Below are 72,089 nucleotides of genomic sequence, written 5' to 3' on the forward strand. Positions count from 1 at the left end.
TGAAAAAAAAAATCAAGAAATAAAAAGACACAAAATCTTGGAAAACATTTAATAGTAGGAAAACAAAAAGTCCCAAATAAAAGGCTAGGGAACATCCAACTATTGATATTAACCCAAATGACTAAAATATTACCTGTTATATAATAAACACTAAAAAACTCTCCTTAAAGTAATGAATAAGGAATAATTTATCAGGGGAATGAAGGACTCCATGAAGCAGGATCTAGGTATAATGGACAAAGGGGTGTACAGCAAGGTAGACTGACTTGAGGGTTGGTATAATTAATTGATTCAAAACACACACGCATGCATACACACACACACACACACACACACACACACACACACACTTAAACTAAAAACTAAAGTCAAATAAAAACAAGCAACACAAATAAGGCTACTTTAGATATTTTTTAATGAAAGTACAGTATGTCTTTTAGCAAATAAGGAACTTGAAATAGCATACACTCAATCGTAAATGCTAGGAATACTGACTTAGTGTAGCTCAGGTTTAAGACAGTGTATAGGTAGGAAGGAAATATAACCCTAATGAAACACTTAGCCCCAAATTTAACAGTATTGGGATAGTCATAACTTTTTAGTTTTCTGATAAAAATCAATCTAAGGACAAAGCCAAAAAATCTTAATTAAAAGACAGAATATAAACACAAGGGGAGACCTGAAATTGTTAGGAATGGTAGAGGAAAGAATAGGGTTTCTACCATACTTTCTTATAAAGTGAGGACTCAAAAAAATATTCTCAAAAATATGTGAAATAAGACAAAGCATTTTCATTACATTAATTAAATTTACTATCTTAATAAATGGAAAAATCTTAATATAATTATGAAAGCTAAGAAAACTAAAAATTATATATATATATAGATAGATAGATAGATAGGCATAAACATATACAAATTCAATATGTCAGTAAGGAAAGGCTAGGTATACAGGTATACTTGTAAGAGTTATACAGGCAATTATCAGAAGAGCTAAAATTAAAAAAAAATAATAATAATTTGCCTCAAACTACTGGGGCACAGGTAGGAAAACAGGGTTGTAAAAACATTTTTTGCCATAAGATCCTCTTTGCAATTTTATTCTTCACCATATACATATGTTATTTTGGTGAAAATTTATTTTAAACATGTATATGCAAATCATATATGTAAAGTTTATTTGAAATTGATTTATATCTCTCCCAAAAACTCTTCTCTATCAGAACAGTTTATATAACAAAACCAATTGATTAAGATAAATGTCTAACCAAACTTATCAAAAAGAAAAAAAAAAGGACCGAAAGAAATAAAATCACAAGTGAGAATGGAGAAATAACAACCAACACCACAGAAATACAATTACGAGAGAATCTTATGAAAAACTGTATGCCAACAAATTGAACAACCTAGATGGTTGTCCAGAAAGAAATGGATAAAATCATAGAAACATGTAAATTACCAAAACTGAAACAGAAAGAAATAGGAAACTTGAACAGATTGATAACCAGAAAAGAAATTGAACCAGTAATCACAAAAGCCCAACAAACAAAAGTCCAGAGGCTTTGCAGGCAGATTCTACCAACCCCTATAGAAGAGTCAATACCTGTTCTTCTCAAACGATGCCAAAAAATGGAAAGGGAATGAAAACTTCCAAGTACATTCTATGAGACCAGCATCACCCTGATCCAAAACCAAATAAAGGCACCACAAAAAGAGCACTATATGCTAATATCCCTGATGAACATGGATGCAAAAATTCTCAACAAAATACTAGCCAACCAAATCCAATGACACTGGAAAAAAAAAATTATCATGATCAAGTGGGATTTATTCCTGAGTTGCAAGAGTGGTTCAATATTTGCAAATCAATCATGTACACACATTAATGAAATAAAAGAATCATGTGATCATGTCAATAAATGCAGAAAAATCTTTTGACAAAGTACAGCACCCGTTCATGGTAAAAACTCTCAACAAAGTAGGTTTAGAAGGAATATGCCTTAATATAATAAAGGTTATATATGAAAAATCCACAGTTAATGTCAACCTCAGTGGGAAAAAATGAGAGCTTTTCCTGTACAGTCAGGAACAAGATGGGAATGTCACTCTCACCTCTGTCATTTAACATAGTACTGGAAGTCCTAGCCAAAGCAATGAGACAATGCAAAGAAATAAAAGCCATCCAGATCAGCAAGGAAGAAGTAACCCTTTCACTATTTGCAGATGATATGGTATTCAATACAGAAAACCCAAAAGACTCCACCAAAAAACTGCTAGAACTGATACACAAATTCAGTAAAGCCACAGGATACAAAATCAATGTACAGAAATCTGTTGCATTTCTATACACCAATAAAGAGCAGAAAGAGAAATTAAGGAATAGATTCCATTTATAATTATGCCAAAAACCATAAGACACCTAGGAATAAACCTAACCAAAGATGTGAAACACCCTTACTCTCAAAACTACCAAATACTGATGAAAGTAATTGAAGATGACACAAAGAAATGGAAAAACATCCCATACTCATGGATCAGGAGAACAAATATTATTAAAATGTATATATTACTCAAAGCTGTCTACACATTTAATGCAATCCTGACCAAAATACCACCACCATTTTTCACAAAGCTAGAACAAACAACACAAAAATTTCTACAAAATCACAAGACCCTAAGTAGCCAAAGCAACTTTGAAAAAGCAAAGCTGGAGGTATCACAATTCTGGACTTCATGTTATGTTACAAAGCTGTAGGGATCAAAACTATCTGCTACTGGCCCAAAAATAGATACATAGATCAATAGAATAGAATGAAATAAACCCACAACTATATGATCTATTAATCTTTGACAAAGTAGGAAAGAATATCCAATGGGAAAAATTCTCTTCAACAAAGAGTATTGGGGAAAATTGGTCAGCAACATGCAAAAGAATGAAACTGGAGGGGCGCCTGGGTAACACAGTTGGGCACCTGACTTTTGATTTTGGTTCAGGTCATTATCTCAGAGTCATGGGATCAAGCCCCTCACTAAGCTCCTCTTTTTCAGCAGAGAGTCTGCTGGAGAGTCTTTCTCTCCCTTTTTCTCTCCGTCTTCCTGTCTGCCCACACCCCCACACTTAAAATAAATAAATAAATCTAAAAAAAAAAAAAAGAAACTGGATCACTTTCTTCCATGATACAAAAAATAAACCAAAAATGAACTAAAGACCTAAATGTGAGACCTGAAACCATGAAAATTCTACAGCAGAACACAGGCAGTAATCTGTTTGACCTAGACCATAACAACTTATTTTTAGCTATGTCTCCTGAGGCAAGGGAAACAAATGCAAAAATAAACTATTGGGACTTCATTAAGATAAAAATCTTATACACAGCAAAGGAAACAATTGACAAAACTAAAAGGCAGCCTACAGAATGTGAAAAGATATTTGCAAATGACTTATCTGATACAGGGTTAGGATCCAAAATATATGAAGAACTTATAAAACTGAACACACACAAAAAAAGAATAATCAATTAAAAAATGGGCAAAGACATGAACAGACATTTCTCCAAAGAAGACACATGAAAAGATGTTCAGCATCACTGATCATGAGGAAAATACAAATCAAAACCACAATGAGATCTCACCTCACACTTACCAGAAAGGCAAAAATCAACAACACAAGAAACAACAGGTGTTGGGGAGACTGTGGAAGGAACCCTCATGCACTATTTATGGGAGTGTGAACTGGTACAACCACTGTGGAAAACAGTATGGAGATTCCTCAAAAAGTTAAAAATAAACTATCCTATGACCCAACAATTCCACTGCTAGGCATTTACCCAAAAGATACAAAAATGTTAATTTGAGGAGGTACGCACACCTTGATGATTATAGCAGCATTATCAACAATAGATAAATTATGGAAAGAACCCAAATGTCCACTGACAGATTAATGGATAAAGAAAGGTGGTATATATATTCCAATTAGAATAAAACTGTAACACTGATTTGGTGATAGGTACATCATTTGTGTGCACAGCAGATTACTTAGTATAATTTTGAGCGAGTGAATGAGTTAGTGAGTTTTATGTAAATGAATTCATTAGTTAATTCTTTGGCCAAAATATGCACTTTGGGGGAGAAAAGGGTGTTCTTCAGTTCCTTTTTAAAGTCAATTAGTAGGATTATATTAGGAAGAGGGAAATTTGATAATCATATGTTAACAAAAGTAGACTTTTTTTGTGTACTTCTTATTCCTATCATACAAGATTGTAGAAACATCATTTGCTAATCAAAATATCTTTCTCTCCAAGCTCTTAGGCTATGTATACACTATGACTTAGTTTTTTTTGTTTTGTTTTGTTTTGTTTTGTTTTTCCTAGTTCAACTTGCAAGTGAATAGAAATATTACTGTTAATAAGTAAAGTTTAAAGTTAAGCCTCTTTTAGGTAATGAGTACTATATGGTGAGTTTTAAGACTAAGAATTTTCCATTTAATCAGTGCTAAAATTAGTTTGTGTTCCAAGTGTCACATAGGGTGAAACATGATCTATGAAGAGAATGACATAAACAGAGGCATGCTTCTCCACTAAATGAAGGAGTCTTATAAATAGCCAAGAAAAAATAGTACATTTTCAGTATACTGGGATTCTTCTTGCTTACCACTCACATTTTAACTTTTCTTTCAGATATATAGTCAAATACCTTAGAGAAATAAATTTACGATATTCCCATCCCTTTTAAAGTAGTCCCAAAGCTGAGTCAGGATAGGAGGTTCTGAGACTAACTTTCCTAAAGCAACAGCAGGGACAGGCAGCACAGTAGTAATGCCACATGAAATATACCTTGTGAGTAAAATATCCTAGTCAGTCCTTACAGCAATTACTCAAATAGTTGAATAATTTAGTGTACCCTTCCAGCAACTATTTCATGTTTGTCTTTATGTGTGCCATCTTAACAGGAACTTCCAATGAGCTCTTCTAAGATACTTGAAAGATATCTTACAAAGCAATGCATGTTAGTGTTTGGCTGACCTTTGTTTCACACACAGTTTCCCAGGACAGTAGTTTCCAAAGCAATGCTATTGTTATTGTTAACTGAGCAATCAAAATGTGTACATGTAGAATATAGTAGGCAATAACCTCTCCTGTCATAATTAGAGCACGAGGAATGCAATTCCACTAAAAAAAAAAAGAAGAAGAAGAAGAAGAAGAAGAAGTAGAAGTAGAAAAGTAAACTAAAGGCCAGGAACAATTTGTCCATCATGAAAGCAGCTGGCATACTAAAAACTGTAAAAGCTCCAGCTGGCACCTCACACTACCACCAACTAACAAACTTTTCACATGGGAAAAGTGCTATATGGTTTTTATGAGAAAACGACAAAACAGATATTTGTGAATAAATATTGGTTTGACAGGAAGTCGGACAAACTACATTTTTTACTCAAAGACATGTACTAAAGCACAAGGTGCCAAACATAATGTCTATTTAAAGAGAAAATAAAATGGAGAGAAAATCTACATCAGAGTGAAATTGAAGCAGATGGTGTAAATTGGTCCTTTGTTAGCCTTAAAATTTTTAAGTAAAAATATCCTAAATTGGAGTTAAAAATAAAAGAAGTCATTTTTATCAGAAATAAAACCCTTCCAACATAACACCTACAACTTCTGGATTTTTTTTTTTTTTGCTTCCATTTCCAATCCCCTCAAAATATATTTCTGACTCAACATACTCGACCCAAACAAAACTCCTGTAAGGAAACTATTTTGAATATATTTAAGTCTCAGAAATCTGATAAATATTTATTGGTTCTAGTATAACCCTTTAGTAAATACAGAGTTTATAACTGCCATCCTCATGGGAGATGAAGGATTTTTTTAAAATGATACCTCAAAATGATACCTCCTTTTAAAAATTGTTTTAGAAGGGGGCTTAAGTGAGTAGGAGAAGAATAAACGAAACAAGATGGGATTGGGAGGGAGACAAACCATAAGTGACTCTTAATCTCACAAAACAAACTGAGGGTTGCTGGGGGGAGGGGGTTGGGGAGAAGGGGGTGGGATTATGGACATTGGGGAGGGTATGTGCTTTGGTGAGTGCTGTGAAGTGTGTAAACCTGGTGATTCACAGACCTGTACCCCTGGGGATAAAAATATATGTTTATTAAAAAATAATAATAAAAAAATTGTTTTAGAAGATACTGATTCTCCCAAAGGTCCTGTAAAAATACAAAGGTTAACTCTTTGTTGTCCTTTAATAACCTAGCATTTGTTTATGTATCATACTAGCTAGCCATGTACTCAAAATACAAGTATTTAGTGCCAAAGGAGTGAGACACCATAAAAGTAATTTTGTATGTGTTCATAACAATTAAGAAACATTGTAAAAATTTAAAGTGAGAAAAATTTTTAAAGTGAGAATTTTAAAGTGAGAAAATTTATGGTGAGAGCAGCTAAGTCAAATCACTTCACTGATGGAACTCATTCAGTTAGGAAGAAATATTTGATACTATGAATGCACCATATTTGGATATATTTCAGGCTGCTCAAGTGCTCTTTCATTATTCTATCCTTTGCATGGTGACTTTTGTTAAAATATTTGTGCCATGGTTACACGTTAGCAATTATAATTTGAGATATACCTTCCACATTCAAGGCAGAAAGAAAGAGGAAGCGGTGGTGTTCAAGCACCTCTTTTTCTTTTTATTGGAAAATGAAATGAGTCCTTACTCTCTTAAAAAAAAATCCCTTTACATTTCATCTTCCAGAACTGTATCATGTAGCTTTCCTACTTGTAGGCAGACTGATAGAAAGCATTGGTATCTATAATCTCTAAAGTAGAGGAAGACAAGGAGGAAAAGGAGATCAGGAAAGGGTGATGATGATGAACTGCCATCCTGGAGCATCTACTAGAAAACACAAACTTATAAAAGGATGATTCTGAATGAAAACATCTAAATTTAACTTTTCTTTGACCAGACATTGTCCTGTTAACTGAGCAGAGAAGTTACATATTTTATAATCTGTCGATGGCTGAAAATAATTTCTAGTTTAAACCTTTTATAAAGAAACTGATCTCTCCTAGGTGACAAACTTAGCAATGTAGAATTCAGAACATCTAACATCTACCAGTTCTCCTGTTGTTGCAGCACATGGTATTGCCTCTCAAAGAAACTTAAGATATTTCAGTGTGCATAAGAATGCACCTCACAGTCCTTCAAATATGGGAAGTATATGTAGCTCCCACTCAATGACTAAGTGCAGTAGTTAATATTAAGGCATGCTCATTCTGGACGACCTAATTCTCTGATGGCTGGTTTTAGTTAATGGACTCCAAAAAGCCCTTTTGAAGTTTTCTCAACTTATTCGCCAGTCTAGGATACTTCCACTCAACCTTCTCTACCTCTCATGTTGAGAAAAGTAGCAACAAGAACAAGAACAGGCAGGTAGAGAGGATCACTTCCCTGTGAATTTCTAAGATTTGTGTAGGTCACAATGGTCCCAAACCTACCGGGGTTAACTCCTGCTTTTTTATTTTTATTTGCTGATTTTTTAATGAACAGAGATGACTCACAGTAAAATGTGGCTTATTACTGTTGTGTTTTACAACATGTTAAATTGAATCAGAATTCCAATTCATCTATTCAACAAATATTCACCATATATTTAACAATGAGAAAAATATGAGTAAAGATTACGGCAGGCTTTTTTTTTTTTTTTAACTGATCTCTCAAGTAGAAACTGGAATTAGTGAGTGACAAACACACTTGAATAAAATGAAGTGTGATAATTTTTGTCTTGAACATTGAGTAAAATGCTATCTCAGTCTAAAAGTGGGAACAATTATCTCTGCCTTAGTAATTCATGAAACTACATGGGAAATAAAGTTTGACCTGGATTTTGAGAAATGGGCTTATGAGAAAGTACAGAGGAAGGGACAAAGTCCAGGCAGCAAGACTATGTGTGCTCACATACCTGGGTACAAAAGATCACAGGCAACAAAAATGAATTAGAGGCTCAAAATGACTGGATTAGAGAGGAGATTATGGAAATGGTAGAAAATATAGTTAGAATAGTAAAAAGAGTCAGATCTAGGAAGACATTTCATGACATGTTAAGGAATTTGAAAATTATTTTATAGATATTGGGAGCTGCTGGGATATTGTTATTGTACAGAAATGGTATAATTTAATAAAATGGGTTTTGACATAATCTTGGCAACAATTAAGCAGGGAAATATTTGAAACAGATGTACCCTTAACTGAAATAATCTAGGCAAGAAAATATAAGGATTTTTATTAGCAGAAGCAATCAAAAGGAAGTCTGAGATTTAAAAATGGAAAATGTATTAACTAAGAGACAGGCTAAAGTAGGAAGTTTTCAATTGGCAGCAAAAGTTTTTGTAGGGTTTTGAAGATATAGGCTTAGAGGATACTAAGGGGTCATGAGGATGGACATATACCTAGGTAGTTAACAATACTGGTCTAAGGATTCCTGGGTAGCTCAGTCGGTTAAGCATCTGCCTTCTGCTTGGGCCAACTTAGTTTGATGAGATTTGCTTCAAAGAACACAGCTGTTTCTCAGATTATCCTCAATGAGGCACTACAGTGAGGAGATCATGAAATAAATGGACTGTCAAAGAGGTTTGGGTTCAACTAGTAGTTGATCATATACTCTTTATGTATTTTTGGATTATTTATTTACTTTGCATCTCATTTTTCCAAACTATAAATGTGAATAATAATAGTAATATAATGAATTTATGCTGACTCAATGAGATCATTTAGGCACAGAGTACCTTTTTCTATAATTATGAAATTCACAAACTTCCAAAAACTAAAAGTTTTAGTTCTGTTTTATTGTTTCTAATAAGTTTGTTGCAAAATCAGTGATGGCAAAATTTGACTTGATCTGTAGAAATGCTATCTGTAGGCCTTATTTATCACACATACTGTGAACATTCATGTTTGATTTGGAGATACTGACAATTATATAGTATACTCAATGGGTGGGTTTCCTAGAATTTGAGAGTCTTAAATGCAAAACACAACTGACCCAAAGACTGTCAGAGTATTTACTATGAACTTGATCATGTAAATTTTTTATCCAACACAGAATAAGCTCTTAATAAACATTAACTACTGGTATGATTATTATTATCTGACTCTGCAACTCATACCTGCTATTCAATCTTACCTGACTTCACATGTTGCTTATGATCCATTTTAATATTTTTATGCATGACCAATTAGCCTTAGTTTTCAGATTTTGATTTTTTGTTATTTCTTGGGATTGATATTCTCCCTTCACCTTCTGGCAGATAAGCATCATCACAACTCTTTTGAATCTGAAGGACCCACTGTAGCCATATTTGCCCACTGGTTTTCCTAAATGACACAACTCATAATAGTATTAGCCAAATGATATTGAAGAAAGATATGATGAATGAGAAGAGAATGGGACTTAGAGTAGTTTGGAGGGTAGATCAAATACTAATTGGCATAGTAGTCAGAGAGACCAAGGAGGAGGAAGAAAAATCAGAAATGCCAGGGTCACAGAAATCAAGATAAGGGAAAGATTTGGGATGAAGGAATGGTCAAATGCATCAGTTGTGAGAAATTCAATCAATAGGGAGTAAAAAGAAACATGGGATTAGGTGTTTCAGCACCAGGAGGCAGAACTGACTATCATAGGTTGACACTGGGAAGAAAGTGATGAAAATAACTGTAGATTACATTTCCATAAGAATGAAAGTTTGTATGTTTAAGAATACATTATATTGATCCCTGCTTCTGTCAGTCGAGAAACAGAATAGATTTTTAATGCCAGTTCAAAGGTATAAATAAATTAAAAACACATGGAAAATTATATATAGTTAGACTTCTACAAAGTAATACTTTTATTACCAGAGGAAGAGAGAGAGAACTTCAAGAAGGCTCCATGCCCAGCCCAGAGCCTCAGGCAGGGCTTGATCTTACAACTGTGAAATCACGATTTCAGTTGACACTCAACCACCTGAGCCACCGAGGTGCCCCAGTAATCTTTTCAAACTGTTGCTTTAATAAGAAAGACTTTTGGTGCAACTTATGTATTACTTATGAAAGGATGTTTCAAAGCTGGTGCTTAACTCCACAGACTTGTCTTCTTTCTTAGTCATCATGAAAGCAAGTCTTGAAAGCAGTGCCCTAGAGAGTCATTAAGACCAATAGCAGGTCATGCAGAAGAGAGAAAGAAACTTTTGTTATCTTAAGTGACTTAGATATGAGGGTTGTTTATAAATTATATCCTAACTTATACAAACTCACTGAATAAAAGAAACAAACATTCTATCCTCCCTCCTACCTTATATATTTGACTATATAATAATGTGTGTCCTTATGAAAGAGATTCTTTCAGATTAAATGGATATTATAACTTGTTTACTTTTTTTCTCTTTTTTTGAATTAACATATAATGTATTTTATCTTGCTTTCTTACTTACCCCTTCACCTTTATCTCAGTGTTTTAGGAAATAATGTTCCCCATCTGCTTATAAGGACAGTCAGTCATATCTAATCCCCTCTTAGTGTATATTTGTTTCACTGTGATTTTCTACACTTCCTAACAGGATAATTGCAAATTATCTTTTGCAGACATATAGGGAAGACATTTTGGTGCATTCACATATACCTGTGCTGAATTCACAGTAGTACATATGCCACCAAATATTTGTACTGAATATGTCCAAATTATATAACTTTTTATGGTGGGACCACAAAGATAAGGAAAAATTAGGTTAAGAAAGAAAGATGAAGAGGGAAGATATGGAAATAATTTTTGCCAAACTAGAAGTAAAATGAATTTAAACATACACACACACACACACACACACACACAGATATATTAATATTTTTATACCTAATACCCAATATTTTCTTTCTACATAATAAGTAACTTAGATTAACCCAGGACATCTTTTCATGCTGTTATTCAAATGTAAATCTCATATTTATGGGAAGAAAATAGAAATCACTCCTTGAAATCATGAAATGAGCAGTGACCCAAATTTATTTTAAAGAGGAGAGACTATTTTTCTTCTTTAAAGAGGAGACACTATTATTCTTCTTGTACTATAGAATTTGGGCTCCATTGAAAGTAAAACTTCATACAAAAAGTAAAAGTTCAAAATGTGTGATTTTACCTGTAAAATCAAAGTAGTGACTTAAATGTATTTACAGACAAATAACAATAGGTTATCAAAAAGTATTTTTTTTCTTTTTTTTTTTTAAGATTTTGTTTATTTATTTGACAGAGAGAGAGAGAGAGAGAGCACACGTAAGCAGAGCAGCAGGCAGAGGGGGAGAGAGAAAAGCAGGCTCTCTGCTGAGCAGGGAGTTCAATGTGGGGCTTGATCCCAGGGCCCTGGAATCATGACCAGAGCTGAAGACAGCTGATCAACCAACTGACCCACCCAGGCGCCCCCAAAAATGATTTTTAAAAAAGAATTTCTAGCCAAAAGATAAAGAAAATACCATATATATACCATATATATATATATATATATATATATATATATATATATATATATTAATCTGATGAGTAATTGTGGCTTCTTTTAATTGTTTCTTTTACTTTTTTTTTTTAATTTGCCTGAGAGCATATGTCCAAGCCTTCCAAACTTTAAAAAAAGTTACCCACCAGCATGCACATTTAATCATAGGTTTTGTTATAGTTGTGATGATACTCTCTAGCTGAAAACAAGACAATGTTGATGTGTCTGGATTTATCAGAAGTTCAAGATATTCTGGAAATCTGAAGGAGGCCTCTGGCAATTCACCTAGGTACCCTTCACCTTCCATCACTTATAGTGGATTTCATGGCAGAAAAAATCAAATGAATTTCAATGACAGCAGATATAGCTTAGATCATCAGCAGGTTAAAAATAGATATGCATCTCTATTATGTGTATACATGTGCTTATAGATTCCATAGTCTTCAGGCTTTTCTCACTTGGATGATGGCTGAAATTATATTTTTCTGCCAGTTTGCACTACATTAGTTACATGTTAATGCATTATATTTTATTGTAAAATGCATCTAAAAGTTAGCATAAATTCTTATCACGCTGTGTTAGAAAATACTACAAAGTTCATAAAAGTCAACCATTCTATTTAAATAGAAGTAGAAAAAAATTCACAGATATTAAATCAGTCAAACCAATATGATGCTAATTATATTTAAATAATCTGTTCTAAATGCCTTAACTAGCATATTTCTATTCCCTAACTGCCCTCATGGGTATGTAATAAAATTGTTGTTATCCCAACTTTCTAAGTGAGGTAAGAAGGAGTAATTTGGCTTCAGAGAATTTAACTTGCTTGTCTATGCTGCAAAGAAGATGAGTCTTAAACCTATGTAGTCTAGCTTTAAACCTCAAGCATTTAACTCCCATAGTATACTCACAATTATGTATTTCAGAATCTAGAATACTTCATCTGGATGCTAGAATGTTATACACTGCATCACTTATTTATATATCTATGCCAACCTTTTTATCTTGTTATACCTCTTCCCACTAAAAAGTAATTTATTGGAAATTGTTTTTATTTCCTAGCTCCTTGGGGAAGAGGACAAATTTAGGCCAACAGAAGTTATGAAAAGAGTTTCTTTGATCCCACAAATCTTAGAATAGTTTGTTCATTTCTGCTCTAAGGCCAAAAACATATATTCTACCCAGATTAGGTTTAAGAAACTAGTGTGCAATACGCTCAAAAGAGAACATGGGTCAACAGAGGTATAACAACCTATTTTAATATTTGATATAAGCACTAAATATGCCCTCAAATTGACTCTGTTATTTATGGTGTGGCTCACAGATGGATACTATTAACCATGAAGGCCATCTACTAACTTCTCATTTTAACTAATCATTCTTACTAAGTAGTACTAACTCTTTGAAATTATTATTTTCATGTTTGTATTGTCTAAATTTGGGTGAAATAGGGTAGAGTACCAATTGTGCTTTCCTAATTATAGTTCTGTGACCTGGGTGTGAAACTCAAGAACAAAAATCAAACATTTAATAAAGCAAGTATTGAACAAGTTGGGGAGTGAAAATTTTTGAGGCCTGAATGCTGTACATATGAAATAACTTCCAACATTAAGTCACATATGAATAACAAAAGGAAGACTATTATATATATCTTAATCAATGGTTGTAGTACAACAAATGGTTATCTAAAGATTTCAGTTGTTCTAGAATTTCCAAAAGTACATGAGCATGTGATATTACTTTCTTGTTTTGTGTAAGTGTATATGAGGATTTGTCTTTGTTTCTCAATTAATTAAATCTCCTAATTAACTATAGACTACTTTTAAAGAATGACATTGGGAGAAACAGATTCTGTGGTTCTGGTAATGGTCATAAGAATCATACATTAAATTATCTGGATGTTCATAAAGTGATTTAGAGATCAGGCTTCAAGGGGTTTTCACCATCCAAAGATCTCAGAATCACTGGATTCGTTTCTTTCAGACATCTGAAGAATAATGAAAGGTGAAATAGAGATCACTTCTGCCCATATTCTATAGATTAGAATTTGTCTTATGGTTCTACCTATATGCAAATGTGGGAAACATGGTCTCTGTCTAGAAGAGAAATGTAATGACTTGGTAAAGGCATAGCATGGTCTTTACCAATATCTTCATATTTTATTAACACTAATCCCCTAATTCACATGATTTTAGTTATTTTGACGTAACATATTCATTATTTCAAGGAGTGTGAATGAGGGACTTCAACAGAGATGATTTCATAATAATCATTCATTCTCCTTACTTATGCTCCTTTGATCTGTGCAACAAGTTACAGATTTTCATATTTCTGATTCAATAGTGGAAAATACCTTGTTCTGTGCTTAAGTGTGTTCTGTGTTTCAAAGGTGAAAGAGAATGAGATGAGAAGAATCAGTGATAGTTATCTATCCCATTTACTAAACTGACTGCTAGCTCTGCAACAGGCAAAGGGGTTTTTGAAAAAGCTGTGTTGTGTCACTATTATTTTGGATGAACGCAATATACCATTTTATTATCTCACTATCTGTAATAATGAATGTAACACACAAATTTTATAGAGAAATATTTAAAAATGTATTTTATTTGATGATATGTATAATGTATCTGAAGTATAGTTTGATCCTGCTCCTAAAACTAACATTGAAACTCAAAACTTGAACAGTTATCTTCTTCTAGAAAAGGAATTAATTTTTGGAACATGGCTAGTAATTCAGAAACCAAACAGTTGTCAGTTGTGGAAAAAGAAATCAAGAAGACTTAAAGGAGTTGAGCATCTAACTATAGTAAATTTGAAATTGATACAATTCACATGATTATTTGGATATTTAATTGTCACAATGGGAATTTATCAGATTTAGGTTGAGCTATCAAAATGTTTGTATATTGATCTCTAATATTGAATTAAATGAAAATTAGCAATGATTTAATTGCTATCTCCCACTGACAAGACTTCCATTGAATTAAATAAGATATAAAGAAATATGAGTATTAAAATGAAGAAAAACGAAATTAAATATAAGGAGCTTTGTAAAAGGTCAAATGACTCATGAGTTTAATTACTGGCTAAAACATCATATCTTGGTTCCTGATGAGGGATGAAGCTATAACCAAATTTTCTCTTCTCTTCCTTTCAAGAAATTCAAAATTAACAACAGTTACAGCATGTTTGGCAGTTATGCTTCCCAGACTATCAGTCTGTTTACAATTATGTTAGGCTATTCCAATATGTACAGGCTATTTTGATTGAACTGTCCAGTCAGAGCAGTCCATTGATTTTCTCAAAGCACATTTTTGACTACAGTTTGCTTAGACTTCTGCTACTTCTACTATTTAGATTTTGGTACAGAGCAGAAACATGTAGGAAAAAGAAACAATTACAGTGTTATGTGAAATACATCTCTTAATGAATTCACATAGCTCATTCCATTGATTTAGGAAGAAATGAAAAAAGAATACTAGACCTGATTTTGTCTAACTTAGAGTAAATATTGTATCCCCTACTTGTCAACCTGTTGAGTTCACTACACCCAACATCTGTCTGTGGTAAGCTTATAGTTCACTCTTCTCTTAATAGTGATCTGAATTATTTAATATCACAGTTGAAGGATGAACAAGAAAACATCCAGATCCCTTTCAGTTAGTACTTATTTTTTCAACTTTCTCCTACCCCACCCCCCCCACAAATCTTCTTTAGGGACTAACTGTGAGACCATATGAAGACATTAGTTATTGAACATTGCACTTATAGCATTAATAATTTTCTAAGCTATTAAGGTATATGCAGTCCCATGGAAGATAAAACTCTCCTTTGAAAGCTAAACTTTTACAGTATTAAAAACATCCATGAAAAGTCCTCTAAAGCTTGTACTGCTACATATTTTCACAATAGAGGTAAGATTTTTTAAATATACAAAATTAGATTAAATTTCAAGATCTAGTTTACATATAGGAAGTACAAATGAAGACTAAGCATTTAACTGTACTCCTTACACTGTGAAAATTACATATGAAGTAGGATTGGAAACTCAAGATCACAAAAGAATAAAAATGCAAATAGTTTAACCTGAGTGGGTCTTTACATGTACACAGTATGCAGAGTAATCTAGAGAAAATATAATGATCAAAAATTTCCTCATTCCTGCCAGAATAGTGGTCAGTATAGTTAACTCTTCTGTCTTCTGAGTTCTCTAAGTTGATTCATTAGACACTGCTTCTTAAGTAAAACACAAATTTATACCTTAAACCTTAACCTAGCAGTGTAAGCCTGATATCCACAGATGTGGAAGTCAGGACCGGTTTCAAGGTACAAATGTGCTAAGAATTAGGACAGTTACAGACACAAGCAGGAGAAGATCAGAAAGTTTTTACTTTACATTATGATCACATCCTAAATCTCATTCAGGCAGACGTTGTGGTTTTCATTTTACCTTATAATTTAAATTGAAATAATGATAATATGTTAACATTATAATGCCTTACATAATATACACATTAAAAGCATGGATCTTCTTTAGATTCATCTCCTTTCCATGTCCTGAAACTTCCAAAGGAACTCTGTCAGCCAAGACATAAAGTGAAATTTTTCTCTCATCATGATTTAAAATTTACCCAAAGAGTATATCATTTGTATTTTTTCTCTTTTTCTTTTCTTTCTTTTCTTTTCTTTTTTTTTTTTTTAAGTAACCTCTCTGTCCTACATGGGGCTTAAGTTCACAACCCCAAGATCATGAGGTGCATGCTCTACTGACTGAACTAGCTAGGCATCTCTGATATTTTTTAAATATGTGTCTTTTTTTCATCTGATCACTTTCTGGTAATACTATACTATTAGTAGTAGTGATAATAATAGATAATACTTATTGATTGCTTACTCGTGACAAGAGTATATAATACTGCATCACCTGTGTCCCAGTATTTTTCACTGGCCAGAGCTATACAAGGTTGCAAAGAAGAATAAGCCTTTTAAAGAAATTTCCTTTTGTTCAGCCATTCCTTTGGAAAACATCTGCATCAATCTGCAGAAGAACTAACCATTAAGGACTATTGATTGGTTTAACTTTGTGTATAGTCAACAAGGAAGTTGATTGACTTCTAAGACATGTAGGTTAATGATTGTCTGTGAAACAGGTGATACCCAATGTCACAATCTCAACCTGTGAATTAACATTCTGAAAGTTTGGATTCCTGAGTTAGTTATCAAGGAAATTATTATGTGTAGTGTCTCCTGAGAGGATTATAGTTTTATTTATGACACTCAATTCACAAGCTTTATGTATTTGTTTAGAAAGTCCCCACAAAAAGCCATTAAAAATCCTATCCCTAAAAAGTTAAATGTGTCTACATTTATCTAGCCAACTTGTGTTGAATTACTACAAAGTACTGGGAGTTAAAATCTGTTATAAGCATAAATTTAATATTCATGCAAAACAATTTAGCTTTTGCTGTCTGGAGCCTCTCCATAGCACAAGAAGAGCCATGCATCACTGTACAGAGTGTGAAGAATGTCTCCATGGTTCCTTGAAATTAGATACACTAAGTTATCTTCCATGTATTGAGATGGGGCCATTGTAGCAAGTGAAGAAATGTACCTCTTCTTATAGCAATAGAGCAACTGCAATAATTTTAGGCCAGTAAACAGAGTCAGATTCAGGTATCAAAAGTAGTCTAATCTCATCAGCAAATAAACACGCTGACAGTTGATTACTAAAGAATATTCCACTGTGCTCACATCTTTCCAAGTGGAAATATAATAGTGTTATTAAAATTGGAAACAAACTCACTGGCCAAGAGTTCTATGTGATGGAAGCAAAACATGTTAATTTCTTGATAAACTGAAAATGCGGGATATAAATCCTTTAATTTACATTTGAATCTGGACCATTTCAAAATGAAGAAGGAACTTAAATTTATAAATACTTTCAGAGATACCCACTAACTCAGAGTACTTCAGGATATTCACAAGGTAATTAAAGAACAAAGTGATGTACATCTTGATTTTTTGTGTAAGACACAATAGACAAATTTTATACTGAAAAATATTTTATTTCAAAAGATGACTCTTCTAAAACTCTATTATAATCTTTTATCATAATGAAGAGCCACATATTTTTGCAATGTCTTCTTTATGCTGAAATATTGAGATTTTCAGTTTGGATTTATTTATTTAAAAAATCCAGGACATGAATTTGAGGAATCTGGCTAGGATCCTAATCTAACTCTAATACTCTTATTTTTTTAAGATTTTATTTACTTGACAGAGGGAAAGAGATCACAAGTAGACAGAGAGGCAAGCAGAGAGAGGGGGCAGCAGGCTCTCCACCGGGCAGAGAGCTCGATGTCGGGCTCAATCCCAGGACCCTGAGATCATGACCCAAGCTGAAGAAGAGGATTAACCCACTGAGCCACCTAGGCACCCCTAACTCTAATGTTCTTTGTATGGCAAGTATATCTGTGTACGAACCACATACTTTAAAAATCATTGACAAGTGCAGAAAGGAAGTTTCATTAATTTTTTTAATAGTTTGGTTTAAAAAGTTTTAAAAGTCAAATGTTAAAACAAAAATAAAAAGAGATAAACAGTATGATCCATGAGTTTCTTACACTAACGCCATTATAATTGAATCATTCTGTTCCCCTTCTTCCATTGAGATTATTATGGCTCCATATTATGTAAGCAAGTGAGACTAATAATAGCATTCATCCTCATAAGCATGCCATTAAGACAGAAGATGACAGTGGGAACAAGAGAAGAAACAATACTATGCATAAATCAGTCTGACCTAGAAGACTGAAGGAAACACAAAAATCAACTGTAAAAACAGGACTAGTAGCAGTCTCAAGAGATGTAACTGGGATGGGTCAGCTATCAGAAGCGCATCAGAGTGGCATGGCTTTTAAAACAATTGTGTGTATATATATAGGGTACATCTACGAAACATCTCAGGGGGGAAAAATCTAGATATTAGTCATTAATAAGGCCACAAAAGTTTGCATTAGGCTTTCTACTAACCTCATAATTGAAAGAAACTATAAGAGTTCATTCCCACCCGGATTGATTCCATCTAAGTTATCCCATTCTACCATTTTGGCAGCAAAATTGGACTAACCAGTGAACTGCCGTATACAGTCGTATGGATGATGTCAGATTTTAGGTGTTAGCCACTCCGGGATGTTATTGCATGACCACAGGATATACTCATAATCTTATATATCTTTTCCGTCCTGTTTCAAACATTATTTTTTTAAAAGTTTTTATTTATTTATTTGACAGAGAGACAGATCACAAGTAGGCAGAGAGGCAGGCAGAAAGAGAGAGGGAAACAGGCTTCTTGCTGAGCAGAGAGCCCCATGCAGGACTCGATCTTAGGACCCTGGGATCATGACCTGAGCCGAGCAGAGGCTTTAACCCACTGAGCCACCCAGGTGACCCACCAACATTATTTTATGAATGTTTTCTCAATGAACTTTTTTTAATTTTCGAAACATTCATATTGTTTGCAAAAGTTGGCCTGGTATAATAGATAGCAAAATCTACATCTCGAATAACTTTTTTAACTGGTGGATTTCAAAATCCATAATTAATTTGCTAAATGTATTAGTTGAAAATAATTACAAATAATTATCAAAAAGGTATGGCAAAGAAATGATGCTTGCCTTTTGATGGTTTAGGGCAGGGGTCAGCAATTTTTTCTCTAAAGGACCAGATAGTAAATATTTTCAGCTTTGAAGCCCATATGGGTCTCTGCCTGCTATGGTCTGAATGTTTGTTTTTCTCTAAAATTCATGTTTGCATTCTAATACTCAGTAGAGTAGTATCAGGAGGTAGGGCCCTTGGGAGCTGATTAGTGCTCTTAGAAAACAAATCATAGAGAACTTGCTATCCCCTTGTACTATATTAGTATATGGAAGGAATCAGTGACCTGGAAGAGGGCCTTCACCTGACTGTACTCTGTTCTCAGACTTTCAGCCTTATAAACTATGAGAAATAACTTTATACGCTGTGGTATTTTATTATAGCAGCCCAAATAGAGCAAGTAACTGACACAACTACTCAGCATTACCATTGTGTGCAAAAGAAGCCATAGACAACATGTCTTTTCCAAAAGAACTTTTTTTATAAAAACAAGCAGTGGGCCAGGTTTGGCCAATTGTCCTTAGTTTGCCCACCCATAATTTAAGGAAAGCTGAAAATAAAATAATAATTTAACTATGTTTCAAAGTCAAATTTACAAATGGCAAATTTATCTTCTACATAGTATGTTGCTTTCTTTCTAATAACAATATGGTAACTATTCCACTGAAATATTTTAAGTTCATTGTCTAATAATTTCTTTTAACTTTTTCTTAATTAAAACACAGATATATAGCCCAAAATAAAAATCCATAATATTTGGTATTACTGTGCTGATCTAAAGTGAAAAGATACACAAAGATTAAAGTGTTTAGGAATTAAACATATAGTATAAGTCGTATACTAATGTTCAGGTGTATACTAATGTTCAGGTATAGCCATACATATTATCACCCTAGCTGGAAGCTACTTAGGTTGAAGATGTTGTTCTTGAAAATGTCACTGTAGGTATATTTGTTCACCAGAATATGTGTTAGTTATTTAAACCCCTTCCAACTCTGTGCACTAGCTCATGCTGTGATGTTGCCATTGACGTCAGAATTTCCGAAGTATATAAAGATCTAGTAACCTTTTTTTCAGATCATAAATTGTAATCTACTTACTAATTTCTAAATGATTGTAAATTGAAAGAATTCTCATTCAGGATACTGATCTTTTTTTAAAATTTCATTTTGATATTTAATGGCATAAAAATAATTTTATTTTTATTTCTGTTTTTAAGGGAACTACTCTTCACTCTTTTGAGGGGAAGAATGTTTCACTGTGTGTCAGAATTTTCTGGTGCTCCACAGTAAATGGAAATTGTCATTCAATTAATAAAAAGTGTAAAGAAGCATAAAATTGTAAAAGTTACCACATAATGCATGATTCCCCTGGTTTATTCTAGTGTTCTCTCGTGGAATTTAGAATGATGAGCCCCTTATTTTCCTCATGTCACTTTTAGAGTCTTTTGTTGGTATTTTATTCTCTGTAAGATTTTTCCTGGTTATTCATTTTCATCAGCCAAAGTTGGATAGAAAATGCATTCTTCCTCTAACTTCTGGTGATGTAGTTCTCTGCTTATGCAGCACTGTCACTTTTCTTTATGGTATTTGTAGGTAATGAAAGCAGTTTTGTAAATGTATCTTCAAGGGGAGCAGACTATGCCACCCCAAATATGCCATAGTAGCATGTGGATTATTTTGAGCTGATGGCAATCAAATCCCAGCCAACTCAAGAAAAACTTTTACCTCTTCCTTAACTACCTACAAGAATTTATATAGGGGACCTACACCAGAAAAACAGAGATGTGATTATTAGAGATAACTTTTTTATCTGGAATACCTATCTGCATGGCAAGGCAAACTTTTAATTACCAAACATTGCCCTCTCCCCTCTGAAGGAGCAGGCCTATATCCCATTCTTTAGCTCAGGATGGCATATATGTTTTAATTTCCTGACTTGCCCTTGGGCTTCATATATTTATGGGGCTCCCATATGTACAAAGTTTGTTTAATTCCCATTGATCTGTTTTAAGTCAGTTTAATTATAATACCAGACAAAGAACCTAGAAGAGAAGAAGGGAAAATTTTTCTATGCCTACTATCTCTGAATTAAAGGTTCCCTCCTGAAAGTAGGAAATTTAGTTTTGTAATTCTCAGACTTTTCTAAATGCTTAGGTCAGTATAGTTGGGGTTCAGTAGGGTAGCTACCCATTGGCAAAGATAGCTCTTTAAATTTTATTTTCTTGAATAACTTTACATAGGAAAAGCATAGAGGTGTCCATATGTAGAATGAATGCATGTGTTCTAAACAAGTTGAGTTTGTTCCAAATTCCGTTTATCATTAACATCTCTAGAAAAATTTAAGATGTTTTAGCCAGATCGTTTGTATTAAAAAGGAATTATTATGATGATATCCTGAATGATAATATATATTAAGATGCATTGCAGTTTTATACTAGCAAAGAGTTTCAGACCCAGTTTAACAGCTTAAGTTTTAATTCACAACATTTTTAGTAGTTGCTCAATTATAGTTTATCCCTGTGTCCTATTGGCCATCACAGTTTCCCTCAAAACTATGGAATTTTCTCAGGTTTGAGGTACTCTTGATTTCTTCTGTGAATTATCGTAATTTCTGATACACTCATTTTTTTCCTGCTTGGGTGTTCTTGGAACTTGAAGATTCACAAAGCAATATCTAAACTTTATCATTAAATTTATCTCCTATAATTTGCTCTAAAAGTTTTTTAGCCCAGAAAATAATTATGTTAATAAAAAGGAAAAGAAAAAAACCTTCAAAAATACTCAAATTAATTATTTAAGTTATGTAGGGTCAGTCACAAATTGATATTACATTTAGAAAGCTCTTTTTAAAAATTCCATTAAACTGAATAGTTCAGAGACATGGAAACATAAACTCTATTGCAGCTAGGGTCCTGATATGGTTCATGTTCTACCAGTTAGTTGATTGACATGTTGGCTGGAAGAGCTGAATATCACACAAATAAAAACCCATGCCTCTCAGGATGAATTCTTTATTCTAAAATCTTAGAGCATTTTCTATAATATTTTAATATTCAGTAAGAATTAAAGTAGGATTATACATATCTAGAGACTGAGAATATTTTATTATTTTAAAGATTTTATTTATTTATTTGAGACAGAGAGAGAGAGAATGCACAAGCAGGGGGAGGGACAAATGGAAAGGGACAAGGAAACTCCCAGCTGAGCAGGGAGCCTGATGTGGTACTCAATCCCAGGACCTGGAGATCATGACCTGAGCCAAAAATGCTTAACCCATTCACTCACCCAGTCACCACAAGACTGAGAATTTAATTCTAATTTCTAAACAGTATGGTTCAAAGATAGAGATAGTTATTGGAATCAAATAAAGTATATATATATTTTGCATTTCACATATTCCCTTCAAATTTGTGTTCCCATCACATTTAGTGGTAATAACCTTCTAATATTTGTGTATGAGAGCATTTTCTATTGACTTTCAGTTAATTTCAAGCTATTCAAATTTAAAAAATATTCAGCTTTTATAAATATAAAGACAACTTTTATTAATGCACTTAACTTTGCCGTAACATCAGACTCATGCTCAACCCATGGATATTTTTTTTTAAAGATTTTATTTATTTGTCAGAGAGAGAGAGGGAAAGAGAGCGAGCACAGGCAGACAGAATGGCAGGCAGAGGCAGAGGGAGAAGCAGGCTCCCTGCTGAGCAAGGAGCCCAATGTGGGACTCGATCCCAGGACGCTGGGATCATGACCTGAGCCGAAGGCAGCTGCTTAACCAACTGAGCCACCCAGGCGTCCCTCAACCCACAGATATTGATTTAAAAATATTTTGCTGTTTACTTGAATTTTATTAATATTTTTTATTTTAATATATCATCAAGATTAAGAAATTCAGATATAATAGCAGTAATTCAGATATTTAGCAGAAATTTCTCTCTAAAAGAATTCTAAGTATTTTCAAAATTTTCAAATTAAAAAGATGCCTTGATGTGCATTTTACAACAGAGAAAAACTCATGATGAATAATATTGGTTCACTCTAATACTTAATTGAAAATAATTAGAATTGATTATAAAATTATAACTTACAAGAAATTCCACTGGTTCCAAGTAGTAAATGCCTAAGCAGAAATACACATGGAATCATTTCAGACATTCTATCAGACACTGTAACAAAAGCTAAATGTGAGCCTATAATTTTTTAAGTCAATGCTTAATGAAATTATTGTGTTGATTAATTATATATATTATTAAACATACTGACTCTATATATTTTATAGACATGTATTTTTATAGACATTTAGACTATTTTATAGACTATATATTTTTATAGACTTTTTTAAAACATGGAATATAAAAGTATTGCTACAAGATGCATTCATTAATTTACTCAACAATATACTTGTGAATTTGCAATTATTAAGATTTTTTTGATGTATTATTATGGATTAAAATATTTAGAATAAACACACACATATAGTAGTCTCACTCTATGGATTATCACACAAGGGGGAAAGGTAAAAGTAAATACACGAAAATAATATACTTATAATAAGTGCTCTAATAGAGCAAAATTTGACTCAAATTTATCTAAAAATGCAAACTTAAAGCCCCTTCCAATCAACACAATGTAATTTTACTTAAAATAAGTATTTATGTTTAAGAAGAAGAAAAAAAAATGGGTGGCTGGGTGGCTCTATTGGTTAAGTGTCTGCTTCAGCCCAGGTCATGATCCCAGCCAGGGTCCTGGGATCCAGCCCCTCATTGGGCTTCCTGCTCATCAGAGCTTCTGCTTTTCCCTCTACCTGTGCCTCCCCCCACCCCCGCTTGTGCATTTTCTCTCTCGCTCACATAAATAAACAAAATCTTTAATTAAAAAAAAAAAAAAAAAGACAGGCTTGGGCGCCTGGGTGGTTCACTGGGTTAAAGCCTCTGCCTGTGGCTCAGGTCATGATCTCAGGGTCCTGGGATCAAGCCCTGCATCGGGCTTCTGCTCAGCAGGGGGCCTGCTTCCCTCTCTCTCTGCCTGCCTCTCTGCCTTCTTGTGATCTCTCTCTGTCAAATAAATAAAATGTTAAAAAAGAAAATGACAGGCTTATATCATTGTAATTATCATTTCAAAATTTGACTCTCTACAGTGCTATACTTAATCTTTCTACACACATCATTATACCATGTTCTAAGATTTTTTTGTTCTATTATCCAAGTTTTGTGATTTTAACATGTTTAACTGCGAGGTTTTTCTTCCCTATATATATCAAATTCAGAGAGAAGCAGATAATAAATTAAATATCTCAGACTAATAGGAAATGGCACTTCGGTGCAGTCCTAAAACAAGATCCAACACCTGTCACATACACGCACACACACACACACACACACACACACACATTTATATACTTACACTACACATACACATATGCATTAAAGCCTTCTTTTCTTTTTGAAGGGACTTAACTGCTCTGCATACATGGCTCATCTTGAATAAGCATTAAAAAATAGATTCAATGCGAGAACAAATGAGTAAATATTCAATGAAAACAGTTACTATATGTAATCAAAGTGTGTATGTGAAACAGTGGGTCTGAGTTTTTTGAAGGAGAAATTCTAGAATCAAGCTTAGTCAAAATACGAAATACTTTGAAAATCATAAAAATTACCTATGCAAGTTCTCTGTGCCATATGACCAAAGTGGAACTTTATAAAAGATTAGAGTGATAGCAGTATATAAGGTAGATTGAAATCAGAAGTAATGTAATCAGGCTGCTTATCCCAAGGCATAATATTATAAATAAATAAGTAAGACTCAAAAGAAACAATGAAATGGAGAAGGATTGGTATGTACCAAATAAGTGGGCACATCGCTAAGGTTTTTGGTAAACATTTGGTCAAAAATTAAAATCATGCACTTAAAAACTTTGTTTCTTGTATAGTTTATTTATTTCAATGCACAATATAAATTTATAAATCAAGGATGTTCATCCTGGGCACTATTGACATTCTGAGCTGGGTGCCAGCAGCGCTTCCTGATTTGTGACAATGAAAAATGTCTCTAGACATTGCCAAATGTCCCCTTGGGAACAAAATTTTTCCCAGTTCAGAATCTTGCTATACACTAATTTTTTTTCTATTTTTTTTTTTAATTTTAATACTTAAACTATCCATAATCCCTCTTCACCAACTCTTTCAAATATCTAGTGGCTTCTTAAAACACATATCTTTTTTTCTCACTCAGAGATATATTTGCCAATGGGATTTGGCTGATCCTGTGGGGACTTGACTGGACCCAGTCAGCCTGACTCTGGACTGTAGCTCAAGCTCAAGTATGCTTCTTGGAAGTGTTTTATATTAGGGTCTAGATTTAAGGGGCAATCATGGTGTATGTTTTTCTCATTATAATGTCAAGAGCCCAGCAAGACAGCCCAAATATGTATGCACATTTGAAGCTTTCACTTATGTTGAGTCCTCTAACATCTAGTTGGCAAAAATCAAGTCATGTAGCTAAGACCTAGGGAAGAGCAGGGATATCATTCTTCCTACCATATAGCCATGGGAAAGGTATGGAGTAAAGACTTGGAACCAGCATTCAATCTACCACCTAATCAAATAATATGTAAGGCTCTATCGTAGATTAAACCAATTATTTCACTTCTATAATATTACATCACTGTATACAATTATTTAAATAACTGTTAATATATATTTATATATAGAACATATATGTATATATATATATCCAACACTAAATTGAGAGCTTTTTGGTGCCTAGTCCACTGCTAGACACATATATGTTTGAAGAATAAATATGGGGAACCTGGGTGGCTCAGTGGATCAAGTGTCCAACTCTTGATTTAGGCTCAGGTCATAAACTCAGAATAGTAGGATCAAGTCCTATATCAGACTTTGTGCTCAGCACAGAGTCTGCTTATCCTTCTCCCTCTGCTCCTTCCACCACTCACTCTCTCTCAAATAAACAAATAAATAAATAAGTAAAACCTAAAAAAAAAAATAAATATATGAGGAAGATAATCATCACCATTATTTGAAAGTTTATATTTTTAAATTGTAAGTAAGACATTTTAAGACATTGAGTAAATAACATTGTATATATAACATTAAATGCCATTATATTAAAAAGAATCATGTCGAATATTTTTAATAATGAAAAAATCATAAAATGATGAGCCATTCTGTAATTTGTGGACAATTATGTTGTATGTGAAATGTACTAATAACACATACTGCTACTTGGTAAGATATTGATTCTAATAATTACCTTGATAAGATCCTTGCTTTCATCATTTTCACTTACCTTAGTAAATTAAACCTTCTTTTATAGATATCATTAAATAAATAGAAAAGAAATAAATAATCCTTACAATTTCTCTCCAAATACTTTTGACTTATGTGTACTATTTGCATGACTCATTATTGCTCACAAAATCTAGTTTCTCTGTTCTTCTTATACCTCCATTGTCTCTTTTCTTAATAATTCTATAAATGCCCAACTGTTTGGAAATCAAAAACAAGTGTTGGAATGACAACACAGCATGATTTTATATAATGAGTAAAGATAGTATTCAAATACAATGTCATTTCTCTTTGAAAAGAGAATTAGAATTTGAAAAAGTGTCTAACAAACTGAAGTAACAAGTACTCTATTTTACTTTATTAGATAAGTCAAAAAGGTAACCAACAAATCTAAGCATTAATGTAGTAGAATTTGTAACTGAAAACTAACAAATAGCTGTAGGTATCTAATCATTTGTTCTTTCCCTGTGGTTATGTTCAATAATATATTGGGTTCACAAACTTTTGCTTTATAAAAATAATACTATATATTACAGACTATGTTTTAAAAATGTTAGATACTATTTAGAAAAGATTCACATTCCTTCTGGAAAAAAAGATCAGTTTATTTCAGAAGACTTGAGAAAATTGCCACAATAAAATATGAATATAAACACATACTTTTAGTCATATAGGGATCTCATAGAAAAAAAGAGGCACAGACAAAGAGGCAGAGAGAGATGTCTCTTAGGCTGTATCTATTCATCACGAAGACCACAGCTTTTTAAAATCCATAAGGACTATGGGCAAAAAGAAACAACTGTAACTTATCAGTTCTTATTGCATACCAACTATATTGTTCTTCTAATACCTATAGTCTTCACAATAACTCTTTGAGGTAGGTTTTATGATAGCTGGTTTGTGTGTTTAGTTTTATATAAGAAATGGGAATTTAAAAAAAAGAAATGGGACACAAAAAAGTAAAATAGCTTATTTTCCAAGTCAATAAAAAAATAGTTTAAACTCTGGTGTCCAAGTTAGTTTGTCTCCAATGCAAATAATTATTTTTCCTATACCATCTTTCTTTTCCCTACATTGTGAATTATTTTCTACTTGGAATTGTTTTATATCCAACAATCTCTTGCCTGTACTTTCCTCAGAGAATAGGTCTCATTTACAATTCCACATACTCTATTGCCTGCCGTTGATCTAATTCTTTGACTTGAACCCTGAAAAATATTCTTGAATCTGTGTTGTTATCATATCACAAATCAAATCCAAACAGATGCACATCCCACATAGATTTAGCCATCTTTTCTATGAACTCTAGTAGGAACAACTTTAAAAAAAAAATTCTTTTTTAAAACACCTACATCATTGACTGGAAGGCCTCCAGTAAGGAATATACCATAGAACCAATACACAGAAATTTAGTTTTTACCAACACAATTACCATTCCAATGAAAACTCCTCTCCAGAAACTTCCTTCTTATGCCCTGTACCCTTCAAGTCTCAAATATTTTAGATGTCCTTTCTCAGTTTGCCATCCATTTTCTTTTATTTAATGTACCTAATAACTATATATTTTTAATTATATGTTTAATAAGGGGTGTTGTGCACACACATACACACATAAAACTATAAGTTGGATGTAACTGGTTATTATAGATATTATTATAAATAGAAAGTTTTTCTTATTGTCACAATCTTATTATATTAATTAAGGTTACCCATCCTCCCTGATCTACTAGTAAAACACATACACAAATGCTTAGATATCCTGCCATTCTTTTGATTCTATTGACCTATGGCCTTTCTCAGATTGTGAAAAATAGGAATCAAGTAACTTCTTGGATATATAATCAAACATGTTTCAAAAATCTTCTTTATCTGGCTGTAGGGTAGTATTTCTTTAAAAAATAAAAATTTAAGTAAAATTTCTACGCTCATTTTACTAATATCAGAAATAATTTCCTTATGGAGAAATAAAAATAAAAATAAACTATTGGGACTAAATCAAAATATAAAGCTTGCCCAGCAAAACTTAGTCAACAAAACTATAACACAATTTACTCAATAGGAGAGATATTTGCAAATGCCATGACCAGTAGTTAGTCTCCAAAATATGTAACAAACTTAAACAACTCAATGCACACATAAAAACAATCCAATTAAAAACTGGCAGAAGACATTAACAGACATTTCTCAGAAGAAGACATGCAGATAGCCAACAGAAACATGAAAATATGCTCAGCATCACTTATTATCAGAGAAATGCAAATCAAAACTACAATGAGATATCACCTTATATCCATCAGAAATCAAAAACACAAGAAACAAGTATTTGCAAGGATGTGGAGAAAGGGGACCCTTATGAACTGTTGGTGAGAATACAAACTTGTACAGCCACTGTGGAAAACAATTTTGCATGTTCCTCAAAAAGTTAAATAGAACTACCCTATGATCAAATTGAACTACTGGGTATTTACCCTAAAAATAAAAAAAAAAAAAACAATAATTCAAAGGGATGCATGCACCCCAATGTTTATAGCAGCATTATTTAGGATAGCCAAATTATGGAAGCAGCCCAAGTGTCTGTCAGCTAAGGAATGGATAAAAAATGTGGTGTATATATCCAGTGGAATATTATTCAGCCATTAAAAAAAAAAAGAATAAAATCTTTCCATTTCAACAACATGGATGGAGCTGGACAGTATAATGTTAAGCAAAATAACTCAGAGAAAGACAAATACCATATGATTTCACTCATATTTGGAATTTAAGAAACAAAACAAATGAGCTAAATAAATAAAAAAGAGGGAGAGAGACTAATCAAGAGACAGACTCTTTAACTACAGCAAGCAAACTTATGGTTACCAGAGAGGAGGTCAGGGGATGGATGAAACAGGTGACAAGGATTCAGGAGTGCACTTGTTGTGATGAGCATTTGGTGATATATGGACATATTATATATATATGGAACCATGTATATCTATATCCATATCTATATCTATATCTATATACATGGAACTATATATGTATAGGTCAATCACTGTATTATACACCTGACATGAATATAACTCAGTATGTTAACTATATTGAAATTAAAACAAAAACTTAATAAATTAAAAGAATAATAATTTCCATGTGAAAACACTCTATGGGATATGTCTAGGGTCTAGGCAAAGATGTACTCATATTTTTCCACAAAAAAGTAAATTCTTTTAGGAGGATTCCATTAGGAGGGCATGAGCTGGGGGATTAATTTTCCAGGTCTTTCCTCTCCATTACATTCTAAGGAAATCCTCTTTGTTTCAACAGCTTGGTACACCATGAAAAGTACCCGAGAGTCATTGTCTATTTGAGCTACATTTGCTCCAAATGGCAGTTATATTCATGAGCCTGCAGATTTTTCTTAGTTCTATTCTTATCATACAGAATTATATATCCAAAAACCTGTTTCAAGAATGACGACAAACAAACATATTCAAAATAAGTAAAAATATTTATCACCAACTGGACTACACTAAAGAAATTGCTAATGTATGTACTACAATGAGAATTAAAAATAACCCCCCAAAAGAAGGTGTGAAAAGCTAGTCATTAAGAATAACAAAGGGGACGCCTGGGTGGCTCAGTTGGTTAAGCAACTGCCTTCGGCTCAGGTCATGATCCCAGCATCCTGGGATCGAGTCCCACGTCGGGCTCCTTGCTTGGCAGAAAGCCTGCTTCTCCCTCTGTCTCTGCCTGCTATTCTGTCTGCCTGTGCTCTCTCTCCACCCTCCCCCCCTGATAAATAAATTAAAAAAAAAATCTTAAAAAAAAAAATCTTAAAAAAAAAAAAAAAAGAATAACAAAGAGGGGTGCCTGGGTGGATCAGTCAGTTGTTTCTGCCTTTGGCTTAGGTCATGATCTCAGGGTCCTGGGAAGAAGCCCCACATCAGGCTCCCTGCTCAGCATGGCGTCTGCTTCTCCCTCTCTCTGTTCTCATTCTCTCCCCACTTGTTCTCATTCTCTCTATCTCTCAAATAAATAAATAATTTTTTTTTTAAAAGAATAACAGGGAGGAGTCAAGATGGCGGAGAAGTAGCAGGCTGAGACTACTTCAGCTAGCCAGAGATCAGCTAGATAGCTTATCTAAAGATTGCAAACACCTGAAAATCCATCCGCAGATTGAAGAGAAGAAGAACAGCAATTCTGGAAACAGAAAAACAACCACTTTCTGAAAGGTAGGACCGGTGGAGAAGTGAATCCAAAGCGACGGGAAGATAGACCCCGGGGGGAGGGGCCGGCTCCCGGCAAACAGCGGAGCAACCGCGCACAAAAACAGGACTTTTAAAAGTCTGTTCCGCTGAGGGACATCGCTCCAGAGGCTAAACCGGGGCGGAGCCCACGCGGGGTCAGCGTGGCCTCAGGTCCCGCAGGGTCACAGAAGGATCGGGGGTGTCTGAGTGTCGCAGAGCTTGCGGGTATTGGAACGGGAAAGCCGGCTATAGAGAAAGAGCCGACAGTAAGCTCGCAGCTCGGGGTGACCTTGAACCGGTCGCAGGCTCGGTGAGCTCGGAGCGCGGCTGGAGGTCAGGCAGACGGGAGTAACTGGGCGCTGTTCTCTGGGGGCGCACTGAGGAGTGGGGCCCTGGGCTCTCGGCTCCTCCGAGCCGGAGAACAGGAAGCCGCCATTTGTATTCCCGTCCTCCGGAACTCTACGGAAAGCGCTCAGGGAACAAAAGCTCCTGAAAGCAAACCCGAGCGGATTACTCACCCCGGCCCCTGATAAGGGCGGTGCAATTCCGCCTGGGGCAAAGACACTTGAGAATCACTACAACAGGCCCCTCCCCCAGAAGATCAACAAGAAATCCAGCCGAGACCAAGTTCACCTACCAAGGAGTGCGGTTTCAATACCAAGGAGAGCAGCAGAATTCCGGAGGAGGAGAAAGCCAAGCACGGAACTCATGGCTTTTACCCTGTGATTTTTTTTTTTTTTTTAGTCTTGCAGTTGATTTAATTTTTTACTTTTTCATATTTTTTTTTCTTTCTTTCGCTTTCGGGTAAAAATTTTTTTAACTGTTACTTTTTCTTTTTAAACGATTTTTTACTAGTTTATCTAACATATATATATATTTTCTTTTTTATATTTTTCTTATTTGTTTTCTTTTTATAAATTCTTTTCTTTTCTTTTTTTCTTTCTTCCTTTTTGAACCTCTTTTTATCCCCTTTCTCCCCCCTCACGATTTGGGATCTCTTCTAATTTGGTTAAAGTATATTTTCCTGGGGTTGTTGCCACCCTTTTAATATTTTACTTGCCCCTTCATATACTCTTATCTGGACAAAATGACAAGACGTAAAAATTCAACACAAAAAAAAGAACAAGAGGCAGTACCGAAGGCTAGGGACCTAATCAATACAGACATTGGTAATATATCAGATCTAGAGTTCAGAATGACAATTCTCAAGGTTCTAGCCGGGCTCGAAAAAGGCATGGAAGATATTAGAGAAACCCTCTCGAGAGATATAAAAGCCCTTTCTGGAGAAATAAAAGAACTAAAATCTAACCAAGTTGAAATCAAAAAAGCTATTAATGAGATGCAATCAAAATGGAGGCTCTCACTGCTAGGATAAATGAGGCAGAAGAAAGAATTAGTGATATAGAAGACCAAATGACAAAGAATAAAGAAGCAGAGCAAAAGAGGGACAAACAGCTACTGGACCACGAGGGGAGAATTCGAGACATAAGTGACACCATAAGACGAAACAACATTAGAATAATTGGGATTCCAGAAGAAGAAGAAAGAGACAGAGGAGCAGAAGGTATACTAGAGAGAATTATTGGGGAGAATTTCCCCAATATGGCAAAGGGAACGAGCATCAAAATTCAGGAGGTTAAGAGAATGCCCCTCAAAATCAATAAGAATAGGCCCACACCCCGTCACCTAATAGTAAAATTTGCAAGTCTCAGGGACAAAGAGAAAATCCTGAAAGCAGCCCAGGAAAAGAAGTCTATAACATACAATGGAAAAATATTAGATTGGCAGCTGACTTATCCACAGAGACCTGGCAGGCCAGAAAGAGCTGGCATGATATTTTCAGAGCACTAAACGAGAAAAACATGCAGCCCAGAATACTATATCCAGCTAGGCTATCATTGAAAATAGAAGGAGAGATTAAAAGCTTCCAGGACAAACAACAACTGAAAGAATTTGCAAACACCAAACCAGCTCTACAGGAAATCTTAAAAGGGATCCTCTAAGCAAAGAGAGAGCCTACAAGTGGTAGATCAGAAAGGAACAGAGACCATATACAGTAATAGTCACCTTACAATGGCCCTAAATTCATATCTCTCAATAGTTACCCTGAATGTTAATGGGCTTAATGCCCCTGTCAAAAGACACAGGGTATCAGAATGGATAAAAAAACAAAACCCATCTATATGTTGCCTCCAAGAAACTCATTTTAAGCCCGAAGACACCTCCAGATTTAAAGTGAGGGGGTGGAAAAGAATTTACAATGCTAATGGACATCAGAAGAAAGCAGGAGTGGCAATCCTTATATCAGATCAATTAGATTTTAAGCCAAAGACTATAATAAGAGATGAGGAAGGACACTATATCATACTCAAAGGGTGTGTCCAACAAGAAGATTTAACAATTTTAAATATCTATGCCCCCAACGTGGGAGCAGCCAACTATATAAACCAATTAATAACAAAATCAAAGAAACACATCAACAAAAATACAATAATAGTAGGGGACTTTAACACTCCCCACACTGAAATGGACAGATCATCCAAGAAAAAGATCAACAAGGAAATAAAGGCCTTAAATGACACACTGGACCAGATGGACATCACAGATATATTCAGAACATTTCATCCCAAAGCAGAAGAATACACATTCTTCTCTAGGGCACATGGAACATTCTCCAGAATAGATCATATCCTCGGTCCTAAATCAGGACTCAACCGGTATCAAAAGATTGGGATCGTTCCCTGCATATTTTCAGACCACAATGCTCTAAAGCTAGAACTCAACCACAAAAGGAAGTTTGGAAAGAACCCAAATACATGGAGACTAAACAGCATCCTTCTAAAGAATGAATGGGTCAACCGGGAAATTAAAGAAGAATTGAAAAAAATCATGGAAACAAATGATAATGAAAATACAACGGGTCAAAATCTGTGGGACACAACAAAGGCAGTCCTGAGAGGAAAATATAGGGGTACAAGCCTTTCTCAAGAAACAAGAAAGGTCTCAGGTACACAACCTAACCCTACACCTAAAGGAGTTGGAGAAAGAACAAGAAAGAAACCCTAAGCCCAGCAGGAGAAGAGAAATCATAAAGTTCAGAGCAGAAATCAATGAAATAGAAACCAAAAAAACAATAGAGCAAATCAACGAAAGTAGGAGCTGGTTCTTTGAAAGAGTTCATAAAATTGATAAACCCCTGGCCCGACTTACCAAAAAGAAAAGAGAAAGGACCAAAATAAATAAAATCATGAATGAAAGAGGAGAGATCACAACTAACACCAAAGAAATACAAACTATTATAAGAACATACTATGAGCAACTCTATGGCAATAAATTTGACAATCTGGAAGAAATGGATGCATTCCTAGAAACATATAAACTACCACAACTGAACCAGGAAGAAATAGAAAGCCTGAACAGACCCATAACCAGTAAGGAGATTGAAACAGTCATTAAAAATCTCCAAACAAACAAAAGCCCAGGGCCAGACGGCTTCCCGGGGGAATTCTACCAAACATTTAAAGAAGAACTAATTCCTATTCTCCTGAAACTGTTCCAAAAAATAGAAATGGAAGGAAAACTTCCAAACTCATTTTATGAGGCCAGCATCACCTTGATCCCAAAACCAGGCAAGGATCCCACCAAAAAAGAGAGCTATAGACCGATATCCTTGATGAACACAGATGCGAAAATACTCAACAAAATACTAGCCAATAGGATTCAACAGTACATTAAAAAGATTATTTACCACGACCAAGTGGGATTTATTCCAGGGCTGCAAGGTTGGTTCAACATCCGCAAAACAGTCAATGTGATACAACACATCAATAAAAGAAAGAACAAGAACCATATGATACTCTCAATAGATGCTGAAAAAGCATTTGACAAAGTACAGCATCCCTTCCTGATCAAAACTCTTCAAAGTGTAGGGATAGAGGGCACATACCTCAATATCATCAAAGCCATCTATGAAAAACCCACCGCATATATCATTCTCAATGGAGAAAAACTGAAATCTTTTCCGCTAAGGTCAGGAACACGGCAGGGATGTCCATTATCACCACTGCTATTCAACATAGTACTAGAGGTCCTAGCCTCAGCAATCAGACAACAAAAGGAAATTAAAGGCATCCAAATCGGCAACGAAGAAGTCAAATTATCACTCTTCGCAGATGATATGATACTATATGTGGGAAACCCAAAAGACTCCACTCCAAAATTGCTAGAACTTATACAGGAATTCAGTAAAGTGTCAGGATATAAAATCAATGCACAGAAATCAGTTGCATTTCTCTACACCAACAGCAAGACAGAAGAAACGGAAATTAAGGAGTCAATCCCATTTACAATTGCACCCAAAACCTAAGATACCTAGGAATAAACCTAACGAAAGAGACACAGTATCTATACTCAGAAAACTATAAAGTACTCATGAAAGAAATTGAGGAAGACACAAAGAAATGGAAAAATGTTCCATGCTCCTGGATTGGAAGAATAAATATTGTGAAAATGTCTATGCTACCTAAAGCAATCTACACATTTAATGCAATTCCTATCAAAGTACCATCCATCTTTTTCAAAGAAATGGAACAAATAATGCTAAAATTTATATGGAACCAGAAAAGACCTCGAATAGCCAAAGGGATATTGAAAAAGAAAGCCAACGTTGGTGGCATCACAATTCTGGACTTCAAGCTCTATTACAAAGCTGTCATCATCAAGACAGCATGGTACTGGCACAAAAACAGACACAGAGATCAATGGAACAGAATAGAGAGCCCAGAAATAGACCCTCAACTCTATGGTCAACTAATCTTCGACAAAGCAGGAAAGAATGTCCAATGGAAAAAAGACAGCCTCTTCAATAAATGGTGCTGGGAAAATTGGACAGCCACATGCAGAAAAATGAAATTGGACCATTTCCTTACACCACACACAAAAATAGACTCAAAATGGATGAAGGACCTCAATTTGCAAAAGGAATCCATCAAAATCCTGGAGGAGAACACGGGCAGCAACCTCTTCGACCTCAGCCGCAGCAACATCTTCCTAGGAACAACGCCAAAGGCAAGGGAAGCAAGGGCAAATATGAACTATTGGAATTTCATCAAGATCAAAAGCTTTTGCACAGCAAAGGAAACAGTTAACAAAATCAAAAGACAACTGACAGAATGGGAGAAGATATTTGCAAACGACATATCAGATAAAGGACTAGTGTCCAGAATCTATAAAGAACTTAGCAAACTCAACACCCAAAGAACAAATAATCCAATCAAGAAATGGGCAGAGGACATGAACAGACATTTCTGCAAAGAAGACATCCAGATGGCCAACAGACACATGAAAAAGTGCTCCATATCACTCGGCATCAGGAAAATACAAATCAAAACCATAATGCGATATCACCTCACACCAGTCAGAATGGCTAAAATCAACAAGTCAGGAAATGACAGATGCTGGCGAGGATGTGGAGAAAGGGGAACCCTCCTACACTGTTTTTGGGAATGCAAGCTGGTGCAGCCACTCTGGAAAACAGCATGGAGGTTCCTCAAAATGTTGAAAATAGAACTGCCCTATGACCCAGCAATTGCACTATTGGGTATTTACCCTAAAGATACAAATGTAGTGATCCAAAGGGGCACATGCACCCAAATGTTTATAGCAGCAATGTCCACAATAGTCAAACTATGGAAAGAACCTAGATGTCCATCAACAGATGAATGGATCAAGAAGATGTGGTATATATACACAATGGAATACTATGCTGCCATCAAAAGAAATGAAATCTTGCCATTTGCGACAACATGGATGGAACTAGAGTGTATCATGCTTAGCGAAATAAGTCAAGCAGAGAAAAACAACTATCATATGATCTCCCTGATATGAGGAAGTGGTGATGCAACATGGGGGCTTAAGTGGGTACGAGAAGAATAAATGAAACAAGATGGGATTGGGAGGGAGACAAACCATAAGTGACTCTTAATCTCACAAAACAAACTGAGGGTTCCTGGGGGGAGGGGGTTTGGGAGAAGGGGGTGGGATTACGGACATTGGGGAGGGTATGTGCTTTGGTGAGTGGTGTGAAGTGTGTAAACCTGGTGATTCACAGACCTGTACCCCTGGGGATAAAAATATATGTTTATAAAAAATAAAAAATTATATTTAAAAAAAAAAAGAATAACAATAAGTAAGACAAAACCAGATAAAATGTTTCAAAGAAAATTAATAATGTTAATAATTGGGATTAAAAAAGAATGCAAGACTAAAACACTGAAAAAATAGCATATAATTCAGAAGATTTATGTACTTTTATGAGATAAAATTCAGCAACTGAAGTTATGAATGGAACTGTTATTAATGTAACTCTGGATGGTAAGATCTTGAGTGTAACTAATTTATAAAGGAAATTAAGCAAGCAGGATTTAGAGTAGTATATTATTTTCAAATCAGAAGTTAGATAACAGATAAATAAAAAATTTAAAACAAAAAATTACTAAAAATAAAGAGCAAGCAAATGACCAAGAATAGCCAAAAGAATATTGAAAAGGAACAAAGTCAGAGGACTGATACAACAAATTTCAAGGCTTTTTAAAAAGCAAAGGTAGTCAAAACAATGGCATTAGTGAAAGAATAGATAAATCAATGGAACAGAGAACCCAGTGAGTGTTCACATAAATATAGTCCATCCATTGATCTTTGATAAAGGAGTAAAAACAGTAAAACACAGAAAAGAATATTTTTTTCAAAAAATGGTGCTGAAAAAATTGAAAATTCACATACAAAAAAAAATGAATCTAAACAGAAATCTTACAACATTCACAAAAACTAACATTCACAAAAACTAACTCAAAATGTGTCCTACTTGCAAGTTTAAAGAATAAAACTGTAAAACTCTTAAAAGATAACATAAAATCTATTTGATCTTATGGATCGTGATGACTTTTTAGATACAGCACCAAAGACAGGATCTGTGAAATAAATAATTTCAATTTTATTAAAATTAAAAATTTTTGTTCTAGTGTGTGTGTGTGTGTATATATATATATATATATATATATATATATATATATATAATTTTAAAGAACTCTTAAAGAACTCTTAGAACTCTTAAAACTCAATAGTAAGAAAAATGAACATTATTAAAAAATGGGCAAAAGACCTGAACAAGATCTTCATCAAGAAGATACACAGTTAGAAAGTAAGCATATGAAAAGATGTTCCATTATATAACATCAGGGAATCACAAATTTAAATCATTACTACACACTTATCAAAAAGGCCAGAATCTGCAATACTGACAAACTAAATGTTGACAAACATATGGAACAACAGGAATTCCCTATTCATCACCAGTGGGAATGCAAAATGTTATAACCATTTGGAAGAAGTTTAGCAGTTTCCTACAAAACAAACAATTTTACCATACAGCCCAGCTATTTTGTTTCTTGATATTTACCCAAAGGAGCTGAAAACATGTCTACACAAAAACCTGCAAACAGATGTTCATAGTAGCTTAAGAAGCAATGTAGATGTCCTTTAATACATGACCAGGTAAACTGTGATACATTCAGTCAATAGAATAATGGAGTAATGTAATAAATTATTCAGTCAATGGAATAATATTCAGGGATAAAAAGAAAGGAGCTATTAAGCCATGAAAAGATATCACAGAAATTTAAAAGTATATCACTAAGTAAAAGAAGCCAATCTAAAAAGTGTATATGTGTAAGGGCCTGGTTGGTTAGAGGGAGTCATTTTATGTTTATGTAGTGAAATTAGATTGACCCCACCCCTCCCAGAGGAACTTACTTGCAAAGCCTAGATACAAGGGCGGGTCAGGCCAGGTAAAGACATCCAATCAGTGGGGCGCACATATATCTTCTAGGGTAAATTGAAATTCAATTGGCCACCCGTGTGTTACCTAGCAGTTTTTTTCTGTGTGTGGCAGACCTAGCATGATGGTGCAGTTTTCCCTGTGTATTGCAACCTCATTGGCCACCTGTGTATAGCCTGGCTAAAATACCTCTATAAAAGTATGTCTGTGAGGCTGGGAGGGGTCGCCTCTTTGCAAGAGATGACTGTGACTGGTCAGTTTGATATCTCGATGCTTGGTGCGAAATAAAGCTTTGCTTGATCTTTGCTTTGTATCAGTCTTGCTCCTTTGATTATGGACCCTAACATTAGAGGGGGCACCCAGACCAAACAATGAGAATTGAGCCAGCATCAGAATTTTGGGGAAAAGCCTCTGGAGGCATTGGGATCTTGGGTATTGGGATCTTGTCTGTCTGGTTGGAGCTCCAGGGTACGGCCCACCAGGGAGAAGCTTGACGCAGCCATGCTCCCCAGGGCTGGAGTGGATATAGGGCCACCCCATCCCTCTGCTCATAGATCAACAGAGGGTTCGAGTCCCCCTGGGCGGATGGGGGATTCAAGTCCCCCTAGATGGTCAGGGGGTTCAAGTACCACTGGTCTGTCTCTGGGTGTTTGAGTCCCCATGGGCAGTCAGGGAATCGCTGGGGGATTCAAGTCCCTCTGGATGGTGGCCAGGGGGTTCAAGCCCTCTAGATGGTTGAGGGGTTTGAGTCCCCCTAGGTGGTTGGGCAATAAAGAAAGCCCCCACCAGTGGCAGGTTCTGGTTAAGAATCATTGGGCCTGCGGTTGTCTTTGCCTGGTTCTCTTGTTGTCTGTTGTGTTGTTTGTTGTATTTGGAGAAATGGGACAAACGGGGAATTCCTTGCCTTTTCTGGCCTAATGTGGACTACCTAGCCCCTCCCCCTTGCTGGTGGGAGAGCATTGCATCTGAAGTGGAGACGGTTATTTGTCTGTCTCAAGGTTATAATGGGTAATTGTTAAAGTGGCTTCCAAAGTCTTTGGTAATCTGAAACTGTGAAAGGTTGCTTGAATGACAAATGGAATTAAATTTGTTGGACATCAAGGTCTTAACCAAATGGGATAAAATACTAGAGAGTTGGCTGCTGGAACTGGGTTTGTGCTTTTGAAATCTGCTGGTGAACACGTTTTGTGCTTAACTGATTCATAAATTTGCCTTCTAAGAATTCTCTTGTAAAATGACTTCTGCCTTAAAGGAAATTCATATGGAAAGACTTTCAGAACAAATACTGGTCTTTGATACATTGAAATCCTGGAACTGAAATAAGTAAGAATTTACAGAAGTAAAAGCTGCATTTGGACTAAACCAGAATTATTAACATGGGACTAGGTGAACTGAAAGATTGTAATGTTGTATCTCTTGATGTTTTGTCTTATTTTAAATATTAATGGTTCTTTAATGTTTGCTCTTCCAGACTAGGGAAACTTTTTCTTAAGTTATCTATAACTTACAGAAATAAAAATGTAGTCATTTGTAAACAAATCAAGGTATTCAACTCTTTCCCTCTATCTGAACCCTCTGAAACCAAAAGGTCTCAACAATTATTCTTTCTTCCATGGCAATCAGTTATTTGCATAAGTTCAATAAGAATCTCTTCTCCTTGTAACAGGACACCATTGGAAACACTGGTTATTTTACTATGACGTTGACTGGAATGTCATATTTGAAAAGACTCAGATATGACTAAACAGCTTAAAAGAACTAGGGTTGACTTTATAAAACCTGGAACCGTAAAGCCCTTTGGAACTGTTGGCCTGATACCTTGCTTACAGAATTCCCAGCAGCCTCACCAGGTGAGTAAAGGATGTTACTTTCTGGCAGGTGCAAGAACCTCAGGATTCTTTGGGGGCCTCAGGAAAAGGAATTTGCCCAAATTGACAGGTATTGTAGGCAGGTGTGATGTCAAGTATGTAGCTTGGCTTCTGGCCTGGAGAGGCTATTATAACTTCAGCCTAGAGATTCCTTATGAGAAGTTCCAGCAAAGCAGATTCTAAAAGATTTATATGATCCCTCACTGTTCTTGCTGAGCTTATGTAAATAATTAGGCCAAGCTTGTTAAAACTGGACTTGTTTTTCAAATAAATTAGTCCTGATTTGGCTATCTCTGAAAACGAGGGCTATTTTAGAGAGTAGAATTATGTTTTAATAACACACCTTTATAGATGTTAAATTCTAGATTCGATTATCTTTAAATGTTTGTTTACTTAAGCTAGACAACATGAGGTAAACTTCAGGGATAGCTCATTTAGATGATCTTGCTTTGCCAGTCAGTCAGCCCCAGATTTAGGAAACTTCAGAAAATTGAAGGATTTGAAGGGAAGAATCTGACTGAGTTAGTGGGAATAGCAGAAAAGTTGTTTAACAACAGGGATGCACAAGAGGATGAAAAACAGACCAAAAAAAAAAAAAAAACTGGTTAAGGTTTTGGCATTACATGAGGTGGGGAGGAGACGAGTAAGGGATAGTAAATGGAAGGAAAAGCCTAAACACAGAGAAGGCAGGCGGGAAGACTTAGATTCAGATCAGTGTGCTTACTGTCAGGAAAAAGGACACTGGGCCAGGGAGTGCCCCAGAAGGAAGACAGCAACACTTGCATCAGAGACTGAAGGGGCCATGGTTCGGAGCCCCTCCCTGAACCTTGGGTAAAAATTGAAGTGGAGGGGAAATCAGTTGATTTTTTTGGTGGACACAGGAGCCCAATTTTCATCATTACTAAACCTATGGGAAAACTATCTGGAGAGGAAGTTTGGGTACAAGGAGTAAATGGCACAGAGAGACATAAATGGACAACAGAAAGGACTTTAAATTTGGCCTCGGGAGTAGTTAAACATCGATTTTTGGTCCTCCCTAATGCTCCATATAACTTGATGGGAAGAGATCTCCTCCACAAGTTAAGAGCTGGCATTCAGTTCTTGGAAGGAGGCATGACTGTAACCTTGAGACAACCCACTGTACAAGTGCTTATGGCAGCAGTAGATGAATACCTCCTTTACGAGCCAGTCTCAAAACCAGAGGAGACAAAGGCGGGGAGCTTTCTCCAAATCCTACAGGATGAGTTTCCCGAGGTCTGGGCAGAAGGGAAGCCCCCTGGCTTGGCCAAGGTTCAACCTCCAGTGGTGGTACAATTAAAGGTGACAGCTACGGCTGTTCACGTTTGGCAGTACCCCCTTCCCCAGGAAGCAAAGGAAGGGATCAGAAAACACATTAACCACCTCCGAGGAGATGGGATCCTAGTTGCTTGCAAATCTCCATGGAACACACCTTAGCTGCCCGTCAAAAGGCCGAAACTGGGGAGTACCGACCCATCCAGGACTTGTGGGAAGTTAATAAACGGGTTGAAGATATCCACCCAACGGTGCCTAACCCCTATACCCTACTCTCCCTCCTGGGCCCTAGAAGAACTGTGTATACTATCTTAAATCTCAAGGATGCATTTTTTCTGCATGTCTTTAGCAAAGGAATTCTCAGCACCATTTTTGCTTTTGAGTGGTCCAACCCACAGGAAGGATTCCAAGGTCAGTTCACCTGGACAAGACTTCCCCAAGAATTCGCCCACTATTTTCAACGAGGCCCTACATGAGGATTTGCATAAGTACAGAACTTCCAACCCAGGAGTCACTCTGTTACAGTACATTGATAACTTGCTAGTAGCCACTGAGGACTATGAGTCATGTTTGTGGGGGACAAGAACTCTTACAGACTCTGCAGGAAAACGGGTATCAGATGTCAGCGAAGAAAGCACAGCTCTGTCAGAGCCATGCCACTTATCTAGGCTTTGATCTCCACAAGGGAGTGCGTTCACTGTCTGAGTCCAGGAAACAGGTGATCACCCGATACCCCTGCCCCACCACGTCCCAACAAGTGAAGGAGTTTCTTGAGATGGTGGGCTATTGTAGGCTGTGGATACCGCGGTTTGCGGAGATTGCCCGACCTCTGTGAACTGGCAAAAGGAGGTCTCACTATAAGAAAGTGGACAGCTGAGTCAGAAGGAGCATTTTGGGAATTACAAACAGCCTTACTGAGTGCCCCAGCATTGGCCATCCCAGATGTTACCAAGCCCTTCTACTTGTATGTGGATGAAAAAGCAGGGGTGGCCAAAGGAGTTTTAACTTCGACTCTGGAGCCTTGGCAAAGGCCAACAGCCTATCTTAGCAAGAAACTAGATTCAATAGCAGCTGGGTTCCCCCCCCCGCCTCTGCATAATTGTTGCCACGGTCAAGGATGCAACTAAATTGACTTTGGGTCAAAATCTCATCTTGACCACCACCCACGTTATCGAGGGCCTTCTCCGGACTCCACCCGACTGATGGATGATGAACACCCGAGTGACAGGGTATTAGGACCTCCTCCTCAACAAACCAAGAGTGACCTTCCAGCCCCCGGTGGTGCTAAATCCAGAAAGGGGTCTATTAACATCAGAAGGAAAAGGAATTAAAAACAGAGAAGAAATATTGGCTCTCCTCCAGGCTATTTGGGACCCAAAGAGGTGGCTGTTATGCATTGTTTGGGACACCAAAAGGGGACTGATCTGATTTCAAAAGGAAACCACTTAGCAGATCAAGCCACAAAGCAAGCAGCCTGAGAAACAGTGTAAGAACTGATTACACTCCCAGCTCCAGCCCTACCAGAAAAACTGAACTGTTCAAAAGAAGATTTAAAGTATTTACAGAAATGGGTTAAATTGGACTATGAAGGGGACTGGGCTAAGACTAAAGCAGGAAAAGTAATTCTTCCTTGAATACTAGGTAAGAAGTTAGTGGACCAGATACATCAGGGTACTTATTTGGGGATACGCAAAATCAAGGACCTTATAGGCAAGCAATTCCAGTTTCTAAATTAGGGCATATGGTTCAGGATGTAGTTGATATATGTGCTCAATGCCAGGCAGTTAATGTGGGAAGAACTAAAATGGGAAGAGGGAAAGGAGAAAGAGGTAAGGAACCAGGAATTTATTGGGAAATAGATTTTACAGAAATGAAACCTGGAAAATATGGGCACAAGTATATGTTAGTTTTTGTAGATACCTTTTCAGGCTGGGTAGAGGCTTTTTCCACCAAACATGAGACAGCAGGAGTGGTAGCCAAAAAGCTACTAGAAGAAATAATTCCTAGGTTTGGGCTGCCTCTCGCGATCGGGTTAGACAATGGCCCTGCATTTGTGAGTTCAGTCTCACAGGCATTGGCCAAGGCTGTGGGCACAAATTGGAAACTACATTGTGCCTATTGGTCCCAGAGTTCCGGAGAAGTAGAGAGAATGAACCAGACTCTTAAAGAGACCTTGACAAAACTAATTCTGGAGACTGGCAGTGGATTGGTGGATCTCCTTCCTTTCGCCCTCCTCAGGGCACGATGTGCACCCTGTTTGAACAGGGTGACCCCATTTGAGATTGTCTTTGGGAAACCCCCACATACTTGGCTACAAGAGGTTGCCCTAACAGAAATGACTGATCAGTCTGTACTCCAGTCACGGCAGGCATTATAGTCTGTCTTAAATAAAGCCCATGCAGGGATCCGGACTACCCACACTGGTATGGAGACAGAGGTGGAACCACATCCTTACCAACCCAGGGACTTGGTTTGGATACGTCACTATCAAGTGGGGAACTTGGAGACTCACTGGAAGGGACCATTTACTGTTATCCTGACTACCCCCATGGCAGTAAAAGTAGAAGGCATTAGAGCCTGGGTTCACGTGGGTCACGTCAAATGAGCTGAGAGTAAGGATGCCCCCCAGAGATGGAAGTTGCAGCTGACAGACCCTGCTGACCATGGACTAAAGCTAAGACTAAAAAAACTGTGAGTTCATTGTTGCTCCTATTGTTACCTGTTTATGTAAAGTATAGGTAGGAAATTAGGAAAAATGGAAAAGGTTCTATGAAGCGGTAAATTGCTAACTCATCAGCCGACTGTGTACTAGTGTCATTTGTACAAAAGAAAACTAGAGCGATAAAAATGTTAGACTTACATGCTCAATATAACCCCTTACAACCAGAGAACATAGAACTGGCTGAAAAGTCAAGGATTTGACTAATCTCCAAAGAAAAGGGGGGAATGTAAGGGCCTGGTAGGCCAGAGGGAGTCATTTTGTGTTTATGTAGTGAAATTAGATTGACACCACCCCTCCCAGAGGAACTTACTTGCAAAGCCTAGATACAAGGGCGGGTCAGGCCAGATAAAAACATCCAATCAGTGGAGCGCACATATATCTTCTAGGGTAAATTGAAATTCAATTGGCCACCCGTGTGTTACCTAGCAGTTTTTTTCTGTGTGTGGCAGACCTAGCATGACGGTGCAGTTTTTTCTGTGTATTGCAATCTCATTGGCCACCTGTGTATAGCCTGGCTAAACTACCTCTATAAAAATACGTCTGTGAGGCTGGAAGGGGTCGCCTCTTTGCAAGAGATGGCTGTGACTGGTCAGTTTGATATCTCGATGCTTGGTGCAAAATAAAGCTTTGCTTGATCTTTGCTTTGTATCAGTCTTGCTCCTTTGATTATGGACCCTAACAATATGTTCTATGATTCCAACTATATAACATTTTTGGAAAAGGAAAAACTATGGAATAGTAGAAATGTCAGTAGTTACTAGGGGATATGGTGGAAAGAAGGGTAAATAGGCAAAGCACAGAAGATTTTTAGGTCAGTGAAAGTACTCTGTATGATATCATAATGGTAGATACATGTCATTATACATTTGTCCAAACCCATGTAATGTGTAGCACCAAGAGTGAACCTTTGATATATACTATAGACTCTGAGTGATAATGACATCTCAATGTAGATTTATCAGTTGTAAAAAATGTACCACTCTGGAGGGGAAGTTGATAGTACGAAAAGACACTGCAGAGGGAGGGGACAGGGAATGTATGGAACTCTCCATAATTTTAGTTCAATATTTCTTTGAATCTAAAACTAATCTAAAAATAGTATGTTAAAAAATAAAGGGGAGCAGAAAGGGGAGAAAGGAACATAGAAAAAGCAGGAGAATGGGGAAAGTAAAAAGAGATTCTTTAAAAATCTAAATAATTGACAAACCAAAATAAATGTAAATCCATAGAATTTATCAATTAAGGCAGATAACGTAAGAATAAAATAAAAAATAAATCCATTAAATAATATTTGAAAGAGGCTCGCCCAAATTCTGAGATAATAATAATAAATGGTAGGGGCACCTGGGTGGCTCAGTGGGTTAAAGCCTCTGCCTTCAGCTTGGGTTGTGGTCTCAGGATCCTGGGATCCAACCCTGCATCGAGCTCTCTGCTCAGCGGGGAGCTTGCTTCCTCCTTTCTCTGCCTGCCTCTCTGCCTGCTTGTGATCTCTGTCGGTCAAATAAATTAAAATAATAATAATAAATGGTAAAACATTGATAGTTTTAGGAAGAAAGATAAAATTTTAAACACACCAGGGTATGTTAAAAAATAGATTCAAATTAAAGATATTGGATTATTTTCCTACACTGTGTAACAAATTACCATAAACTTAGTTGCTTAAAAATGCAATTTATCATCTTACAATTTTTTTATGGATCAAGAGTTTGGGCCCTGCTTCTCTGGATCTATTCAGAATACCTTCTAATGTCATGTAGGACAGTGATCTCAGATGAGTTTTATGCTTATCTGAGTTTTATTTTATTATATGAGTTTTGTGCTTTTCTTCTAAACTCCTATGGTTTTTGGTAGAATTTATTTATGTATTTAATTAATTGATTACTAATTAATTAATTAATTTGTAGCTATAGAATTGATGGTAGCTAGCTCTCTCAAGTACAGCAATGAAGAGAGATAAAGTGTGTTTTTCAGGTCTTATACCTTTAGAACCTCTTTATTTAATAAAAAAATTATGTTTGAGTATAGTTGACAGTCATGTTACATTAGTTTCAGGTATATAACATAGTGATTCAACTCTGTTCACTGCAAGAATAGCTACTGTTTGCCATTTGTACACAATAGTACAACACTATTACATTATCATTGACTCTATTCCCTAAGCTGTGCCTTTTATTCCCATAACTTATTCACTCCATAACTGAAATCCTGTTTCTCTTAATTCCTTTTACCTATTTTACCTATCCTCCTTTTCCCTGGCAAGAAATAGCAAGTGTTGACAAGGATGCACAAAAAAAGGAACCCTTGTGTGTTGTTGCAAGTAATGTAAATTAGTATAACTACTGTGTAAAACAGTACGATGTCTCTTCAAAAAATTAAAAGTAGAAATATAATATGCTCCAGTAATCCTACTACTGAGTATTTACCTAAAGAAAATGAAAACGCTAATTTTAAAAATGCATGTATGCACCCCTATATTTATTTCAGCATTATTTACTATAGCCGATATATGCAAGCAACTTAAGTGATCATTGATAGATGATATAAAATGAATAAAGAGGACATGGTAAAGAGGACACACACACACAAACACACACAAACACACACAAATATTACACAGCCATAAAAAAGGATGAGATTGTGTCATTTGTGGCAACTTGGATGGACACAGAGGGTATTATGCTAAGTGAAATAAATCAGACTGAGAAAGAAAAATACCATATGATTTCACTTACATGTAAAATCTTTTCAAAATAAAACAAATGAATAAACAAATAAAAAGCAGTATCATAAATACAGAAAACAACCTAATGGTAGACCCTCTTTTAAAAGGCCTTATCTGGTTATGTCAAACCAATAGGGAAATTTCCTTTCATTAACTCAAAATTAACTAATTTAGTTCCTTATCACATCTTCAAAATAATTTCACTTTTGCATTATAGTACAGTTGACTCTTGAACAACATGGATTGCAATTTTATGGGTCTCCTTATATGCAGATTTTTTAATAAATGCAGCAAAGTACTATAAATGTATTGTATCTTCTTTATGCTTTTCTTTCTTTTTTTAATATTTTATTTATTTATCACAAGTAGGCAGAGAGGCAGACAGAGAGAGAGGAAGAATCAGGCTCCCTGCTAAGCAGAGACCCCCATGTGGGGTTGGATCCCAGGACACTGGGATCATGATCTGAGCCCAAGGCAGAGGCTTTAACCCACTGAGCCACCCAGGTGCCCCTTCTTTATGCTTTTCTTAATAACATTTTTCTTTAGCTTACTTTACTATAAAGATATTGTACATACTATAATCAACTGTTAACCAACAGTTTATGTTATCTGTAAAGCATCTGGTCAATGGTGGGCTAAGTTTTAGGGGAGTCAAAGGTGATATACAGATTTTTAATTGCATGGGGAGGTGAGCAACTCTAACTCTTGCATTGTTCAAGGGTCAACTGTGTAACATGTTTTACAGGAGCATCTTAGAAAAATTTCAAGGAACAAGTCATTTCAATCTTACAAAAACACTTCTATGAATATAATATAAGTTTATTTTAGAAAATCTATTGATAGATATTATCATATTAATTAAAGGAGAAATCCCTATTATCATTTCAAAAGGTACAATAAAAATACCTGATATTAGGTAATACCAATTCAATTAAATGTGAATTCAGTTTTTTTAAGATCTTGCAAAGTTTACTCTACATTTTCTATAGAAGTAGAAGGTTCAAGAATAGTTAAGTCACTTCTGAAGAAGAATAAGTATATGTGTTGGGATAAAAGAGATATTTGTGGGGCGCCTGGGTGGCTCAGTGGGTTAAGCCGCTGCCTTCGGCTCAGGTCATGATCTCAGGGTCCTGGGATCGAGTCCCGCATCGGGCTCTCTGCTCAGCAGGGAGCCTGTTGCCTCCTCTCTCTCTCTCTCTGCCTGCCTCTCTGCCTACTTGTGATCTCTCTCTGTCAAATAAATAAATAAAATCTTTAAAAAAAAAAGAGAGATATTTGTTCTTCCTGACATCATATAGAGCTATAGTGATTAAAACACTGTGTTTGATGCAAGAATACATTGATTCATGAAATGAATAGAGTCCAGATAGCCATAGATCTATGAAATTTAAAGTGTAACCTAAGTAACATTGTAATTTACTGGGAAAAAAATACACAATTTTAGAAGTGAAATTGAGACATTTTACTATTGAAGATAGTAAATTGACTAGGAGCTATTCTTACTGCCTCTTAGTATAACTTTCTGTATCATAGCACCTAGGAAGCTAAATACCAAACTTTATATACTCTTGCAGTACGGTCCTAATATGATTCATTTTCTACCAATTAGTTGATTGACATGAAATTTAAATTTGGGACTAAATGAAGAAGCACAGAGAAAATAATTTGTGTTCAAGGCATCCACTGTGATGGTGTGTCAATGGACCATGCAGCTAATGAACCAGCCATCTAATTCTCAAAATACAGCTAATGTGGTACTATCCTGAAGACAGCAATGTCACAAAAAGTCTTATTCTATTGCTTTCTCATTGTAGCAGAAGTAGTTATTTTTTTAGTTGTGTATGTATTGATTTGTTGATAATCATTCCTGGAGGCCCAGTCTAGAACTTGTTTCTCCAACTCTTCCATGATTTTTGAATGCATGTAATTCACTGTATTACATCTCTCTCTCTCTCTCTCTCTCTCTCTCTCTCTTTTTTAATAGGCTCCATGCTGGGCCTGGAGTTTAACATGGGGCTTGAACTCACAACCCTAAGATCAAGGCCTGAGCCGAGATGAGTCAGATGCTGAACCAACTGAGCCACCCAGGCACCCCCTTTCTTATTAATATAAGGTGTTAACAACAACAGCAACAACAACAAAATTCTGACTTAAACATAATTTTGAAAGGGTGACAATATGCAGTTGGATCCCTACTGCATGATATACTAAGTAAATTCAATAAGGAAAAAAACTTAAATGTGAAAGACAAAATTATGTAAGCATTAGAAGAAAATATAAGATAGAACACTAATATTCTCAGGATGCAGAATTTTAAGAGAAAATAAAAGTATTAACAATAAGGAAAAGATGGATAAAATTGAATACATTAAAATTAAGAACTGTAGTCTATAAAAAAGAGTAAAACAAGACAAAAACTAGGAGAAAATGTTTGAGGACATATTAATAAAAAGGAAAAAGTATCTAGGTTACATGGGGAAGAAAAGATTGTTTGAAATGTGAGTAAAAGGAATTTCACAGAAGAGAATACACTAATGGCCAAATACACATGAAAAGATGCCTAACTCATTTAGCGATTAATGAAATGTTAATTAAAATCACAGTGAGATACCATTTTACACATAATATATAGTCCAAACTTACAAAATCTGGTAATGTTAATTGTTGGCAGGGTACAAAGCAAGGGAAATACTTAAATACTACTAGTTGCATAAAATATTTGTTGGAAGAAAAGGGCAGCAAGAGAAAATGAAAGACAAAAATGTATTAAGAAAGACATTGTGAGAATCGAGTGTATATGCAGTGGAAATTCTGAAAACAGATTGGTCAAAGAAGACTTATAAATAAGGAAGAATTGCATTAATGGATGGCATCTGAACTGTAGTACATCAGCACGACCTCAGGTACTGTTTGAAAAATGAAACCAGTTGATATATTTTATAAGGATAATTAGAACTCAGGAACTTGGATGAAGGAGAAAAAAAAAAAAGGAAAGTGAAACTGAGCACAGGTGTTCTAATAGCATTCCACAAAGCAAAGAAACTTGAAGCAAAAGGTGGGAGGTCGGGGTACCAGGTGGTGGTTATTATAGAGGGCACGAATTGCATGGAGCACTGGGTGTGGTGAAAAAATAATGATACTGTTATGTTGAAAATAAATAAATGAGAAAAAAAAAAAAGAGAGATATCATGCCTTGTAATTACATTGCCACCCTGCAGGTTTGGGGAGAAGTGACTGTTGAATAGAAGGTTTAGCATTAGCATTCTTTAGTGTTCTGACATGAGGTTATATTAAGTGGAAGAGTTGGGTTTTGACCCATTTACGTATGACTTGGGGCAAGTGGTCAAATAGAACAATAGTCAAATAGAACAATAGTTCTATTTGACAAGAGTTCTATAGAACAAGAGTTCTATAGACAAGAGCTAAAGCTCTTTCTACCTTCCATGCCTGCCTTATTCTACATCTACAAAACACACTAATAAATTAGGGAAGCAACATCTAGAGCACATTATAATTTTCATACTGAAATTAATAGCCCAGATTAAAACCACACATTAAATAAATTACACAATAGTTTCAGTTCCTTCATAAGATTAATGTGAAATATTTCAGACAGAATTAAAAGTTACTATTTTATTCCTCTAAAATACAGATATAAAAAACCCTCTTTGACACATCACATTTAGTCAATTGAAAATGAAATTATTTTAATTTTGATATTTTCATTTTATTTTTACTTCAAGTTTTTATTTAAGTTCTAGTCAGTTAACATATATGGTAACATTGGTTTCAGATATACAATTTAGTGATTCATTGCATACATACAACACCCTGTGCTCATCATAAGTGCCCTCTTTAATACTCATCACCCATTTAGCCCATCCCCCACCAGTCTCCCCCCATCAACACTCTCTCTCTCTCTCTTTTTTTTTTTTAAGACTTATTTATTTATTTGAGAGAGTGAAAAAGTGAGCAAGTGTGGGGAGGGGCAAAAGGAGAAGGAGAAAAGAATCTCAAGCACAGTGTCCACTTAGCACAAAGTCCCACAAAGGACTCAATCCTACAACTCCGAGATCATTACTGAGATCAAAAGTCCAATGCTTATCTAACTGAGCTACCCAAGAGTCCCTCCATCAATCCTCTTAACTTAGATATTTTATTTAAATATCTAAAATTTTCCAATTGCAAATGTTAGGTTCTCAGAACTAGATGGCAAGATTTGACTTGATAAGAGAAGAAAGATAGTTCTCATGGAGTCTGTTCCTTTTATTTGGGAGAATGACCATCTGAGTCTTTACACAACCTCTCTACACACAAGTAGCTTTGTTGTAGTCTCTCTTTTTCTCTCTTGCTCTCTCTTACCTTCAAATAAATTATTTCTTTGTGCTTCCTGGCCAGTACACTTTTTAATTAATTGATTAATTGATTAATTTGAGAGAGAGCACACACCTGCACTCTCAAAAGTGGGAGGAGGGGCAGAGGGAGAACAGGACTGTGAGATCATGACCTGAGCTGAAATCAACAGTCCGTCACTCAACTGACTGAACCCACCCAGGCTACCTGGTGACCAATACATCTGACATCATACCCTGGTTGTTATTGGGTTCCTGCCATAAAGTATCATTGAAGGTTGCCTAATTATCAAGAGAAAAGGAAATTCTTTAGACCAATAATTACCTAAACCTTTAAAGAATTACAATTATTTTCCCAGTGGCTATTCTTCCAACACCCATTGCACAATTGCACAACTGCCTTCCTCTTCCCAAGAAGTGAAGCTTATGTAATACTCAGAGCATTGTCATTCCAGTAGACATTTGTTCCTGCAAAGTGAGAGAACGTGGTCCCATATTAATCTTTAAAACCAAAAATTTAAAATATATATAAAACAATCTTTTCTGGGTGTACAAATTAACATTAACTATCAGTTTTCAATTAAAAAAGCTTTAATCTTTTGTATTTAGAAAATAATGTTATCATAAGTTACGTTTCCTAAAAACAGAGCCAGAAACATATTTATATGTTCTTCAGGATAAACCTGAGAGTGAGGGAAATAAAATAGGAAAAGGGAGAGATACCAACAAAAATGTAGTCTTGGTAAAAATCTGGTTGTGGGCAGATCAAAGGGAACACAAGGGGACTCAGTATCACAAAACTCACCAGAATGGGCCTGCATTGAAGCAAGGGTACCAGCCTTTGCTCAATAAATAACTCATAGTCTACTGTCTGGGGTTAAGAGGGATAATTTTCCAGGTGGTCTAATCAAGGCTACTCCCATCAGTCCAGTTGTACGCCTCACTCAGAATCAGGGCTGACCTCATGAGAGTGCAATCTGTGTAGTCACATAGGACCCTGCACTCAGAAACACCCCATACTTTGTTCAATGATCTCCTATCCCTGTCTTCAAAATTTTAGTAATATTATTTTTGAACTTGAGAATTTCGGTGAGACAATGGAGTATGTGAATGAGCAGAGGAATTTCATATAACATATTACATGAAATTCCTCTGCTCATTCACATACTCCATTGTCTCACCGAAATTCTCAAGTGCGTGTTCCCCATTTCTTGCTGCTCCATTTGCATATAACATTTATAATGTCCTGTGGGCATGGAATTACAGTGGAGCCATGACATCTCCATTCAGTGAGAATCAACCAAATGCTTTGAATAAAGAATGGCAGCTATGTTCTTTAGAAACACGAATGACAAAACAAACAAACAAAAAACCTTCATATCATTTTTTATTCCTGTTACTTCTCTGTATTGACCAGCTATTACTCTGAAAATGATGAAAGAAGGAAAGGGAAAGAAAGAGCCACGAATAATTTTCCTTTTCTTTTTAATCCTTCCTTACTCATGAAAAGGATAGAATGTTGAGAGAATGTAAGCAAATCAAGAAGTAAAATAAAAGCAGTTGAGTTGGGCACCTGGGTGGCTCAGTGGGTTCAAGCCTCTGCCCTTAGCTGAGGTCATGATCCCAGAGTCCTGGGACTGAGCCCCACATCAGGCTCTCTGCTCAGCAGGGAGCCTGCTTCCTCCTCCTCCTCTCTCTCTGCCTGCTTCTCTGCCTACTTGTGATCTCTGTCTGTCAAATAAATAAATAAAATTAAAAAAAAAAAGAAAGCAGTTGAGTTAGTTTTATGCTTTTCCACTTTTCTGGTAAGAATGAAATGCATATGTATGTATGAGTTATGAAATCTGAGTAATTTTGGTGTTTCTAAAAATGACTTAAATGCTCTAATATTTGCGTTTAAAACTGGAATTGTACAATATAAAGATGAATGATAAAATAAATGATAAAATTCATGCAAATAGTTAAAATTTTTAATTTTAAATAGCAAATAAAAAAACTTTAGAACAAGAGAAAGATCATAAAAAAAGAGAAAGCTTTATATATTAGTTCCTTTAATGACATTCTTCCATGCTTTTGAACAAAGGCCCCACATCTGTATTTTTCACTGGACTGTGAGAATTATGTAACAGGTCATGGCCAAAGCCAGTTTTCTAAACAAGGCCTCAGGTATATACCATTAGCTTCAGCATGTCTCAGAAGTCATAGAAGCTAGGGAGAAAAGGTATGGCAATAACATTTCTTCCAGTTTGCTCCTTTCCAACACTGATATACCTACTTAATTTACAAATTAAGTTCACTCTAAGAAGACACAGAATCTCAAGGATAATGGTTGGTCACAATTTCTAGGAAAATTTTTTATAAGAGAATGATGGTGGGCAAGCTACAACCCTGATGCTGCGGTTGGTTTAGAGAGTTTAACTAATACTCATTTAATTTCTACCCATCTTTCGTAATTTATTGAAGTTCCCTACAGCTATAACTTCTTATTGTCTAAGTGGCTAGCCTGGGTTGACTCAGACCTCCACTTTGAGGGATAAGAATAAGAGTTTAAGTATTATATACACACTGCAGGATGCTGTAAAAGTGACACTTGAAGGAAACTGGGAAATGATGAGGGAAAAGACTGGACTCCGTGGACCTACTATAATACAGTCCTAGACTAAGACTCCATTTATCACCTAATTCCCATGCACTAGTTCTCTAACAGGCATGACAAAAAGATGATACATTTTTGTCTTTGGTGTAAATGCAGAATGTCTGTTCAAAAGCCTTTAATAGGTCTAGGTATTCTCTTTTCCTCAATGAATTATTACTGAATAAATGAACCTAAGTCTCTGTGGAGAACAGTTGGGGGAATCTTTATATACTGACCCTTCCTCAAGGGGCCCTAATATCTCCATTAGCTAATGAAATCCAAGTGTGAACATGTGCTCAAGTCTAGAACATGGGGAAGAGATAGCAACTGTTCCAGAGGGGCTGGTTGACCATACCTTACCATTCTTCTTCTTCTTCTTTTATTTTTTAATTGTGTTATGTTAGTCACCATAAAAACCTTTAATTATATGTATTAAACAATTATGTGGGCTGGCCATCTTCTCTCTAAGATAAATGTGCCAGGAATAATAAATAAAAACACAAAGCATCAATTAAATTAGGATTCAGATAAATAGAGTATGTTTAAACATAAACATGTCGCATACAATATTTGAGACATACTTAGACTTAAAAATTGAGCATTGTTTATCTGGAATCGAAATATAACTGTATGCCTTATATTTTATTTGGCATTGCCTCTCTAGAAAAACCATAATTTGGAATTGTTACAGATCCCCAACAGTCATGTCACCATGGCTGACACTCAGAAATTAATGGCCATTAAGATGATAATAACCATCTTACTTCTGATTGTTAGTTGTTGCCACCTGGCATTTCCTATTTGAGATGTTACTGATCTGTTATGGGTCAGAATTTCCTACCATAAGTATCAGCCTATGGAGCCTCTTAATGTCACTATTGTCCCCCTTGACTTGTACATCCTTTGCTCTCTTAACAAATGAGGGTTCTTCCAAACAACATATTCAGCTGGTGGGTCTCCTGGTCTTATATAAATAATTCACTAATATGCTTACTTCTCTGAGTAATTTTGTCCCTTCTTCCATGGCTTCCAAGCAATTCTGGCATTTCTACTTCATATAATGCTGACTATTACCTATCTGCACCTTGCCTCCCAGTTTCCAAGAGCCATTATCATCAACACTGAATTAGAATGAGTCACCCTGGGCGCCTGGGTGGCTCAGTGGGTTAAGCCGCTGCCTTCGGCTCATGTCATGATCTCAGCGTCCTGGGATCGAGTCCTGCATTTGGCTCTCTGTTCAGCAGGGAGCCTGCTTCCCTCTCTTTTTCTCTCTCTGCCTGCCTCTCCATCTACTTGTGATTTCTCTCTGTCAAATAAATAAATAAAATCTTAAAAAAAAAAAAAAAAAAAAGAATGAGTCACCCTCTCTTTGCTGTCTTGGCCAGAATGTTAGATTTTATTTGGTAGGAAATTGTCCCCATATCATAAACACCCTATCCAGGTTTATATTCCACTCCTATTGATCTAATTTCATCAGCATGCTTTCTCACGTATACTCTTATTTCTGGTCAATAAAACATAGCCAAGACAAATAGTTTATTATCCCTCACACTATAATCCTTCTGTCCCTTTCTTTTCTCTCAGCATTTCACCAGTTAGGCCACGTTGAAATTTTCTGAAATAGATTTTTTTTTTCTTTTTGGTGGTCTGTACAGGAAGCTGGGGGAAGATCTTAACTCAGGAAGCATTATCCTATAAGGCACTTCACTGATTTGAGGCCTCTGAAAGAACTAAAAGTAAAGGAAATGGGAGGTGGAGATATTATTTGCTACCCTTTGACATGATGGAGTTGGCCCCGTCTACAAGCCCAATGTCAAGGGAATCTGGGTGTTCAATGTTCTCAAGTGTATATATACAGATATCCCCTTTTTTCAATCTCAGTCCAGCTTTTTTCCTGTTAGGCATAAGGGACTTGCTGGAGGTGAGAAATGAACTTTTTCTGGAGTTCTTCTGTTTCTGCATGAAGTTCCCAAGCCTGCTCTTCAGTGTGTTCAAAGGTCAGTTACAGGAAAATGACTGTATCTTTAAACACTGCCATTGAGGCCCTCTGATTTTCACATTTTGTATAAAATTGGTGATTAATCCCCCAGGGTTTATAATTTTCTCTCTTATAAGCATCCTTGGTGCTCAGCAATAACCACCCAGTTTCCATGTCCTGATGATAAATATGTTTCCTGTTCTTTTCAAATATCTATTGCATGAATGCGTGCACTTCCTCCATCTCTATCTTTCCCAGTTCACCACAATAAATTCTTAATGATAAACTTTTATAGAATGATAAAAAATGTTAATATTTCACTTACCTTGAGTGACAGAGTGCTCATTGTTAGCTAGCTAGCTGATAAGCCATCTCTGAAATCAAATCTTTGTGTCTTTCCCAGAACTATTTTTGATACTAACTCTCTAATGTTAGGCACCACACAAGCAAAGCCAGGCTGGAGTCAGGGATTAAGGTGTATGAGATTAAGAAAATCATCATCAAGAAAATGAGAGAAGCAATATTAGGAAAGGGAAGGAGTTGAGCAAGAGTCTAGTCTCACATAAATTTTAGCCTAGATCTGATTCATGAGCTTGCTTTGGCACATAAATCACATTGCAGATTCATCCCCTGAGGCAAAGCAAATAGACCACAGTGCCCCCATACAGTAAGTCACTGACTGCACTGGGGTTCGGAGTTTAACAAGTGTCCCAAGTGTAAGATGTTAACACAGCCCCCCACAGCTAGGTAGATGGGCATACCAGCCAATAAAGAAGATATGGGCAAGGAACACCAGCAATACCTACTACAATCATATTATATAGTCAGTTATAACTACATTTAGACTTTATACAGTATCTTGAATCGCCCTAATACAGTAAAATATGGTTACTATGCCTCCTTTTGCATCAGAGCCAGTTATGCTAATCATAGTGTCTAAATTACCCAAAACATTTTTTTTAGCCCACTACTAGTATAATCAACCTAAGAAATGTAGGTTGATAATATATAGCTACTTCCCTTCTTTAAGAGGATAGCGTCTGTTCCTAATTAGGTTGTGTCTCATTTAATAATTGTCCTGGGGTCTATTTAGACTTTCATATTCTATTTTATGCTTTGACTCAATTATTTATTCATTTTTATTTTTCTGCATATCAGTGGCAAATTTCTTGTTTGCTACCATTCTGACCCCTGCTTACTATTCCTAACCTATAGATTATCCTTACAAATATAATCTAATATATAAATTGGGTTTTACATATATATATATATATAACTTTCTCCAACTCTAAAGTAAATCATAAACACTCTCTACAAGCATTTTTAACTAAAAGGGGCAAACATGCTGTAGAATAGGTAAAACAAACATTCTTCATACCTTTTTCTTCAGAAATCGTTATCCCTCTGGGAAGTAGGGTATTGTATGTCTGAAATATCTTTATTATAGAAGCATAATGTGTGTATATTGTGCCAGGATACCCCAAGTGTTTTTGGAACCAGACTAACTGCTAAGATTTACATATTAAGTTGAGAGATAATCTCTATGAAGGAAATATTTTAAATGACAAATGATAATACTAATAATGTAAACAGAATGTAAGATAACTGATTTACTTTTGTTTGGGTTTAATTTTGGTCTTACTTATAATAATCATCTTCATTGATATATTTCTTTGCAATGCATTTTTTTTCAGTCAGGAATAATCTTACTTAGCATAGTGGACTATAATAAAAAAGAAATCCAGTGTAATTTAATGTTATTTAAATGGTACAATATTACACATTACCATTAAAAATTGCACTTAACATAGTGCAATACACATAAGATTGTATCTTCATTTGGGTACCTATTTACCAAAATAATTTGCCTTTTTAGTTGAAAATACAGATCTGCATAAAACATATTGATCTCTTCAATATGTTCTAGTTTTTATTATTTATTCTCTTTTCTCTGTTCTTTATCTTTCTAATTTAATGCCATATCATAGCTATGAAAATAGTGATTAGCAGATAAACTATATAGAATAAATGTCTTCTGTGCCCAAACATCTGAGATACTTTTATGAGCATTTATCAAAACCATACCTGTGTATGTTAAGTGTAATGAAATCCCCAAGATGCTAAATATCTCCAAAAATATAAGAGGCTTTATTGGCCCAAATGAATAGGCAAAATAGAGAAGAGATTATTTTCTCATAATCTTTGTTATGCTGGTGAGAAAAAAAATACTAAAGTTGAATAAGGTAATTTAAAAAATTGTATCTATTGTCATGTCAAATGAAAATATCCCCCAATACTGAGACATTTCAAATAGAGAAATAGTTCAGATCAATCATATGATTTTAAGAATTAATGTTTCTGGGACAACTAGGTAGTTTATTCAAAGGAATGCATTATGTATGATTCAGCACTACTAGACAATCCCTTCAAATATTGTAAGAAACATTAAAAATCAAAGGAGATAATATTTTAAATTTTCTACGTATTTTAAGAGAATCTTTTATTCCCTACTAGGGTACTAGGTATGTTACACAAGGCTTAATGAAAAAGAGGATGAGTACAGAATAAGAACTGAAAGGTGGGAGATACATAAGTATAATAATTTGGGTTTAAAAAAAATAAAACTTTAGATAAAATAACCATTATTAGTTTTGTTGTCCCTGTAGAAAAAAAGATAAAATAAAAAATAAAAGTCATCATGGACTCATTACAGCAGGGGTACTAATTAAGGGAACAGGAGCAGCATAAGATTAAGAGATGATAAAACTTTACTCAAATAACCACCATTTATTGTCACCAACAGGGACCCATGGGGAAGATAAGGCAGTGCTCAGTGCACATCCAGTTCAGGCTACCAGTTAAATGCAGTCAGCATAAGTGACCAGCAAGAGCAGGAATGCATCAGCTTTTGTGGCTCATTATGTTTATACAGTGTTGTTGCTCCATCCCACTTTTTTGAAGAAAAAGAATATGTGAATATGTTGCCTCCTCCAGCAACTTGAAGGGACTTAGACTAGTGAACCTCCATGAAGTTTCATTAAGCTTTAAATAAATTCATTAGCTTGAGTTCATTAACTTTATGGTAAATCTACCTCTGAGACAGAGTGATGACGGTTTCTTCCCCCAGACTTTGCTCAGTTCCCACCCTGACATTGCACTCCCATCAAGGACCTAGGACCCACATAAGACTTTCTTTATATCTATGAGTGAAAAAGAGAGCAATGAAACCAAGGAACAGGGATAGTGGTGAGAAGAGAAGGTAGCTTTACCTACTCCTACTCTAACCCTAAGTGAGGATGATGTTGATATGCACCATCATTGTTTCAAGTAGTATCTTCTGTGTCCATAGAAGAACCAGCCAATAAAGTTAGAAAAAGAAGAACTAAATAAATCATTTAATTATATTTGTGAATCATAATGATATTTGTTATCTTGTCAACTAAAAAGGAAATGCAGAAGGACTTTTCTTTCTTAAATATTTGTGATTACATTCAAAAATTTCTTGTGCTATTGTGTTCTAAAGAGACTGAACTTTAAAAAAGAATCATTAATTGGTTAAAGTAATAAGAGCAGCAGAGAGCTGCAGAGCTGGATAGTACCTTAGAGATTGACAAAACCAACTCTTGCATTGTCTAGTTGAGGAAACTGGCAGTTTGGAGATGTTTAGAGACTGAATAAAAATTTCGCAGCCTGAGAGTAGCAACATCAGAATTAGAGCTAAGGTAATAACTCCAAGACAAGCTACCTGTGTAGATAGATTATAGGATATACAATTTAATTAAAGATACCTTTTTCTATTATTTCTGAGCTCTCTCCTTTCTCAACTTCTAACAAAATAAAAGTACATGAATGGAAGTTGACTCTAGGAAAAGACAGAATGATGAATCAAAAGAAGTGCTGAATTAGAGTCTAAGCTGTAGTGACGCCAAAAAGACAGACAGGTACAAACTCTAAGGTTTAATTCCCTTACTTGTTCAATCAAAGAAAAATATTTTCCCTGTAGGTGTCCGACAGCTCTTGTAAGAGTCAAAAGAAATAGTTGTGAAATATTTTGTAAACTATGAAGCCAGTTTTACAATTATTTAAAAAAAAAAAAAGGTTGTGAGGAATAACATACTGAGACTGAGCAATCATACTATTTAGGAATTATCACTTTGGATTTTATTTCCCTTAACTCAAGTATTGTGATCTTTTACTATATAAAAGCAAATTCACAGTAAGAAAACAAACAACTGAATTCAAACAAAAATGAGGCAACCTGTGCTTCAGATTATATTTCTCTTCTCCCTTGCAAAGTCATCCTTGTAAAAAATTGTGGTGTATTACAACTCACTTCAAGTCTAGTTGCATTCCTTGTAACTCTACTAAATGACTTATTTGGAGCACCTGGGTGGCTCAATCACTTAAGCTCTGCCTTCAGCTCATCATCTCCAGGTCCAGAGATTGAGTCCTGGGATTGAGTCCCTGCTTTTCCTTCTCCCTCTGCCCCGCCACACTGCTTGTGCGCACGAGCGCTCGCTCGCGCTCTCTGTCTCTCTCTCTCTCTCTCTCTCTCTCTCTCGCGAATACAAAACACGATCTTAAAAAAAAAAAAAAAACCAAAACAAAAACTCCTTTCTTACCAATGCTTTTGAGAAACCATTGATAATCATGTCTTTTTTTTTTTTTTTTTCTGATTACCCATTAATTACTTTCTTTTCTGAGAACATTTTTTTTTTTCCTCTCTGGCTACTCCTCTACTGCATTTTTTTTTTTTTAAATCAGTCTTTCAAATACTGTATCATTCATGAACACTTGGTGTTGTATGTAAGTGATGGATCACTAAATTCTACTTCTAAAAAACTAATATTACATGGTATGTTAACTAACTGGAATTTAAATAAAAACTTGAAACAAACAGAACTAAATAAATAAATACTGTATCCTTCATATTTCTATCTTACACTCTTTTTCTTTTTCTAGCTCTGCTTATACTTTCTATGTTCTCACCCTTCTCTATTGTTTTAAATGCCATTTGTATGTTGTTGTCTCCTAAACCTGGCTCTCCATCCCAGAACTGACAGAATGTTGAAACATGTTCTTATATATTGAATATTTTTACTTGAATCTGCTATTGGCACCTCAGACTTAATATTTCAAAAAACAAATGTTTCATCTTCAGTCTCAAAAGTATTTTTTTAAAGATTTTATTTATTTGACACACAGAAGAAGATTACAATTCAGCAGAGAGGCAGGCAGAGAGAGAGAAGGAAGCAGGTTCCCTGCTGAGCAGAAAGCCTGATGTGGGACTTGATGCCAGGACCCTGGGATCATGACCCGAGCTGAAGGCAGAGGCTTTAACCCACTGAGCCACCCAGGCACCCCTCAAATCTACTTTTATGTTCTAGTCCCTGTCCTGAAGAATGACATTTATTTCCTCCTAACTGCCAAAGACAAATCTCCATATCATTCCTTCTTCATTTTTTCCCATACCCATTCAACTACAAATTCCATGAATTTTACATAATTCCATAGGAATTTACTTCTGTCTATTTACACTGCAACTACCAATAGCCCCCATGAAATTATTTCTCACCTGGTAATTTTAACTTCTTTGTAACTCCTTACTTTTCCTATCTTAACTTTCTTCTAGTCAATTTTCCATGCATCAAACTGAATTATATTTCTAACACAGAAGCCTGATTTTTTTTCTTCAAATCCAAAGTTTATCAATGACTTCCCATGCTTTTGTGTGTAATTTTAAACTTTGTATTATGTCCTGCAAGATTCCTCATCACCTAGCTTCTGATAATATTTTCAATAGCAAATTATTTCAATTCCATGAAAGTAGATATTCTCCTTAACTCTAAACATTTAATTTTCCTGAAACACCTTCCTAAATCCTTTTGGCCCATGCCTATTTCCAACTGACTAATTTCAATTCTTCATTCAATTTAGACATCCACTAAAAAGAATTCCTTTCCTGATTTTTGAAATCTTCTTCAAAATGCTCTCTAAAGCAAACTGTATTTCCCTCACTGGCATACTTCTCACATTGTCTTTTATTTGTCTGTGTGATTGTCTCTATCCACTATTAGAATGCTGGCAGGATGTATATCTGTCTCATTTACCATTTCGTGGAACCAGTTCTAGGAAGTAGATAATAATCAATAAACATTTGTGGAACAGAAAAAGTATCTATGAGAACAAAATAATACTATCAAACTTCTAAGGTTATTAGAAAAACAAAGGGGAACTGAAAAAGAACAATTATTATTATTATATACTGAAACAGAGATTTGTGTGTCTGACTTAAAATTTTTCAATTCAATTGGAATATATGTAGAACCAATCTAAATTAGTTTAGTGCTGATCATGAGCCTTTGGAGTTACAGGTAAAATAACATGTGAACTGATTTCTAACTATCTGCTCCTTGTCACAATCCCATGGAAATGACCAATAAAAATTTTTAAAAAATAGAATTCACCTTTTATGTTAGAGATTAGCTAAAGTTATACAGTATGTTGCAGTAAATCACTGCAGGGGCTGCTGCTGTATTGAAACTCTTATTACCTGGGAAGAATGAATGTTAGTACAAATGTCAAGACCATAAAAATGTTCACTCTTTTTGACACAGTCATTCCAAATCTAAGAAGATATATTAAGAATATTATGAGAGTTATATGCAAAGATTTACATATAAAGACATTCTGTCTTACAGAAGGTTCCCTTGAAGACAATCCTATGTCTGAGAATTCATCTGCAAGTGACTTATTGAGAAAGTGCTCCCCAGAGAAACCAGTAAAGAAGTGGATTCATAGGACAAGGAAGAGGAAATAAAACTAGGCAAGATTTCAGGCCACACACAAAATTTAATCCCTCAAGGTTGTTCTAGACCAGAATCTAGAGTATAAATAAAAAGTGTCTTGATTGGATGGAAAGGAATTAGGCACTTGTGTTCTAGCTCTCTTAATTATGGAAGTATCATCTACTAGACCTATTCTCTTTTCTGCTTGCAGATGAAAGTCTCCTATATTGTATGGCAGTCTCTCAAGAAATTTTATACTAGTGGGCCATTAGAAGTAAAATAAGAGATTAAGAGTCACTTATGGTTTGTCTCCCTCCCAATCCCATCTTGTTTCATTTATTCTTCTCGTACCCACTTAAGCCCCCATGTTGCATCACCACTTCCTCATATCAGGGAGATCATATGATAGTTGTCTTTCTCTGCTTGACTTATTCCGCTAAGCATGATACGCTCTAGTTCCATCCATGCTGTCGCAAATGGCAAGATTTCATTTCTTTTGATGGCTGCATAGTATTCCATTGTGTATATATACCACATCTTCTTTATCCATTCATCTGTTGATGGACATATAGGTCCTTTCCATAGTTTGGCTATTGTGGTCATTGCTGCTATAAACATTCGGGTGCACGTGCCCTTTCGGATCACTATGTTTGTATCTTTAGGGTAAATACCCAGTAGTGCAATTGCTGGGTCATAAGGTAGCTCTATTTTCAACTTTTTGAGGAACCTCCATGCTGTTTTCCAGAGTGGTTGCACCAGCTTGCATTCCCACCAACAGTGTAGGAGGGTTCCCCTTTCTCTGCATCCTCACCAGGATCTGTTCTTTCCTGACTTGTTAATTTTAGTCATTCTGACTGGTGTGAGCTAGTATCTCATTGTGACTTTGATTTGTATTTCCCTGATGCCAAGTGATGTGGAACACTTTTTCATGTGTCTGTTGTGATCTAGATGTCTTCTTTGCAGAAATGTCTATTCATGTCCTCTGCCCATTTCTTGATTTGATTATTTGTTCTTTGGGTGTTGAGTTTGATACATTCTTTACAGATTTTGGATACTAACCCTTTATCTTATATGTCATTTGCAAATATCCTCTCCCATTCTGTCAGTTGTCTTTTGTTTTGTCAACTGTTTCCTTTGCTGTGCAAAAGCTTTTCATCTTGATGAAGTCCCCATAGTTCATTTTTGCCCTTGCTTCCCTTGCTTTTGGCATTGTTCCTAGGAAGAATTTGCTGCCCCTGAAGTCGAAGAGGTTGCTGCCTGTGTTCTCCTCAAGGATTTTGATGTATTCCTGTCTCACATTGAGGTCTTTCATCCATTTTGAGTATATTTTCATGTGTGGTATAAGGAAATGGTCCAGTTTCATTTTTCTGCATGTGGCTGTCCAGTTTTCCCAACACTATTTGTTGAAGAGGCTGTCTTTTTTCCACTGGACATTCTTTCCTGCTTTGTCAAAGATTAGTTGACCATAGAGGTAAGGGTCTATTTCTGGGATCTCTATTCTGTTCCATTGATCCATGTGTCTGTTTTTGTGCCAGTACCATACTGTCTTGATGATGATGGCTTTGTAATAGAGCTCAAAGTCCGGAATTGTGATGCCACTATCATTGACTTTCTTCTTCAATATTCCTTTGGCTATTCGAGGTCTTTAGAACAATATTTCTTTTGTACTTTTTGAGTCTGTCTGCCAAAAATATCCTGTTCTTACCTGATCACCTGCCCATATTGTTTAGTGAACCTACTACCTTTGTAGCACTCAAACAAGCATAATATGTACATCATTAGCAGTTTACATTTTAAAACGTCATCCAAAAATCTTTTTTAAGGAATTATGAAGTTGTTCTCTTGAAGAACTTTAATTTACAACCAGCTTGATCCACAAGGTGAAACAGAGTCCCACTATTAGAAACACTGGCAAACAATAAATGGAAGTAAATCGGTATAGTAGAGTAAGGGGAAATTTGATCTGGAATTTAGGGTAACTGATAGTCTTGAGTGTGCAGTTTACAGAATGCATAATCAACAACATCTCCCAATTTAATGAATAAGGATATTGATCTAGATAATCTCAAAGTTCCCTTCCATTCTCTTTATAAAATTTACATAATATATATTTTCTTGTTTATCTGTCTTTGTTACAGAACTGTTGAGTTCCAAGTGGTCAAATCCTCAATATTTGTCAAGTGACATGTATCAGTTGATAAATCCTCAATACATATGTGTTTAATAAATTAATAATGTTCAGGAATATTAAAAGTTAGGTATTCAAACATATCTTCTAACTGAAAGTAACACAAGATGCTGATTAAATTAAAACCTTTCTGTTAAAATGACCTAAGTATTGAAAGATAGTAAAGAAATACAAGCCAAACTCTGAATAAAGGCTGGACTCCAAAGATGTAAGTTGATCACTAAAGGCATTTTTGCCCAAAGAGCATCTACCATACTGAAAATGTAAGCTATGATTTACAAAGCTATTGTGGTTATAAGGAGAAAAAGAAAGTCAAGTCTTGCCCAAGTTGTAGAGTAAAATATCAGATACTCTTCTTAAAAATTAAGAACCCGAGGAGTCAAGATGGCAGAGAAGTAGCAGGCTGAGACTACTTCAGCTAGCAGGAGATCAGCTAGATAGCTTATCTAAAGATTGCAAACACCTGCAAATCCATCAGCAGATCGAAGAGAAGAAGAACAGCAATTCTGGAAACAGAAAAACAACCACTTTCTGAAAGGTAGGATTGGCGGAAACATGAATCCAAAGCGACGGGGAAGATAGACCCCGGGGGGAGGGGCCAGCTCCCGGCAAGCGGAGGAGGAACAGAGCATAAAATCAGGACTTTTAAAGGTCTGTTCCGCTGAGGGACATCACTCCAGAGGATAAACCGGGGTGAAGTCCACACAGGGTCAGCGTGGCCTCAGGTCCCGCAGGGTCACAGAAGGATCGGGGTGTCTGAGTGTCGCAGAGCTTGCGGGTATTGGAACGGGAAAGCCGGCTACAGAGACAGAGCCAACAGTAAGCTCAGAGCTTGGGGTTATATTGAACCAGCCGCAAGCTCAGTGAGCTCAGAGCCGGGCTGGAGGTCAGGCAGACGGGAGTAACTGGGCGCTGTTCTCTGAGGGCACACTGAAGAGTGGGGCCCCGGGCTTTCGGCTCCTCCAAGACGGAGACCAGGAGGCCAACATTTGTATTCCCATCCTCCAGAACTCTACGGAAAGTGCTCAGGGAACAAAAGCTCCTGAAAGCAAACCCAAGCGGATTACTCAGCCTGGCCCCTGGTAAGGGCGATGCAATTCTGCCTGGGGCAAAGACACTTGAGAATCACTACACTAGGCCCCTCCCCGAGAAGATCAATAAGAAATCCAGCCAAGACCAAGTTCACCTACCAAGGAGTGCGGTTTCAATACCAAGGAGAGCAGCAGAATTCCAGAGGAGGAGAAAGGAAAGCATGGAACTCATGGCTTTCTCCCTGTGTTTTTTTTAGTCTTGCAGTTAATTTGATTTTTTTCTTTTTCATTTTTTTTCTCTTCTTCTCCTAAAATTTTTTTAACCTTTACCCTTTTCTTTTTAAACGTTTTTTATCTAGTTTATCAAATATATATATATATATATATATATATATATTCTTTTTTATATTTTTCTTTATTCGTTTTCTTTTTTTAAAATCTTTTCTTTTTTTTTTTCGTTTTTTTCTTTCTTTCTTTTTGAACCTCTTTTTATCCCCTTTCTCCCCCTTCACGATTTGCGATCTCTTCTGATTTGGTTAAAGCATATTTTCCTGGGGTTGTTGCCATCCTTTTAGTATTTTACTTGCTCCTTCATATACTCTTATCTGGACAAAATGACAAGGTGGAAAAATTCACCACAAAAAAAAAGAACAAGAGGCAGTACCAAAGGCTAGGGTCCTAATCAATACAGACATTGGTAATATGTCAGATCTAGAGTTCAGAATAACAATTCTCAAGGTTCTAGCCGGGCTCAAAAAAGGCATGGAAGATATTAGAGAAACCCTCTCGGGAGATATAAAATCCCTTTCTGGAGAAATAAAAACTAAAATCTAACCAAGTTGAAATCAAAAAAGCTATTAATGAGGTGCAATAAAAAATGGAGGCTCTCACTGCTAGGATAAATGAGGCAGAAGAAAGAATTAGTGATATAGAAGACCAAATGACAGAGAATAAAGAAGATGAGCAAAAGAAGGACAAACAGCTACTGGACCACAAGGGGAGAATTCGAGAGATAAGTGACACCATAAGACGAAACAACATTAGAATAATTGGGATTCCAGAAGAAGAAAAAAGAGAGAGGGGAGCAGAAGGTATACTGGAGAGAATTATTGGGGAGAATTTCCCCAATATGGCAAAGGGAACAAGCATCAAAATTCAGGAGGTTCAGAGAATGCCCCTCAAAATCAATAAGAATAGACCCACACCCCATCACCTAGGTGTAAAATTTTCAAGTCTTAGTGACAAAGAGAAAATCCTGAAAGCAGCCCGGGAAAAGAAGTCTGTAACATACAATGGTAAAAAATTTGATTGGCAGCTGACTTATCCACAGTAACCTGGCAGGCCAGAAAGAGCTGGCATGATATTTTCAGAGCACTAAATGAGAAAAACATGGAGCCAAGAATACTATATCCAGCTAGGCTATCATTGAAAATAGAAGGAGAGATTAAAAGCTTCCAGGACAAACAAAAACTGAAAGAATTTGCAAACACCAAAGCAGCTCTACAGGAAATATTGAAAGAGGACCTCTAAGCAAAGAGAGAGCCTACAAGTGGTAGATCAGTAAGGAACAGAGACAATATACAGTAACACTAACCTTACAGGCAATACAATGGCACTAAATTCATACCTCTCAATAGTTACCCTGAATGTGAATGGGCTAAATGCACCAGTCAAAAGACACAGGGTATCAGAATGGATAAAAAAACAAAACCCATCTATATGTTGCCTCCAAGAAACTCATTTCAAGCCCGAAGACACCTCCAGATTTAAAGTGAGGGGGTGGAAAAGAATTTACCATGCTAATGGACATCAGAAAAAAGCAGGAGTGGCAATCCTTATATCAGATCAATTAGATTTTAAGCCAAAGACTATAATAAAAGATGAGGAAGGACACTATATCATACTCAAAGGGTCTGTACAACAAGAAGATCTAACAATTTTAAATATCTATGCCCCCAACGTGGGAGCAGCCAACTATATAAACCAATTAATAACAAAATAAAAGAAACACATCAACAAGAATACAATAATAGTAGGGGACTTTAACACTCCCCTCACTGAAATGGACAGATCATCCAAGCAAAAGATCAGCAAGGAAATAAAGGCCTTAAATAACACACTTGACCAGATGGACATCACAGATATATTCAGAACATTTCATCCCAAAGCAACAGAACACATTCTTCTCTAGTGCACATGGTACATTCTCCAGAATAGATCACATCCTCGGTCCTAAATCAGGACTCAACCGGTATCAAAAGATTGGGATCATTCCCTGCATTTTTTCAGACCATAATGCGCTGAAGCTAGAACTCAAACACTAGAGGAAGTTTGGAAAGAACCCAAATACATGGAGACTAAACAAGATCTTTCTAAAGAATGAACACGTCAACCGGGAAATTAAAGAAGAATTGAAAAAAATCATGGAAACAAATGATAATGAAAATACAATGGTTCAAAATCTGTGGGACACAACAAAGGCAGCCTGAGAGGAAAATATAGCGGTACAAGCCTTTCTCAAGAAACAAGAAAGGTCTCAGGTACACAACCTAATCCTACACCTAAAGGAGCTGGAGAAAGAACAAGAAAGAAACCCGGAGCCCAGCAGAAGAGAAATCATAAAGATCAGAGCAGAAATCAATGAAATAGAAACCAAAAAGACAATAGAGCAAATCAATGAAACTAGGAGCTGGTTCTTTGAAAGAATTAATAAAATTGATAAACCCCTGGCCCGACTTATCAAAAAGAAAAGAGAAAGGACCCAAATAAATAAAATCATGAATGAAAGAGGAGAGATCACAACTAACACCAAAGAAATACAAACTATTATAAGAACATACTATGAGCAACTCTACGCCAACAAATTTGACAATCTGGAAGAAATGGATGCGATCCTAGAAACATATAAACTACCACAACTGAACCAGGAAGAAATAGAAAGCCTGAACAGACCCATAACCAGTAAGGAGATTGAAACAGTCATTAAAAATCTCCAAACAAACAAAAGCCCAGGGCCAGACGGCTTCCCGGGGGAATTCTACCAAACATTTAAAGAAGAACTAATTCCTATTCTCCTGAAACTGTTCCAAAAAATAGAAATGGAAGGAAAACTTCCAAACTCATTTTATGAGGCCAGCATCACTTTGATCCCAAAACCAGACAAGGTTCCCATCAAAAAAGAGAGCTGTGACCAATATCCTTGATGAATACAGATGCAAAAATTCTCACCAAAATACTAGCCAATAGGATTCAACAGTACATTAAAAGGATTATTCACCACGACCAAGTGGGATTTATTCCATGGCTGCAAGTTTGGTTCAACATCCACAAATCAGTCAATGTGATACAACACATCAATAAAAGAAAGAACAAGAACCGCATGATACTCTCAATAGATGCTGAAAAAGCATTTGACAAAGTACAGCATCCCTTCCTGATCAAAACTCTTCAAAGTGTAGGGATAGAGGGCACATACCTCAATATCATCAAAGCCATCTATGAAAAACCCACCGCAAATATCATTCTCAATGGAGAAAAACTGAAAGCTTTTCCACTAAGGTCAGGAACACGGCAGGGATGTCCATTATCACCACTGCTATTCAACATAGTACTAGAAGTCCAAGCCTCCACAATCAGACAACAAAAGGAAATTAAAGGCATCCAAATCGGCAAAGAAGAAGTCAAATTATCACTCTTCGTAGATGATATGATACTATATGTGGAAAACCCAAAACACTCCACTCCAAAACTGCTAGAACTTGTACAGGAATTCAGTAGTGTCAGGATATAAAATCAATGAACAGAAATCAGTTGCATTTCTCTACACCAACAACAAGACAGAAGAAAGAGAAATTAAAAAGTCAATCCCATTTACAATTGCACCCCAAACCATAAGATACCTAGGAATAAACCTAACCAAAGAGGCACAGAATCTATACTCAGAAAACTATAAAGTACTCATGACAGAAATTGAGGAAGACACAAAGAAATGGAAAAATGTTCCATGCTCCTGGATTGGAAGAATAAATATTGTGAAAATATCTATGCTACCTAAAGCAATCTACACATTTAATGCGATTCCTATCAAAGTACCATCCATCTTTTTCAAAGGAATGGAACAAATAATCCTAAAATTTATATGAAAACAGAAAAGACCTCAAATAGCCAAAGGAATATTTAAAAAGAAAGCCAAAATTGGTGGCATCACAATTCCGGACTTCAAGCTCTATTACAAAGCTGTCATCATCAAGACAGCATTGTATGGCACAAAAACAGACACATAAATCAATGGAACACAGTAGAGAGCCCAGAAATAGACCCTTACCTCTATGGTCAACTAATCTTTGACAAAGCAGGAAAGAATGTCCAATGGAAAAAAGACAGCCTCTTTCATAAATGGTGTTTGGAAAATTGAACCGCCACAGGCAGAAAAATGAAATTGGACCATTTCCTTACACCACACAACAAAATAGACTCAAAATGGATGAAGGACCTCAATGTGCAAAAGGAATCCATCAAAATCCTTGAGGAGAACACGGGCAGCAACCTTTTCGACCTCAGCCGCAGCAACATCTTCCTAGGAACATCGCCAAAGGCAAGGGAAGCAAGGGCAAAAATGAACTATTGGGATTTCATCAAGATCAAAAGCTTTTGCACAGCAAAGGAAACAGTTAACAAAATCAAAAGACAACTGACAGAATGGGAGAAGATATTTGCAAATGGCATATCAGATAAAGGACTAGTGTCCAAAATCTATAAAGAACTTAGCAATCTCAACACCCAAAGAACAAATAATCCAATCAAGAAATGGGCAGAGGACATGAACAGACATTTCTGCAAAGAAGACATCCAGATGGCCAACAGACACATGAAAAAGTGCTCCATATCACTCGGCATCAGGGAAATACAAATCAAAACCACAATGAGATATCACCTCACACCAGTCAGAATGGCTAAAATCAACAAGTCAGGAAATGACAGATGCTGGCGAGGATGTGGAGAAAGGGGAACCCTCCTACACTGTTGGTGGGAATGCAAGCTGATGCAGCCACTCTGGAAAACAGCATGGAGGTTCCTCAAAATGTTGAAAATAGAACTGCCCTATGACCCAGCTATTGCACTATTGGGTATTTACCCTAAAGATACAAACGTAGTGATCCAAAGGGGCACATGCACCCAAATGTTTATATCAGCAATGTCCACAATAGCCAAACTATGGAAAGAACCTAGATGTCCATCAACAGATGAATGGATAAAGATGATGTGGTATATATATACCCAATGGAATACCATGCAGCCATCAAAAGAAATGAAATCTTGCCATTTGCAACAACATGGATGGAACTAGATCGTATCATGCTTAGCGAAATAAGTCAAGCAGAGAAAGACAACTATCATATGATTTCCCTGATATGAGGAAGTGGTGATGCAACATGGGGGCTTAAGTGGGTAGGAGAAGAATAAATGAAAATAAATGAAACAAATTTGGATTGGGAGGGAGACAACCATAAGTGACTCTTTATCTCACAAAACAAACTGAGGTTTGCTGGGAGGAGGGGGGTTGGGAGAAGGGGGGTGGGGTATGGACATTTGGGAGGGTATGTGCTTTGGTGAGTGCTGTGAAGTGTGTAAACCTGGCAATTCACAGACCTGTACCCCTGGGGTTAAAAATATATGTTTATAAAAAATCAAAAATTTTAAAAAAATAAATTAAGAACCCAAAGCCTGTACCCTCAATTTAATTGTAAATCACAAATAAATATGTCCTACTGCATGTTAGAGTAACAATAATAAAAAAAATTTAACACTAATTATGAAATTTGACAAATATTTATATAAATACATCATGTAAATTAAATTAATTCACTGTATTTGTGGATCTGAAAAATTACAACATCAACATGGTCAAAAACAAAGCAAAACAAAATTCAAGCACAAATATTTTAAAAAATTATTCCTGTTTAGCATT

This window comes from Mustela nivalis (genome assembly GCF_964662115.1).
Source record: "Mustela nivalis genome assembly, chromosome: 1".
Classification (NCBI taxonomy): Eukaryota; Metazoa; Chordata; class Mammalia; order Carnivora; family Mustelidae; genus Mustela; species Mustela nivalis.